The 70,889-nt window shown below is 42.6% G+C and overlaps 1 protein-coding gene across 1 annotated transcript; it reads left to right on the top strand.

Moving 5' to 3' along the window:
- The first annotated feature begins 27,229 nt into the window (after positions 1–27,229).
- Positions 27,230–56,176, top strand: PTP4A2 (protein tyrosine phosphatase 4A2). The gene is made up of 6 exons (XM_044237666.1): positions 27,230–27,348; positions 42,088–42,785; positions 45,493–45,585; positions 50,116–50,246; positions 52,771–52,845; positions 53,664–56,176. Exons 2-6 carry the CDS (start codon positions 42,690–42,692, stop codon positions 53,770–53,772), a joined length of 504 nt encoding a protein of 167 aa, XP_044093601.1. The 5' UTR covers positions 27,230–27,348; positions 42,088–42,689; the 3' UTR covers positions 53,773–56,176.
- The last annotated feature ends 14,713 nt before the right edge of the window (positions 56,177–70,889 follow it).

Genomic DNA, 70,889 nt, shown 5'->3' with positions numbered 1-70,889 from the left:
ATGCTTCTGATCATCATCATAATAGTAGAAGAGTTCAGAGTCAGGCAGATTAACGGGAAAAGTTTCCTTCCTTTTTTTTTTTTAAGATTTTATTTATTTATGTATTTTTAAAAAGATTTTATTTATTTATTTGACAGACAGAGATCACAGAGAGAGAGGAGGAAGCAGGCTCCCTGCCGAGCGGCTCCCGACGTGGGGCTCGATCCCAGGACCCTGAGATCATGACCCGAGCCGAATGCAGAGGACCCAACCCACTGAGCCACTCAGGCGCCCAAGATTTTATTTATTTATTTGACAGAGAGACACACAGCGAGAGAGGGAACACAAGTAGGGGGAGTGGGAGAGGGAAAAGCAGGCTTCCCGTTTAGCAAGGAACCCGACACAGGGCTCGATCCCAGGACCCTGGGATCATGACCTGGGCTGAAGGCAGACGCTCAATGGACTGAGCCACCCAGGTGCCCCAAATGAGAAAAGTTTTCTGAGGAGATTCAGACATTTTAATTGGATTTGAAAGGTACAGAGAAATCTATTTTGGTGAAGAAGATTAGGGTGAGTGTTTTGGGAAGGAAAACGCGGGGACAGGTGTCTGTGTGACCAAACTGAGATACTTGGATGCAGCTCAGCCCTGTCCTCAGGGCACTGTTGGGCCCTTGCCAGGAGCAGGGAATCCCAGAAGCTTCTCAGGCTTGGCTGCAGAAGAAAACAGACATCTCCTATGGAGAGAAAGGGAAGTCACAGAGCTGCTGTCTGGTGCTGCCTGAGACTGGGGCCAAACCGGCCAGCAGACAGCTTTCTGTGGGGGCAAGGGTGCTGGCAGGGTGCGGGCTCAAGGGTCAGCTCAGGACTCTCTGGCCATGTGGGCAGCTGGGCTGGAGGCTTTTTTCTCCCTCCCGAGTTAGAAGGTCTGGTTTAGTGGCTTCTTCCTAGATGCTCAGGGCGCCTATCTCCTGTATACCACCGTTTAGGGTCCTCTCTATGGAAGAGGGGAGAGCATTCTACAGGAAAGACCAAAGTAAACAATGAGAGTTTGAACGCTGGTCTGAGCTTCCAAAAGGTCATCATGGGACCCAGGGAGGCACAGCCTGGTCTGCCCCTCCAGATCCACACCTCACTCTGTTCAGAGTCTGGCTTATTTTGATGCATTGGCTGCCTGCGCTACCTTCAGCCTCTGGTGGGGCTCAGCCAATGGCGAGTCTGTGGAATGAGAGACAGGCAGAGAGAGAGGGCTGCGTATTTATTCCCTGGGCTCCCTCCGCAGGCTGGTCCTGTGATTGAGATTCCTTGCTCTTCTGGAGGTCCCCTTTCCAAAGCTCCCTCTCTCCTGGTTCAGGTGACTATCTCTCCTCAGTCCCTTCAGGCCTAGGGTTGCAATAGCTCCTCAGTTGTTACTAGCCCCTGGTCACCATGTTATCTCTTGGGGTTCTCCTCTACCATCCATACTAATAAATAAACCCTCTTCAGTTTACTCTAACTTGATGCCGTCTGTTTTCAGTTGGGACCCTGATGGATACATTTGCCAAATAAGGATTCTTTTGGTTGACTCTAGGGAGAGAGAGAGAATGTGAATTATTAACTCATGTGCCTGAAACTTGAGGTATAGACTTTAGACATACGTGTTCAAGTGTTTAGGTAAAAGCTCCAAGCGTTCAGGCTTCTCATTCCACACTTCAGTCCTATTTCCTTTGGATTTGCTTTGCACGCAGTCATGTTCTCTACCTAGCAACCCATAGCAGTTCCAAGCTTATCTCCTCCCCATGTCAAGTCCAAAGGCAGGCTCGTCTCTTTCCCAATGGATTCAACAAATTGCAGCATTCTTACCGACTCAGCATGGGTTACAAGTCCACTCTCTTTTTTATTTTATTTTATTTTATTTTATTTTATTTTATTTTATTTTATTTATTTGAGAGAGAGAGACAGTGAGAGAGAGAATGAGCGAGGAGAAGGTCAGAGAGCGAAGCAGACTCCCCATGGAGCTGGGAGCCTGATGTGGGACTCGATCCCGGGACTCCAGGATCACGCCCTGAGCCGGAGGCAGTCGTCCAACCAACTGCGCCACCCAAGCGTCCCACAAGTCCACTCTCAAACCAATCCCCTGGAATAAGGAACTGGCCAGACTCCGGTCACATACCCTCCCCTGGGGCTTGAAATAGAGGTGTCAACCCCACCCAGATCACATGGTTTGAGTGTGGGGGAGGGGTATTTCCAAAAGAAAGTGAAGGTAGGTACTCGAACCAAAAAAGTAGGCATGGAGGCCAAGTAGGGCAAAACTACCAGAGTTTCTTCTACTTGGTGGTGTGAATTTGGAGAAGCAACCCAACCTCTGGAACTTTGGTTTCTCCTCCTCCAAGAACACTAAGAATAACTAATGATTACTGAGCAGTCACTGGAGATGAGGCCCCAGATTAAGGGTTTTAGATGAATCTCTGGTGAGCAGGTACCATTTCCTTCTCCATGTAACAGATGAGCCAATCAAGACTCAGAAAAGTGAAATAGCTTCCCAGGCTCACAAAAGCCTAGATGGAGGGGCACCTGGGTGGCTCAGTGGGTTAAAGCCTCTGCCTTGGCTCAGGTCATGATCCCAGGGTCCTGGGATTGAGCCCCGCATCTGGCTTTCTGCTCAGCAGGGAGCCTGCTCCCTCCACCCCCGTCTCCCTCTCTGCCTACTTGTGATCTCTATCTATCAAATAAATTTTTAAAAAATCTTTTTTTTTAAAAAGATTTTATTTATTTGTCAGAGAGAGAGGGAGTGAGAGCGAGAACAGGCAGACAGAATGGCAGGCAGAGACAGAGGGAGAAGCAGGCTCCCTGCCGAGCAAGGAGCCCAATGTGGGACTCGATCCCAGGACGCTGGGATCATGACCTGAGCCAAAGGCAGCTGCTTAACCAGCTGAGCTACCCAGGCGTCCCTTTTAAAAGAAATCTTAAAAAAAAAAAAAAAGTCTTGGGCGCCTGGGTGGCTCAGTGGGTTAAGCCGCTGCCTTCTGCTCGGGTCATGATCTCGGGGTCCTGGGATAGAGTCCCGCATCGGGCTCTCTGCTCGGCGGGGAGCCTGCTTCCTCCTCTCTCTCTCTCTGCCTCTCTGCCTACTTGTGATTTCTCTCTGTCAAATAAATAAATAAAATCTTTAAAAAAAAAAAAAGTCTTGATGGAGCTGGGCTTTGGACCCGCATTTATCTGACACAAGAGCGTGCACCATTATAACAATCGGGCTCTCAATTTGGAGCACAGCTTCGCAGGTGGTTGTGAGGATTCAAAGAAGTGTAATAAAAATAACGTAGCCAACATTGATTGTACCCTTACCATGTGCCCGGCCCGGAGCCAAATGCTCTACATGGACTCCTGTTTAATTCTTGCCACAGCTCTCTCAGTCCTGAAGGCACCTCGCAAAGCCCCAAGCCTGGTGAGAACTCAGGGGTAGTTTCTCACTTCTTACGCTCCCAGCCTTTTCTTTTCGTGTTGGTTCAAGAAGCTCCTCTGGGGGCGCTTGCGTGGCTCAGTGAGACCTTGGCTCAGATCATGATCCCTGGGGGGGGTCCTGGGATAGAGCACCACATCAGGCTCTCTGCTCAGCAGGGAGCCTACTTCCCCCCACCCCCGCCCCTTCCGTCTGCCTCTCTGCCTGCTTGTGATCTCTGTCTGTCAAATAAACTTAGGGGTGTCTGGGTGGCTCAGTGGGTTAAAGCCTCTGCCTTCGGTTCAGGTCATGATCCCAGGGTCCTAGGATCGAGCCCCCCATCGGGCTCTCTGCTCAGCAGAGAGCCTACTTCCTCCTCTCTCTCTGCCTGCCTCTCTGCCTACTTCTGATCTCTGTCTGCCAAAAAATAAATAAAATCTTTAAAATAAATAAATAAATGAAATCTTAAAAAAAAAAAAAAAAAAAAAAGAAGCTCCTCTGTGTTTGACATGCTTGGTTCTTTAATGTTGTGAGGGGTCTCTGAGGTGTTTCCTCTGCTGTCCAGAAGCTGGGAAAAACCCAACGCAGAGCCCTCAAGTCACTGGAGAAGTCATGACAGGGGGCCAGGGCCCAATCAGAGGAGAGTAGGAGGGAGAACGGACATGGAGATGTGATGGGATGAGCATCACTGTGTCAGTGTTTTTCCCTTGAGCATCTTTAGACATTTCCCTGGGGGACTGGGGTTTACCCCATCGGGGCCTGAGAGGGAGAAGCCTGGTGAGTTCAGTGTTTCCGGGCTAGCTGGTGTGAGGACCAGACAGACATTCTGGGTTTGCTCTCCAATCCTCTGGACCGCTTCTTTCCTGAGGCTAGTTATCCACGATCTTTGGCTCTTCCTTTATTCTCTTTGTCCAACCAGGTGCTAGGACAGGGAGATCCTCCCACAGGACTGTGGTTTCTGGGGAGGTTGTTTGCTGAGCACATCGGCTGAGTTTTCTCCATTGGGATTGAGGCTAGAGGCTGTATGTTTCCTTTTTTGTTTCCAGCAATTTCTGCACTTTTTTTTTTTTTTTTTAGGGATTTTATTTATTCTCCTGACACAGAGAGAGTAAGCAGGGAGAGCTACAGAGGGAGAGGGAGAAGCAAGCTCTCCACGGAGCAGGGACATCAACGTGGGGCTCGATCCCAGGACCCTGGGATCATGACTCAAGCCAAAGGCAGACAGTTAACTGACTGAGCCACAACCCCCCCCACTTCTGCATGTTTAATTGAACTTAATAATAGTGACCATTGTTTCAGAGTTTCCCGTGAACCTGTTACTTTACTGACCGTCAAATTCAATCCTCACAACAACCTTGTGGTACAGCTGCCGTTTTTCTCCCTGTTACACTGAAGAGTAAAACCCATCTTCACCAATACTTGTTATTGTCTGTTTTTATTTATTTACTTTTTTTAGCCGTCTTTGTGGGTGTGAAGTGGTATCTCACTCTAGTTTTGATTTCAAGCCTCTTTTAATGTACTTATTAGACATTTGTATATCTCCTTTGGAGAAATGTCTTTTCAAATTCTTTGTCCATTTTTATTTATTTTATTTATTTATTTTAAAAGATTTTATTTATTTATTTGACAGAGAGAGGAAACATAAGCAGGGGGAGTGGGAGAGGGAGAAACAAGCTTCCATATTGAGCAGGGAGCCTGCTGCGGGGCTCCATCTCAGGACCTTGGGATCATGGCCTGAGCCCAAGGCAGACGCCTAACGACTGATCCACCCAGGCAACCCTCTTTGTCCATTTTTAAATTGAACTATTTTCTTTTTATTGAGTTTTAGGACTTCTTTATATAATCTAAATACAAATCCCTATTCGGTGTATGATTTGAAGTGTTTTCTCCCATTCTGTGGGCTATCTTTTCACCATCGAAAGATGGTGTTCTGGGGCACCTCTATGGCTCAGCCGTTCGGTGTCTGCCTTCTGCTCGTGTCATGGTCCCAGCATCCTGGGATCAAGCCCCATATCAGGCTCCTTGCTCAATGGGGAGACTGCTTCCTCCTCTACAGCTCCCCCATGCTTGTGTTCCCTCGCTTGCTGTCTCTCTCTGTCATTAAAAAAGAGAGAGAGAGAGAGAGAAATGGTGTCCTTTGAAACACAAAAATGTTTTTTACTGTTTAGAAAGTCTATTTTATCTATTTTTTCTTTTGTTGCTTGTTTTTTTGGTGTCATTTTTTTTTTAAGATTTTATTATTTATTTGACAGAGAGAGATCACAAGTAGGCAGAGAGGCAGGCAGAGAGAGAGAGAGAGGAGGAAGCAGGCTCCCTGCCGAGCAGAGAGCCCGATGCGGGACTCCGTCCCAGGACCCTGAGATCATGACCCGAGCCGAAGGCAGAGGCTTAACCCACTGAGCCACCCAGGCGCCCTTTTAGTGTCATATTTAAGAAATTATTGCCTGGGCGCCCAGATGGCTCAGTGGGTTAAGCCTCTGCCTTTGGCTCAGGTCATGGTCTCAGGGTCCTAGGATCGAGGCCCACATTGGGCTCTCTGCTCAGCAAGGAGCCTGCTTCCCCCTCTCTCTCTGCCTGCCTCTCTGCCTACTTGTGATCTCTCTCTGTCAAATAAATAAATAAAATCTTAAAAAATAAATGAATAAGTCTTTAAAAAAAATTTTTTGTTGGTTATTCTGTGTTCCTCGAATTTCCATACAAATTTGTCAATTTCTACCAAAAAAGCCTGCAGAGATTTTGACAGAAATTGCATTGAATATGTAGATCAGTTTGGGAGCCATTACCATCTTACTCCCCACAATGTCATCTGTTTATTCCAATCCATGAACATGAGATTTCCCCCCGCCCCCGTGTATTTAGTTTTTCTTTTTTTAAAATGGGGCAGGGGCAGGGGGCGAAAAGGAAAAGGGAGAGAATCTTAAGCAGGTTCCATGCTGAGCATGGAGCCTGACATAGGGCTGGGTCCCACAACCATGAGATCATGACCTGAGCTGAAATCAAGTGTCAGAAGCTTAAAGGACTGAGCTCCCCAGCAGCCCCTAGCTGTTTGTTCTTTTTTTTTTTTTTAATTTTTCAACAATGTTTTGTAGTTTTCAGTATATAAGTCGTGTATTTCTTTTGTTTAATTTATTCCTATGTATGTTCTTCTTGTTGTTATTATAGATGAAATTATTTTCTCAATTTCATTTTTAGATTGTTCATTGCTAATTGTCATGGACTGAATGCTTATGTCCCTACAAAATCCATGTTGAAATCTTAACGTCCAGTGTGATAATATTAGGAAGGGGGGCCCTTCGGGAGGGTGATTAGGCTCCACAATGGGATTAGAGAAAGTTGCCATCTGCAACCTGGAAGAGGGTTTTCACCAGAACCCGACAGTGGTGACCCAACCCTGACTTCAGACTTCCAGCATCCAGAACTGTAAGAGGTCAATTTTTGTTTTTTTGTGTCAGTCTGTAGCATTCTATCATAGCAGGCCAAATGGGCTAAGATACTAGTATATAAAAATTCAGCTGATTTTTGTATATTGATCTTATAACCTGAAAATTTGATGAACTTATTTACTAGTTCTAATAGTGTGTGTGTGTGTGTGTGTGTGTGTGCACGCGCTCGCGCGCCTGCGTGTGTGTTTTCCTTAGGCTGTTCTATATATAAGTTTATATTATCTGCAGAGAGAAATAGTTTTACTTCCTACCTTCTAATCTAGGTGCCTGATCTCCAACTCTTATCCTGTCTTCCTTCTCATGCATAACCTTTATGCTAATTTCCCTAGTGTTTTGCTTGTGATTTGGAGTAGGAATTTGGAGACCTATGTTTTAAGCTAAGTTTGGCTGCTGATCCATTCCTGTTTCTTTAGATACAAAATTCTTTGAAGAAATGACAACTTAAAATGAAAAATGAAATTATATATGAAAATTACAAATTTTTCCCCCTGTATCTACTATATACCAGGCCCCACATTCAACAGGGCCATCACAGACTGTCAGAGGGCAGCCATCACATAGAAGGTAATGTGAATAATGCCATTGGAGGTGTGCAACAAAATTGTCCTGATGCTAAATGCTTATCTTTAGTCCACACAATAAAGCCATGAGATTGACATTACTAATCCCATTGTAGATGTGAAAAACCTGGGGTTCAGAGTAGCTAAATGATTTACTCAACATCATACAACTGGTAGATCTCAGAGACTAGCTTTGAACCCAAGTCCTTCTGATGCCATTATATCAAATGTCTTTTGAAAAATATTATTTTAAAATTTAAAAATTACCTTGAAAAAGTAATACACGTACATGATAAAGAATTTAACATTATAAAAATATATAGTGGAAATACTTCTCCTTCCTGTAGCCATGATCCTCTGTCCCTCCTTCCCCAGAGGCAGTCATTAATATTAGTTTCTGCTGTTTCCTTCTGATTATATATAAAAACTTATCTCTACAGTTATACAAATCTTTATTTCAGATACCTACACTCACACTTACAGACTCATACATTTTGTTTTTTCTTTTTAAGATTTTATTTATTTATTTATCTTTTTTTTTTAAAGATTTTATTTATTTATTTGACAGAGAGAGATCACAAGTAGGCAGAGAGGCAGGCAGAGAGAGAGGGGGAAGCAGGTGCCCCGCTGAGCAGAGAGCCCGATGCAGGGCTCGATCCCAGGACCCTGAGATCATGACCTGAGCCGAAGGCAGCGGCTTAACCCACTGAGCCACCCAGGTGCCCCTATTTATCTATTTGAGAGAGAGCAAGAGAGCTTGAATGGAAGGAAGGAAAAGGAGAGGGAAGAAATCTCCAGCAGACTCCACACTAAGCAGGGACCCCAAGGTGCGGCCTGATCCCATTACCCCGAGATCATGACCTGAACTGAAATCAAGACTTGGACGTTCAACCAACTGAGCCATCCAGAAGCCCCAGATCTTGCTCTTTTTTTAATTTAATGAATCTTGGAAATCATTCTATAGCATCGCATACAGATCCACCTCGTTTTTTAAGAGTTTATCTATTTATTTTAGAGTCATCTCTATATCCAATGTGGGGCTTGAACTCATAGCCCCAAGATCAAGAGTCACATGCTCTATGGTTTCACTTACTTGTGGAGCATAAGGAATAACAAGGAGGACATGGGGAGATGGAGAGGAGAAGGGAGTTGGGGGAAATCGGAGAGGGAGATGAACCATGAGAGTCTGTGGACTCAAAAACAAACTGAGAGGGGTGCCTGGTGGGTTGAAGCCTCTGCCTTCAGCCCAGGTCATGATCCCAGAGTCCTGGGATCGAGACCCACATTGGGCTCTCTGCTGGGTGGAGAGCCTGCTTCCCTTCCTCTCTCTCTCTGCTTGCCTCTCTGCCTACTTGTGATCTCTTCTGTCAAATAAATAAATAAAATCTTTAAAAAAAACAAAACAAAACAGAGTTTTGGAAGGGAGGGAGAGTTTTGGATGGGGGTTTGGGAGAGCCTGGTGGTGGATATTAAGTAGGGCACGTATTGCGTGGGGCACTGGGTGCGGTGCATAAACAATGAATATTGGAACACTGAAAAAAAAAAAAAAGAGTCACATGCTCTTCCGACTAAGCCAGGCATGTGCCCCCAGATCTACCTCATTTTTAAAATAGCTGCATACTATTCCATTTTGTTCAAATGTTCCCACACAGAGGGATATTTAGATTGTCCCAGTCTTTCGTTGTTACTAACAATTCTACAGCAGACATTCTTGTATGAATTTATCTGTACATGCCATACGGCTTTGGGAAATGCATTAAAAAGAGAAAGGAACTATACAAGGATAAGGGCTTTTATGATCCGGATGATGGAAGTTGTCTTCCTGCAACCCTGTCTTCTATTTTCTCAAACCCCAAGTCCATCAGTGCTTTCTAGTGGACAGGAAAGCTCTCCATCACATGCTCTAGCAGTTGGAATAGTGCATGTCCCAGGATCCTCTGGCTTGGAGGGGACAGCACTGTCTAGATGAGTTTGCAGTCATTTGGCTAAGCCTGGTTAAGCCCAGGTCATGGTCTGTTTTGGGATAAGGTGCTGAGCTACTGCCACTAGTGTGCAGCACACTGATGACTGCAGGGGTAGCCAGAAGTCACACCTCTGGGGGTGACCTTGGAGGGTGCCCTGGGCACATGGCTAGCTGCATCAGGCTCTGATCCATTCTGACCAGGAGAGGGCAGTAGTGAGCTGCCTAGCACTTCTGACAGCCTTTGGAAGGCTCTTTCCCTATACAAGTTGCTTCTATCTGGAGCAGCTCCACGGAGGACTGAGCAGCCGGGTAAACCTCTCTATTCTTGAGAAGAAAGTTGAGTCAGAGAAAATTTTGTAGAACATGACTCGAGGACAATATTGGGGAAAATAAAATCAAGGTAACCTCCCCTGCATCATAAAAATAGCTTTACTTTTTCTCATAATACACACACGTTATAAAAAACTTCAAACAATATATAATAATATAAAGAAGGAAAAAAAAAACTGCCTGAAATCCTATGGTATGAGATAACCACTATTCACAATTTTTGCAATATTTTTGTGACCTGTCTTTTTCACTCGGAACATGTTGTGGACATCTATCCTTGTCAATACCTTTAATGTTAGAGGCCTCAGGACTTCTGCTTACATAAATGCTTCTTAAATTTTTCTACCTAAGTTACCCCAAGGGCTGAGAAGATGAATGAACAAATTGCTGGGTGACTGGTGAGTGAGACCATGCGTGGGCTGCTGGAATGTTGTAAGAGAGTGGGAGAAACTTCTTTGATATATGGGGCTTTTACCTGAAAATCAGACAAATTTTGCACTGAATTCCATAACATTTTTCATTCCACTCCATTTTTTTTTCATTCCACTCCATTTTTGCTTTTTATTTAAAAATACTGTTTTTTTCTCTTCCAAATCTTTGTAATATTCTGTTGTATGTATGTATGTACCCCCATCTATTAAGCAAAACACAGTGTTGGACATTTAAGTCACTTCCAGTTTTTCTCTAATATAAACACCAGTGTAGTGAGCAACCTAATGCATATACATTTTCTCGTTTGACTATATGATTAGAATAGAGTTCCAGAATGGGTACATTGAAAAACAAACATATTCCTTCCTCCTCAATGCTTTTTTTTTTTTTTTAAGATTCTTTTATTTATTTATTTGACAGAGAAATCACTAGTAGGCAAAGAGAAAGGGGGAAGCAGGCCCCCTACTGAGCAGAGAGCCCGATGCAGGGCTGGATCCCAGGACCCTGAGATCATGACCTGAGATGAAGGCAGAGGCTTAACCCACTGAGCCACCCAGGCGCCTCCTTCCTCAATACTTTTGAAAAATTAGTACAAATGAGATGAAAAGGGTACTGATGGGGAGAGAGTTTGCACCTTTAAGCTTCCTTTGTTAGTCCTGTGTGGGACCCACTAATGGCCTGGCTCTGGGCTCCCACCCAGTCTCTCTCCTACATTCAGCTCACAGCAATTACATGGCTTCTTGGTGCCCCCAAATGCGCTAAGCTCTTCTTTCCGCCTTCTCTCTCATTCAGGCTTCGCAACAACCCAGTAGGGTAGGCATTATTATTCCCATTTACAGAGGAGAAAGCTAGTTCAGTGAATCCAAGTGTTTTGGCCACAGTTACATGCAGTAATTGGATGTGAGAAGATCTTGATTCAGGGAGTCAGGGCCTTTGTCAGCCTAGTGACCAGGACAACTAGCAGCAGACTTGTTTCTGGGACAGTTGTTTAAAGGCCATTTAGTTGCAAGTGAAAACAAAGGAAAACAAGGGCTCCTGGGTGGCTCAGTGGATTAAGCATCTGCCTTTGGCTCAGGTCATGATCCTGGAGTCCTAGGTTCAAGCCCTGTGTCAGGCTCCCAGCTTAGTGGGGAGTCTGCTTCCCCTCTCCCTCTGCCCCTCCCCTCTGTCATGTTCTCTCTCTCTCTCAAATAAATAAAAGTTAAAAAAAAAACAAAACGCAAAACGAAACACCACCAGAGCTATTTTAAGTTTTTTTAAAAAGGGGGAGTAGGTGATGTCAGGGGAGAGAATTATGAACACTGAGAAATCTCATGGAACCCAAGAGGAGAAGTAATTAGTCTCAGGAGGGATGAGGAAGCAGCCTGCGAGGGCCCCGCGCCGTCTCTCTGGGAAAACATGGCCTCCAGCTTCGGCTTCCACGCGTGTGACAGCCTCATTCTCCTTCAGCAGATCAGTTTCTCAGCTGCTCTGTGAATGTGACCTTCTCCCAGCTCCCAGTTTAATATCCTTCAGTTTAAGCGTGCAGCTCTGAGTCCTAAGCCAAATCTCCAGGACAAGGAATTTTATCTGATTACTGATTACGCTGCCATAGTTGTCCACTTCTGGGTCCAGCCGGTTGCGGTCTGGAGTCAGAGATCCACAGTACAAACATGGGGGTCAGTCTGGTCTGCGGGTAGGGGGCAATTCTTAGAGAAAGGGGATCATTGTGGGGTTGGAAAATTCCTAAAAAGGTGTAAGTCTACGTCCACTATGCGGACAAGTGGACTATGTCCACTTCAACAACAACAGAGGAATTTACTGTCTCTAACAGGACAGACAAGCGCTTGGCTTCAGGCATGGCTAGATCCACGTCTCAAAAAGTACTGTTCGGAACCTATTTCTTTCCCTTTCTCAGACCTTTTTCTGTGTTATTCCTGGGTAGGCTTTCTCCTCAGGGTGCTAATACGACCACTAACAGCTCTAGCCTTATAATCTCATGACCTAGCTTCCTGTGTGGAGAGCAAATTTCCCCTTTCCAATAGTCTTGGTTCTGATTGGCTTTGATTGAATTATAAACTCAGACTGAGCCAATCACAATAGTAAGAGATAGCGGTCTCTGATTGGCTAGCCCAGGGTCATATGACTTTCCCTAGAGCTGAGGTGGGTCAGCCGCAAGGGGGGAAAAGGGAGATGGACAGTTCCCCAAAGCGGAAATGGGGTGTTATTAACGGAGATTCCGGAACCTACTCCTTTAAAACAGTGGATTGAGATTTGTACCAGTAACATCCAAGGACATGTTAAAGAATCCTGGTGGAGGGCGAAGAGAGCACTTTAATTCTTTTAGTCAATATACGCTAATTGAGAGTTCTTTCTTAAAGATTTTATTTATTCACTTTAGAGAGAGAGAGTGAGAGAGCACGAGGAGGGGGTGAGGAGCAGAGGGGGAGAATCTCAAGCAGAATCTGCGGGCTGAGCCCGACGTGGGGCCCCATCCCAGGATTGTGACCTGAGCCGATATCAAGAGTCAGAGGCTTGGGGCGCCTGGGTGACTTAGTGGGTTAGTGGCTGCCTTCCGCTCAGGTCATGATCCCAGGGTCCTGGGATGGAGCCCTGCATCTGGCTCCCCGCTGAGTGGGGAGCCTGCTTTTCCCTCTCTCTCTGCCTGTTGCTCTGCCTACTTGTGCTCTCTGTCAAATAAATTAAAAAAAAATCTTAAAAAAAAAAAAAAAAAAAAAAGGAGTCAGAGGCTTAATCCACTGAACCATCCAGGCGCCCCTAATTGAAGGTTTTACATGTGCTCAGACAAGGTCCTTGCTTTCACAGAGCCTAATTCTGGTAGAATACCAACAAATGAATGTTTCTTGAGCACCTACCAAGTACAAAACATACACTTCCTTTCTCTTCTCAATACAAAGAGAGATAAAATGTGTTTTCCCCCTCTAGGAATTTACAGTATACCAAGGCAGACAAATTAGTGATGTGTAGTAAGAGCCAAAGACAAAAGCCCAGGGAGTTACACAAACAAGAGAGCGTTCTGACGGCAAGGGCTGGGCTGAGGCAGGACACTCCCACCACTGATGGCAGTAATAATATTGGCTAATGTTCATTCAGTGCTTACCAGGTGCCAAGCACTGTGCTGAGGACTTTCTGAGTAATATCGCCTTCAATCCCAATAACAGCCTTATTCAAAATGTAGCCCATGTCACAGAGAAAGGAACCGAGGCTCAGAGAGGTGAAGTGACTTGCTCAAGGGCATGCAACTGAGGAGTTGCCGAGTTGGCACTTAAACCCAGATCTGTCTGACTTCAGAGTCCATAACTTTATTATATCATGCCTGGCCTAGAAAGAAGGGCAGGAGATGTTGCCCAGGATATGTGCGCATGTGGTGTACCCGGGGCAAGGAGCCAGTAGGAACAGGCTTTGTTCCCTCTATGCAGAGGGCTGTCTCTGCTTCTCCATGCACGTAGCAGAAAGTTGCTGTCCCCAGCTTGGGGTTCAGTGCCTAATCCTGACTCCCTGGTGCTGATTACAGACCAGCCGTGTAGGCCGAATATCATGCACGAGATATGGTTAGCCAGTGGCATTTAAAAGAGTGACTTAGTGCCCAAAATTCAAAAATTGGTAAATTTCACAGAAAAAAACAACAACCTGGAAAATCAGAGTATCTGACAAGTCCGGGCTTATATTCCCATGGCAACCATCTGCTAGCTCGGAGTAGCAGCTGCTACCTTTAGATGAGGCACATACTCTCCATTTGCCACAATTGCCCATTCCTCATTGTCTTGCCTTGGGTTGTTGCACTGGTTTTATTACTGATGTAACCCTTGGGGGTATCTGGATTAGAGTCGCTATATCCCAGACCATAGTCCCAGGAGATAGAATTCAGCTCAACTTGGGTCAGATACACACCTGTGGTTCAAAACACTGGTGATAGCAGGGTAGGCTTCAGTGAGGTCAATGTGCGGGTCCAGAGGACCTCTTCAGCACGGTCCGTGGGCAACAGTGGGTCCTCAGGAAAAACACTCTAGCTGGGCAGACACTCCATGATGAGTCTAGTACGAAGGGGGGAGCAATTAAGGTCTAGAGCCCACTTATAAGACCTATAGTAGTTTAGGCTTCAGGTCATGATGAAGGCCTGAACTGAAGCATTAACCCAGGGGATGGAAAGGAGTAGGGAAGAATGAGAAGATGTTAAGAGCGTGGTGATTTGTGGGCAGGGCAGGGAGGAGGCTGGGGTGACGTTTGAGCCTCTGGCCTGGGTAACAGGGTGAAGAGGTGGTTTCGTTCTTCAAGGGAGCTCATTCATCAGGAGAACACAGGAGGAGGAACAGGTTTGGGGCAGGAAGATAAAGAGTTCACTGTGGGGCCTGTGGGGTTTGTGGTGCCTGGGGTCATGCAAATAGATCTGCCCGGTAGGCAGGTGACATTTGGGGGAAGATCTGAGCTGGAGATACCGGGAAGTCACCAGCAAAGAGTGAAAGTTACAGACTTGGGCACAGGTTAACTCTGGTAGGGGAATGCAGACTAGGAGGGGAGAGGGCTAAGAGCAGAACCAGGGAGCAGCGTTTAAAGCATGGAGAGCAGCCAACAAAACAACCCAGAAAGTGCTGGTTGCAGTGCAGGGAGAAGAACCAGGCAGCTGTAGCCTCAGAGAAACCCAGGAAGGAGACTTTAGAGTAGAGTGGTCAACCGTGCAGGGTGTTTAGAGAGGGCAGGAAGGAAAGTCCTGGAGATAGTTTTTGTCAATTAAGAGATCACCGATGAGTGTGAAGGAAGTGGATTGGCTGGGTTAAGTCACAGGGGCTGAGAGATGAGTGGGTGGGGAGGACAGGAGGACAGGGCGTCGACTCTCCCTGGGACTGGCAGTATGAAGGGATAGAGGAGAGAGTTTGTCTAAGATCTTGTGTCAAACAAGATTCAGTGGGAAGGCCTGACTATGGGCAGGAGAACCCAGTCTGATCAATGTCTTGATCCAGCGCTACAGGGCCTGGGAAGTTTTCAGGTGTCAGGTACCTTGTTGTTTGTGGAACCTGCTGGGGGTGGTAGGGCACGAAAGCTCATCCTAGGGGCCAACAGAGGGAATTGCCCTAGGAGGAGGCCCAGACTTTGTGGCTGGGTTTTCCCCACTCTGCATCTTGTTTCCTTGATCCACCGATTACCTTGGGCTGGTTTTGCTGAATGACTCAGGAGCTCGAGCAAGTTTTGCTACTCAGTTTCAGAGCTCTGGGGGAGGGGAGGTCAGATACTTCTGATAACCAACCGGGAAACAGTCATTAGATATTGAAAGGACAATTAGGCCCCAGTTTCGGGTGTGGGGGAAAGGCTCTCTAAGCACTAGAGAATTCTAGGGCTTGGATCTGGGCACAAAAAGCTAATGCCGGGATGCTTTTTGTCTCTGCGTCCCTCCAAGGTCTGAATGGAAATAACAATATCTAACAGTCACTGAACACTTCTACCATTGCCCTCTACTGTTCTGTGGGCCTGCAGTCTTGATCTCTGAAGTCGACCACTCTTCTGATCCCATTTGACAAGAGAAAGTTGAGAGGTAGAGGGGAAGTGGCTTGCCTGGGGCATCTGGCCAGTAGCTGGAACAGCTGAGAATTGACTGCCAAAAGTCATGTTCTTTACCACTGTGCAACCCTGCGCTTCTTTGGATGTCTCTAGGTGACCCAGCAGGCTGAGGGATTGGTGAGGGGGGCCCCCAAAGGAACATCCTACACAAATGATTGGAAAGCAAGCTTCTTTCCTGCTAGGATTTCTATTGGGAAGGAAGAGACAGGATCCTCTGAACTTGCTCAGGGCTTCATGTCACCTGAGACCCCCTTTCGTGGCTCCCTCCCCCTCAGCTTCTAAATTCAAGGATAAAGGGCCTATTCATCAGGACTGGATCTGGAAGCTGGCCCTGGCATCAGCCATCCCATCCCGGGATTATTTCCTCCCTCCTGGAGCCTGCCTTCCCTGCCCCGCCCTTAGGACTCACACCCGGTATCTCTTTCCTGTGTCCCTGAGCCAGGGCTCTGAGGCCCAGGTGGGCACACAGTAGGGCTCTGTCACACAATTTCAATTTCCTCTGCTGCTCGCCTCTACTGTGCATACACACTTCCTGGGTTCCTGTGGAATCCAGGCTCCCGTAAACACCCAAAGAGAAGGAAGTGGGCCAAGCAATGAGCCCATGATTTCATCAGGGCTGACGCACTCACTGCCTCTCCCCACCTCACTCTCAGGGGAGCCCCTCAGGGGCAGGCTCAGGCCTTCTCCCCTTCATTCAGCCTGGGAGAGAGGCTAAGGCCAAGGTGATAAAGGGAATGCTGGGGAGAGAGAGATGCAGACCTCAAGCTGCCTCCTCTTTGGCCTGCGAGAGATATAGCCAACACTTTTGAAAGCTGGAGAAGGCACAAAGGTGGAGCGGCTGGAGGAAAGGCTCCAAAAAGGCTGGGAAAGTAATGTTTACAGAACGCAGAGCAGGTGCCTTGTAACAATAGCAATGATATCTGACTTAGGGCATATCAGCCCCGGATGGGAAGCTCTACTTCTGTAACGAGAAGTAAGCAGCATTTTGCTATACACGGATGTTATGTGGTTTACATGAGTTATCTCTTGCAATTCTAGCAATACTCTTATGAATTAGAATGCTTATGGTTACGTTTGTACAGGTGAGGAAACGCTCAGAAGGGCGGAAGTTCAGAATTATCCAAGTCACTCAGTTGAGCATTGGAGAGCTGAAGTTTGAATCTGGGTCTATCTGCTCTTTGCTTCATTGTTATACATATATATTGTTTTTTCTTTTTTTTTTTTTTGCTTTGTCATTATATATTAATGAATGTAGCTTTTCTTTTTCTTTTCTTTTCTTTCTTTCTTTCTTTTTTTTTTTTTTAAGATTTTGCTTATTTATTTTGCTACAGAGAGAGGGAACACAAGCAGGGGGAGTGGGAGAGGAAGAAGCAGGCTTCTCACTGAGCAGGGATCCTGAGGCAGGGCTCCATCCCAGGACCCTGGGATCATGACCTGAGCCAAAGGCAAAAACTGAGCCACTCAGGAGCCCCAAGGAATGTAACTTTCTCAACAGAGTCAGGTAGTCATCGTTAGCTTTGGTTTACAAGTGGGGAAAGTGAGGCTCAGGAGAGTGAATTAATTTGCCTGGGGTCATAGTGGAAGTCTCAGTTCTTGTCCCCTTTAATTTGATGGCTTCATGCTCAAGGGGAAGCAGTCCTTGCTGGAGCGTTCCTAAGAGGGCTTCTCAATGCCGTGTGGGTTTCATATCGTTTTTCCCCTCCCCGTAAGGTCATTTCTCTGGGCAGTGCTAGAGCGGGCACCTGCTTCTGTGAAGTCACTTATCCTGGCTCTGCTGACCCAGCTGTCCCTCTGGACTGTTGCCTTTCTGAAGGCCAACTCTGGCTGCCCAGGCAACTCTCTGTACCAGCTAGTGCTGGCACAGACAAGGGCTCGTTTGGATGAACGAGCAGATTGTCAAGGAGATGGGACTTGAACCTAGGTCTTTTGGGCTCTGCCAGAGCCATTTCTACTGCTTGCCCTTGCTGCAGACCTCTCTCACTTAGTGAGGCCTTAGTCACACCAGCTCAAGGGCAAAGAGCCAAGGCAGGCCAAGCTAACTCAGAATAACCTTCCCTTGCTTCCCCTTTCCTTTTCCAGAAGCCAAGGAGGAACATGAAAGCTCAAGTACGCCCTGAACCACTCTCAACCCCCAAGTCAAGGAATGCAAAAGGTGAGGAGTCGCCATGACAACAGCAGGGCCAGGTGTGGCGGTGAATACTTAGTTGGTGCCCGCAGCATCATCGGGGAGGGCCTGCCCAGCGCCTGTCTGAGGGTTTGCATTTTCTGGCTGCAGGGGAGCTGCATTTCCTTTGTGCCTCTTAATGGGGGCATTACAGGAGAGTTTTGCTTTTCATTACTTCCATTTTCTTATAAGTGGAAGGAGAGGAAAAAAACCCATTCTCCTCCTCTTCCAACCCACTCGGAGAAATGCCAGGAAAACACCCGCATTCCCATCAGAAGCTCTGTCGCCACTGGTCATGAAACCCCATCATCACCTAAATTGCTCTATTTTAAAGGTTTGTGAAAACGGCATCAAATTGATTTTTCCCATATCACTTCTCTTTGTTATTTCTGTGGCTTCTCTCCTTCAGCGTTGCATTTCATGGGAGCAGGAGAGCAAGTCTAGTTGAAAACTTGAGGCACTCTTATATGGTTTGGGAACCAAAAAATGAAAATGTTCAAGGGGGTACCAAATCATTTTCTTTCTTTTATTTATTCAGGTATTTACGTATTTGTTTTTACCTTGGGTCTGTTGAAAAAGATTTGGTTCACAGATTTCAAAATTAATTTAACTTCGGAACTTAATCACTGTTGAGCAGAGAATCTTATAACCACAGGGATGGAAAGAGCCTTAGAAGTCACTTGGCTCAGCTATAACACTGTATGTTAATTATACCTCAATAATAATGATAAAAGAAGTCCCTTGGCTCAGAGGGCCCCAGAATTTTAGATGTCATCAATGGGCAAAAGTTTGAAAAATGAGAAGGGTATTTGAGCTGTGACTGACAGCTTTTACTTTGGCTAGACAGGAACATTGAAGAAAAACAACTATCATGTACTACAACCTCTGCTTCAGAAAGGGAAGGACAGTTTAATACCAAAAAAAAGAAAGAAAGAAAGAAAGTTATACTCTCAGAATGAAAGGCTGTCTCTTTTCTTTCTTTCTTTCTTTTTTTAAGATTTTATTTATTTATTTGACAGACAGAGATCACAAGTAGGCAGAGAGGCAGGCAGAGAGAGGGGGAGAAGCAGGCTCCCTGCTGGGCAGAGAGCCCGATGTGGGGCTCAATTCCAGGACCCTGTGATCATGACCTGAGCAGAAAAACAGAGGCTTTAACCCGCTGAGTGACCCAGGTGCCCCAGAACCTGGGACTCTTGATCTCAGGGTTATAAGTTTGAGCCCCACGGTGAGTGTAGAGTTGACTTAAAAATAAAAGCTTAAAATAAATAAATAAATCCAACAAATTTAGCATATAAAAATTCACCACTTGATCTTTCTTTTCCTCCTTTCCCCCCACGCACTAGCACCAGTCTGAGGATGGATGTTTGAGAACTGATTTGGTTTATGGTTCCTACCAGTCTCTTTTGGGGATGGTGTGTTGGCCTTAGCCTGGTGGCCAGGGGCAAGGACTAACTACCTTGCTTCTTTGGATAAGTGAAGCTGTTACTTCTTTCTCATCAGCCCTTGCCTTTCTTCAGACTGGTTAATGTCCCTCCTATGTGCTTCCCTATCTCCCCTGTGGTTACCACCACTGGAGTGCGTATCTCAAGGGCTTGTAATTGTCAGTTGACACATCCATCCTCAATGAGTCCATCAACTTCTTTTTTTTAATTTAATTTAATTTATTTATTTGGCAGAGAGAGACACAGCAAGAGAGGCAACACAAGCAGGAGGAGTGGGAGAGAGAAGCAGATCCCCCACCAAGCAGGGAGCCTGACGTGGGCCAATTCCAGGACCCTGGGAATGACCCGAGCCCCGAGCTGAAGGCCGATGCCCAACGCCTGAGCCACCCAGGTGCTCTGAGACCATCAACCTCTTGAGATCTATGTCTGTTCACTGGGGCCTCCTTAGGCCCATCCCAGGGCAGTAGCTCATCAGGAATTGTTGACTGAATGAATGGATTTCTCCCCACCAGATCAGTGATTTTGTGAAACAAAGGCAAAAAGAATCATGAAAATAACTAACATTTATTTAATGTACACGATATCCTAAGCCCTTTATGTGATTTTGATCAGAAATGGGCTGTTAGGTCAAGGCACTTGGAATAAGATGAAAATGGTGATTTATGAAGCATGCTGTTTTCAAAGGAACAGTCTCTCTAGGAACTTATCACACAGAATTCCCCTAAAAGGACTCCGAGATACATGTGCAAAAATGTCCACGGCAGTACTGCTCGTAATAGCAAAATGTTGGAAAACACCCAAATATCTATCACTAGGAAACCTGTTAAGTAAATTATAGTTCGTCCATATGATGTAGGCGGCCTTTCAAAGAATACAGTCGATCTAAACGCACTGACATGGAAAACTGTCCAAGACATATTGTTAGGAGAAACTAACCCATTTTTGTTAAACATACATATGCGTGCGGTTGTTTGCATGTACGTGTAAATGAATACACGGAAAAAATATGAACGTGCAGAGAAAAATCTAGAGGAACAGTATAATACAAATTGTTGGAAGTGGTTCCCTCTCGGGGTATGATTGTGGGGGACTTTTACTTTATTAAGTATTCACCTCTATAATTAAGAAAATTTTATAAGAGGCATGTCTTATTTTTCAACAGCTTTATTAAGGTATAGCTTACATACTACAAAATGCATATATTATTATTATTTTTTAAAAATTTTATTTATTTATTTGACAGAGATCACAAGTAGGCAGAGAGGCAGGCTGAGAGAGGAGGAAGCAGGCTCCCTGCAGAGCAGAGAGCCCGATGCAGGGCTTGATCCCAGGACCCTGAGACCATGACCTGAGCCGAAGGCAGAGGCTCAACCCACTGAGCCACCCAGGCACCCCTGCATATATTATTTTTAAGGCTGCAGGGATTTTTAAAGATTGTATTTATTTATTTATTTGAGAGAGAGCTGGGGGGGGGGGTGGGAGGGGCAGAGAGAGAGGGAGAAGCAGATTCTCTACCGAACAGGGAGCCCAACGTGGGGTTTGATCCCAGAACCCTGAGATCATTATCTGAGTCAAGTCAGCTGTTTAACTGAGTGAGCCACCCAGGCACCCCAAGAACAGATTTTCCCCCCAAGATTTTGTTTATTTATTTGAGAGAGAGGGAGAACACAGAGGAAGAGCGAAAGGAAGAAGCAGATTCCCAGCTGAGCAGAGAGCTCAGCTTGATCCCAGCACCCTGAGATCTTGACCCAAGCTGAAGGCAGATGCTCAACCAACTGAGCCACCCAGGCATCCCGAGAACAGATTTTTTGGACATACCACCGGAGGGGTACCTGGCTGGCTCAGTTGATGGAGCATCTCACTCTTGATCTCTTGGTGGTGAGTTCAAGCCTCACATCGGGTGTAGAGTTTCCTTTGGGGGGAAAAACCCACTACTGGAAGAAAAGGCTTCTGACATTGAGGCTAATATCTAGTTTTTTTGCCCCTTTGCCTGTATTTCTGTTCCCTTTCTCACAGTAGTTCCCCCCACCCCTTCTCAGGATCTCAATATCTCTGAGTGGCTTCAGACATTCCTTTTCTTTACCTGGGCTTGCAAAAGGAGGTATTGCACTAGATGATTTCTGCTCTTCTTTCAGACATTAAGGAGGTTCTTATCATCTTGTTCTCATTACGTGAAAATGACTGGTGAAATCCAGTTTATTTTTCTCTCTTCCAATGTTTGCAGTTTAACAAAAGATGAACTTTCATTTTGGCTTGAAACCAATTAACAAACCTCCAGTTGTGGGGTTTATATGCACACAGCTGAGAATAGGGTAGGGGATATGTTTTGGGCGACAGGGCAACATCTTTGAAAAACAGAGCAGTAGTCAAATTAGGATCACTGGTGTGGACTTGGGTACTGCAGGTTACCACTAGGTAAAATGGGACGCACTGTGGAGGGAAAGTCAAGATTCTGGCTATAGCACTTGACAGAATTAAGACAACTGTGCACCATTGGGGAAGGAATCTTCTTGGTTTCACAATGTGACCTTGATTGCCCCATTGGACCTGGTGCTTTGATGTCTCGGTGTGTAGAAACATTATCACAGTCAGAGAGCACATATTAAACATTTATACATGCACAGATAATCTAAGTCACTCTGAAAGAGGTTGCCATAATGAAAAGCGCTTACACTGTTAAACCAATGTCCAGGTGGGTAGATCATGACCACATTCTCATTAGGAGAGGCAGATGGCATAGTGGTTGAGGGTGGGGGGCCCTGGAAAAATACTTCTTGTGTTCAGAGCCTGCCTCTATCATATACTGGCTGGGTTGACTGTGACCAAGTGGCTTTGCTGTTATCCCAGTTTCCATGCAGGGATAATAAAAATTTCCATGTCCTGGCATTATTGTGAAAATTAAATTAGTTAATACAGTAAAATGCTTAGAACATCAGTCCTTGGCACATAGTAAGTGCTCACTAAATGCTGGCTGTGAACATCATTACCTCCTAATCGCTTTGTTGGGAGTTACATTTCCAACAGCTCTTGTTTCAATTATTAACAAATTCTTTTATATTTTTCGACCGCCAAACGGGGAAACTAAGTCTCAAGGTTATGAGAAAATGCGGTGAACTGATCCCAGCGGGCGGGGTTAGATTAAAGTACTGGGGAGTCCACCGCCGGCTCTCTCTCAGTATCTATTGCCTCGATCCGATCCCCACCTTGTCCCGATGCACTTGCCCCATCTTTAGGAAGATAAAAAAGGTGGCTGAGCCGTGCTTCTAAACTTTTCTCTCTCTCTCTCTCTCTCTCTCTCTCTCTCTCGGCCAGTTCCAAGTTGTTTGCTCTCTGGATTTCTGGCTGCAATCCAGTTACACCTGACTGCGGTGGAGATGGGGATCCTGAGAGCTGATTGGCCACGGGAAGGTTCCTGAAGGAGGCCGCGGCCTTCCAGGGCACTCAGGCCCGAGCCGGGACTCAGCTCCAGCTCTCCAACTCCTACCCGTTAGGGGAGAGGGACCCACTCGCGAGCGAGACTGAACGCCTGTCAGAATTCACAGCTCCTGTGCTCGCTTCGGCAGCACATATACAGAATTCACAGCTCCTCACCCTCCGTGCAGGGATCCCCGGGTCCCGCCCCCAAGAGCACGCACAGCAGGGAGCAAACCACCCGGGTGTGTGCAACACTCCCCGGGGCTTCCCGTAGCAGCTGATCCGCAAGGGTCGGGTGCTGGGGTCCAGCAGCAGGCGGTAACCCGCGCCCTGCCCCCTCCGCCTCCGCCCCAGCACAAGAGCGCAGTAAAATTCCGGAAGACAGATTAGAGGCAGGGGATGGGTGGGGCGGTGAATCAGTACATTCCTTCCTCCCCCTGCCTCCTCCCCCCGGGTTATCACTTTGGGAGGGGGTGGGTCTCCTGGCTCTCGCGACTGGTCCACAGGATCCGGACGAGAGAGGCAGTGCTGGGCGGGATCCTCCCAAGCTCTGCGGACCTACGGAGAGTCGGCATCTCTTGTTTTGCAGCTTAAGACCCTATCTGGTATCGGGTGGGGGAATTTTGGTCCTCGCTTCCTACTGGGTCTTTTCCGTAAGAGTAGCTCACAGGCCTGTCGGCGCATTTGTCAGTAACTCCCGTTTACTGAGCAAGCCCTGGCTCTGAGTCAATGTCTGTGTCGGGTCCGTCAGTCTCCTCTTCCTGAAACTGCAAAGTAGCCATACCTTACCTCTTGTGAGACGCAAGGAATTTGAAAACTCAGAGAGGTTAGGTAACTTGCCCAAGGCTTCACAGCGGCAGAGGCAGGAATAATCCCAGCTCTATTGGTTTCATACATTTCCCACCAGATCCTGCGGCTTTCTTTACTGCAGCACACTGAAAAGCAGTACCTGTCAGGGGGTAGGGAAGTAACACGCAGGGGCCACCTACACCCTCCTAGGCACTACAAATACATCGTCATGAATCATTTAAAAAAATTTTTTTTTTCCACAACCACTCCCTGAGATAGATGTGATCCTCATGGCCATATTACACATGAAGAAACTTTAGAGGTCAGGAATTTAAGGGACAGAGCTAGGATTTCTGTACAGTCATAGTACAAAACAAAGATTAATGTTTACATAGTGCTTGACAGTTTACAAAGCACTTTCAAGACCTTCATTATCTTCATTTCAGGGCTATCCCATTTCACAGATGAAGACAGAAGGTTCATTCATGAAGTTAAGGCCACAATGCAAGTAGTCAGTAACAGAGCCTACAATTTTGAAAAAGACTCTGTAGAACCAGTAATAGCAAAGCTTATTCTGTTTATGCATTCCACAGTGCCAAGGACCATTCTAATAAGTGTTAAGTACCATCTAATAATTGCCAAGCACCATTGTAATAATAGGTAACATTTATTGAACACTTATTACGTGTCCAGTGTGGTTCGACCTGAGTTATACATACTACTTCCTGGGATGCTCAGAACGACCTTTGGAGGTAAATACTGTTACCTTTGCCTTTTTATAGATGGGGAAATTGAGACTAGAAGAAGTAACTTCCCAAGGCTAACCAGGAACTCAAAGGCAATGCAAGGATGCCAGATGAAACAGTCTAGAGTCCCAGGGTGGGAGCCAGGCACTGGTTTGTGTCCCCACCTCTGTCTAAAACCACTTCTTCAAGGGTCTCCATTTCTTTGCCACTTCTTCTAACTCCTGTGTGTGGCCCACATAGCTCCTGCTCTCAAGAAGCTAATGCTCTATAAAATTGGCCCAGAATACTTCCAGCTTTGCCTCACAGAGGCACTGGGAAGATTAATAAGCTAATGGCAATTGAAGGTTTCAGCAAGGGCACTGGATAAACTTGGGGCACTTATGTATGAAACTCAGTACCATGGGAGGTTTGCACTGTACGAAGGGGCCTGCAGCCCAGTTCCTGATGTGTTCTGAGTTATGGAGTCTTCCCTGGGAAACCATCTGGGTAAGGTCATTTATGACAGAGGTTAGAGCATTTCCCTGCTGACCTGGAGGTATGGTGGTGTCATGGTCTCAGGGCTTTAGCTCTTAGTTGGCGGCGTGGGGGGGGGTGCTGTTTCCAACATCTCAGAAGGGGTTCCAGCCCACTCTGAGAGAAACCTGTTATTGATTGGAGTCAGAGACTAACATTATGCTTATTCGGGCTTTAGAGGCAGACACCTGTGCTGAATCCTGGGTCTGCCACTTAATCTCTCTGAACTTCCAATCCCCTTTAAGAGGAAGGTGAGAATACCTTCCTTATTTTGAAGGTTATTTTGAAGGCTAATTTGAAGAGTAAACTTCATAATACGTTTCGAAACAGCTTGCAGGACTTAGAATAGAGTAGATGCTTGCTTAGTAATTGGTAGCCGCTTTCATGGCCATTATTGCTTTCCTTATGTTGTTATTGTATTATTTACTGACATTTTAGGGCCCGGCTGAGAGCTAGATGAGGGAAGATTGATTCATTTGTTCAGCCATGTACTAGGTTGCCCCAAGTAGGTCAGTCTAAGGAGGGAAGAATCATGAAAATAGGCATTTATAATACACTGTGATGAGTGCTAGGATAGCCGATTGCGTAAGGTGTTTTTAGACTTTAGTGGAAGAACCAGTGACCAGGAGACTCAAAAAAGTTTTGCGGAGGATGTAGTTTTCTGTTTCAAGTCTGTGCTTCCAGGAAGTGGAAAATGCTGCCTGCTGGAGGCAGGCAGAACGCAAGCAGCAGCTGAGCCCGGTGCTCCTCATCCAACGGCCTTGATTCTGATCTGCAGCCCCTCCTTTCAGGGCCTCTCAACTCCCACACAGTCCTGCCAGCCAGCCTTGCCCTGGAATACCCTTCTCCTGGGCCACCTGCTGGTGGTGAACATCTTGGGTTCTGTTCTGTGGCTCGATGTGGCTGAGTCATACATTAAGACCTTTCTTTTTACTGCTAAGCTCTAATAGAAGCCTTCTGGTCAGGAGCAATGCCCGGGGTCTACCTTGTGGGGACAGCCTAATGATGCCCACTGACCATTGCTTCTTCCCACAGGGCCAAATGAACATGTGCGTGGTCCTCGCGGAGGAGAAGCAGCCCAAGGGGCAGGAGCCCCTTCTCAAAAGGGGCTGGTTCTGGGCAGGTTGACTTCCTAGGGTGTCTAGGGAAGAGTTAGCCCCCCCCCAACTCTCATGGGTGAGCTTCCCCTCTTCCTCCCAAGCCAGCCTCCCGTGCCTCTTTCTGGCTGCCGTCAGACCAGTCAATGGCCCAGACCAGTCTCCCAAACTCACCGGTGACCACATTTTCCAAACCGAAACTAAAAACTCGTGGTCTGACAAAGAATTAAAGAATTTCTGGTCACCTTCCAAAGGCTAGAGAGAATACTGGAATCTCTAGGATAATCTCTGTCGTTAAAGGGGAGATTAGGTTGGAAAACTTTAAATTCAGGATTTTCTCTTTATCAGGCATTTCTCATACATTCTATCATTGATACGTGAAAAGAGCCTCATGAAGTAGCTGGTAACTATTACCATTTAATAATTTAGAGTACTAAGAGAGAGGAAATAACTTACTTGCCCAAGATGCTACGTACCGGAAGTTTGAAATCTGGACTGTCAGGAAGGGTTCATAGGGGTGTGTGTGTGTATGTGTGTGTGTGTGTGGCGCGGGGATGGGACCGGGAGAGGCGCAGAAACAATCTTCGTAATTGCAGAATTGCAGACGCATGCACGCATGCTATTTATTTGGGGCCTCGAGGAAGGGCAGCCAATAACTGAGCTGTCCTGGTTGTCACTTCTGAGTTGGAAATCCCCGAGCAAAGGGCTCGGTCGCCGCCCAGTCCCATCAGGATCTGGCCTCAGGCCTCACGGCTCGGGATGCGGGAAAAAGCCCTTCGACCTTGCAGGTTACGTCGCGGCCGCTGGCCCTCGCCTCTGCCCAGGTGCGGATGGGATGAGTGGGCCGCGGCGTGGGCGAACGAGTCCTAAGGCCACGTTCCGCCCCCCCTTCCCGGTCACATGGACGCGCCTTCCGCAGCCGGGAGTGAGGAGAGGAACGAACCACGAGGAGGAGCGGGGGAGGCGCCGAGGGCAGTAGGTCAGCACCCCGCGGGGCAGGTGGGCGGGACCAACCGCCCCGCGAGCCGGCAAGCCAGCCAGTCCGCGAGCGCGGGGGGCGGGCCAGTGGGCGCGCGCGCCGCGCCCCGCAGCGCCCCCTGAGGGGCGGCGGCGGGAGCTGGTTCCGGCTGCGCGCGCAGCGGTGGTGGCGGCGGCGCGATCGGCCGGGCTCTAACCGTCGTCCGTCCGGTAGCGGCTGGAGCGGCAGCGGCGGCCGGGCACTGTGCGAGGCGACGCCACAGGGCAGCGGCGGCAGCGGGGCCAGTGGCGGCAGCAGGAGACGCAGCGGCGGCCGCAGCAGCAGCAGCAAGACGGACTCGTGGACACGCGCCGTCGCCGCCGCCGCCGCCGGGCCGGGCCGGGTGTCGCGCGCCGAGGCTGGGGGGGAGTCATCGCCGCCGCCGCCACCGCTACCGCCGCCGCCGCCGCCGCCGAGGTGACTGAGGAGAGAGGCGCCTCCTCGCTCCCGCCGCCGCCGGACTTCAATGCCCAGTCCCCAGCTCGCCAGCGTGAGTGCGCTCCTCCCGGGCGGCCCCCGCGCCGGCTCCCGGGGCCTCGGGGAAGGGGAGGGCGGGAGGCGCCGCAGCCATTAGTGCAGGCCTGAGACACGTCCCCGGAAGGAGGCCCGGGCCGGGCCGGGGGCGGGGGGAGCGCGGCCGGGAAGCGTGGAGAACGGGGGTGGGTGAGGAAGGGGGGACGGTGCGTGTGGAAGAATGTGGAGTGTTGAGGGGGGAGAATGTGCGTGCCTGAGGGGGACAGTGTGAGTTGGGGAGAGGCTGGGTGTGCATGAGGGATGAAAGAAGGCGGAGTTGGGGGTGTGTGGATGAGAGAGTTGGGGGCCGTGTCCGGGGGCAGTGTGAGTGCCAGCAGAGTGTAGAGGACAGTGGGGGTGTGGGGGGGCAGTGCGCGTGGGCGAGAGGGGTAAATGGGGGAGAGTGAGGTGGTGGGAGAGGGAGAGCGTTGAGTGTATGGGGCAGAGTGGGGGAGTGTGTGTGGGGGGGAATATGAGTGCAGTGTGAGAGAGGGAGGCTGGGGAGGGGTGAATGGCAGATGAGGGAACGTGGAAAGGGTGTGCCTGCGATTGTCCAGTGTGTGAGCGGGCATCCTGGCAGCTCTCCGTGATCGTGATCGCTGTGTATGGCGATAGTGAACCTTGGGGTCCTCGGTTGGGGAGTTCTTTCCAAGAGCGTCGTGTCCCTGGTTTCTTGGGTTCCATTATGAGGAAACGGTATAGGAGTTTATCCCAGGGGCACTATAGTCCTCTGGCTCTGGGGTTTTTAAAAGAAAGCTCATGCTTTTCGGGGCGAGGGAGGATAAATGTTTTCCCTAGGTTTTATGACTTCGATACAAATTTCTAAATTTATCAGGGACGTGGTGGCCATCCCATCGTCCTCTGGCGCTCTGAGAGCTAACTAGAAGAACCTTGTCTATTGCCCAGGATCCTAGGTTCTTGCCCTTAGAGTGTTCAGAACCATAGACTGTTTTATCAAGTACTGCTAATTTTTCAGGTGAAAGGTATTTTATCGTTAGGTAGATAGAAAAAATTTTTATCAGATACTAACTCTTCTCTACCCTTCTGGAGAAGAACTCTTAAGAAAAAAATAATGTAACATTGATGATGAAGAAGAACCAGAGGCTAGTTTATTATTCTCTGGAGTTTGTCAAGAAGCATAAAAAGCGTGTAGCAGTTCTAAGCATCACTGTAGGCTTGCTTGAATGTTTGGAATCACCAGACTACAACTGCTGCTGAGTTAGAATATGGTAGTTATTTGCTGCTGTGCTCTGTATTACAGAGTAGTTTCAGACAGGAAGTGAATGAAGTTATGCCTTGTTCAGCATGCAAAAGGAAATTAAGGCTAAGAATGACACATTTTTAAGGCTTCAGAATCACTTGCCAGCATGCCGTTGTGTTGAAGATGGTGAGAAGTTGTTTGCCAGTATTCTAATCTTTGACATTTAAAAAATTGTTTCATATTGGGTAGTGAATCAATATTGTTATGGAGTTTTGCCAGATTCCTGTGTTGTGGAATTAGGGGCTCTTGATAAAAAGTACCTTGTTACAGATTTTACACTTTACTGATGAGAAGGTTCTTAGAAGTTGGGAGTCTTTCAGTAGGATAAGCAAAGACGGTGGTCATTTTGGTAGTAGACATAATAGAATTATAGGCCAAAACATCGGTGTGTAATTAGAAGTCCGAAATTATGTTTTTCTTAGTATGTCCTTTTCAATCATTAGCATGCTTTGTGCTTTTAGAAATAGTGAATATTGTTGTTAATATTTAGTGGGAGACTGGATTCATTATTATTCTTTTTTAAATTTTTAAAAAATTTTATTTATTTATTTGACAGAGATGACAAGCAAGCTGAGAAGCAGGCAGAGACTGAGAGGAAAGCAGGCTCCCCGCTGAGCAGAGAGCCTGTTTCGGGGGCTTGATCCCAGGACTCTGGGATTATGACCTGAGCTGAAGGCAGAGGCCCCTGGATTCATTATTATTAAGGGCCTCCTATGCACTGGGCATTTTTATACACTCTCTGTATAATTCTCGCAGTTACTCTAAAGGGGGTAGGGGGTCCTTGTTTGCATTTCTTTCCACATATTGAGTGGTTTCTATTTGCTAGGCACTTGGGATACAGTGATGAGGCCTCAGTGATTTACAGTGATGAGATGAAGAGATACAAGGGCTCAAAGAGTTTAAGTAACTTGTCCTAGGTCATAACATAGTGAGAATTGGAAATGGATTAAAAACCCAGGTCTGTATGACTCCAAAAGTCCTTGATTTTTCCACTCTGCCATTCATTACCACCCTCACAGGAGGTTGTCTCACTTTGAGGTTTCTCAACCACACAGTGACCTAGCAGCTCATACAGATGAGACATGTTGAATTTAATGCAGAAGACTAGATGGCTGGAGGCAAGGGGGTCATTTAGGAGATGCTGACTTGAGGCTCTTTGGGGCCTAAGCTAAGCTTTTATGTGGGTGGAGATTCTGCCTTGAAACTCTTGGGGCCCCAGGGTGTGTGCTTTGAGACATAGCTTTTATGAGGCACCTGGGATATGTCTGGGAGAAGAGAGTCTGATTAAAGAAACCCAGCAGCCTTTTATGTTTTTTATTTTGGGGGAGAGAGAAGAAGAGTGTTATTTATTGGGGTAAGAGTCAACTAGGACTTGTCACTCCTATGTGGAAGTCTTTCTGTTCAGCAGTATGAGATACTTAGGAGATTGTGAAGATCAAGTGAGAAAATATATGTAGAAGCACTTGTTAATTATAAATTGAACTACATATTCAAATTATTATTACCACTAAGACCTTTCTACTAAGGCAAGGGTTTGTTATATTTTGCAACTGGAGAAAGCTAACGTTTAGGACACCTATACAAATGAAAAATTGTTTAGAACTGCTGAACTGGGTTTATTCTGACTCAGAACAGCAAAAGTCAAACCACTCCCTCCATGAGTCAGTCAAGTAATATTTAATTTGAACTAACCAAATTTATAAGCAGAAACCATCTATAACATCATTGAACTTTGGTGGCACTAGGGAAGAGTAAATGTTTGAATGCTTTTGCATATAACTTTTTTAAAAAGTTTGAAAGCCCTATATTTATATCTTCTTGAAAAGACATTTGTGTGAAGCAAGGTAAAATATTTATTTTTCTTAAGATTTAACTCTTACGCTAACATTTTGTCTTTTAAAGGTGGCATTTCTGTATGTAGTAGTTGTAGAATTTTGACGTGTAAAGTTTAAATTTAGTAGAGGTTTACTTAACAGGGTTTGTACTGTTCCTTTTTTTTTTTTTTTGGAATGTGGGATTGGTGACCAGTAGAGTCTAGAAAAAGCATTTACAAATAACATGCAGAAGAGCAATACATAATTTTTAGTTGTTACTCTTGGAAGAGCAAAACCTAAGTTAGAGTGAAATCCAAGTTAGCTTGATTTCTTCAGACGCTGTATAATCGCTGTACTGCTTATAGAAGTTGGAGATCTTTAAAAATTTTGAGCAACTGGAAGTCAAGATCCAAAATTTTAACATGGTAGACTTAGTTATATTTATGAATAGGGCAGTGGTAGAGATCTTGAGATCTTAGGACACCTTGTGAAATCCATCATTATGCTTTAGGTTTCAACATTCCCTTCTTGAGAATCTTATAATCCTTCTTGAGAATCTTATAATGCTGAATCATAAAACATCTTCCTTAAAATTCATAATAATCCTTTGACTAAGTGGCACTTTCACTCGTACAGATAAGGAGATTGATTACAGAATCAATTTGTGAATTCCAGGTTTTGAAATCCAGATTAAAGATATCAGTAAATAGATGGCAGTGGATAAAAAAAAAGTTTTCCCTTGGGGGTTAAGGTACTTAAATCTCTTGCTAAACTTTATTTTTGAGTTAACTTGTTACTCTATAGGAATTATCTTAAGACACGAGTTGAGTATATAGAAACTGATAATTTGCTAAATTTATAAAGTGAGAGTCTCTGATGTTGCACTTCATATAATTTTGTACCTTGGGTTTGTTAGTGAACAGTGGATACCAGCAATTAAAATTTTTTTGGGAAGTGGTGATTTGAGTCTGTTAATCTGGAATGTTAGAAGAGACTTTCATCCATTTTCATCTTTAGGGATATTATATGTGTAGAGGTGTCTGGTAGCTTTTTCTTTTGTTTTATTTTATTTTTGTTTTATTGATTGAACCACATTTTCTAGTTCCTTTGGCCACTGTCTTGGGACTTGCAGCCCTATAGAATTGCTTGGTGTAGAGCTCAAGTAGATATTATATGGTATTTTTTTTTTTTTTTTTTCTTCTTGGAGTTGTAGAGGTCTAGGCTAAACCAGAAACTGTCACTATTCTAGCACCTCTAAGAAAGAAGCTTCACAGCACTGCAGGCTCTGTCCACTTTCACAGTTACCCTGTGGAGTTACCAGAACCCAGGTGAGAAAATGACCCTTTGGCACTGCCTGTGTTAACGTTTCCCCCGAACTAGCTCTTCAATCAGCATAGACTGACAGGGTACAAAATCTTTCCTGAAGAAATGACTATGAGGAATAGACATATTATACCAATAGTTTTTATATGATTTGAATACAATTTTTTTTTTAAAAAATTAGAGAGTGTGTGTGCACGAGTGGAGGAAGGAGCAAAAGGAGAGGGAGAAGCAGACTCCTGGCTGAGCAGAGAGCCTGATGCAGAGCTCAGTCCCAGGACCCCAGGATCATGACCTGAGCCTAAGGCAGACACCTAACTGACTGAGCCACCCAGGCACCCCAGTACAAATGTTTTTTGTATGCCTGCACTGATTTCTTAGCCATAGGTTCTGTGACACAGCATCCATTCCATTGTAAGTGGCCTAGAAACTAAATCTCATCATTTGAATATATATTTACATTGCACAACATTGCCTTTTTAAACTCTAGAGAATTTTAAGCTCTTCTGTGACCCTTTCTTTGCTAGTTGAGCCTGTTTTGAAAAAATATTTTGACGATTAGAATGGTCTTTACCTTTAGAGATATTTAATTCCTTTCATAGTATTTTTGGGTTGAAATTTCATTCTTCTCAGGAAATGTTAGTTCTTTTGGCATAAAATGCACACATGATATATTTGCTTTAGCAGATCAGATAAATTGCTTTGTGTTTTTATTTCTGCAGTGGTAAAAAATGTTGGCTCTTAACTAATGTATCGTTTGACAGGAATTCAAATTCACAATCAGTCTGCTTTCTTGTAGTTGTCTTAGTTTTAGTTGCGATTTGAGCATAACTTTTTTTTTTTTTTGGCAGTCTTTTATAGGAGACATTCACTAGATTGTATCACCACAGTATCTGTAAATTGGATCTATCTACATATGTTGATATTTATTGTTTTTAGTAGCAAAACAAATTAATGTGTTTTCTACTTTCCATTATTGGTGAAAGTCTATCATGAGGGAACAGAGTGACTGGTTAGTGCAGAAGGATATGAGTCATCAGCAGGATTTGTCAGCAAATTGAGAAGGATGTGATGGAGAAACAATAGATTCTAAGTGACATTACTCTTCATTCCACATGTGTGGTTACAAACAAGTTTCCTTTTGGTGAGGTTTAAATTATTCCAGTAACAGTCTTTCTAGATGAGAAGCACTTAAAATTTAAGTCATAGACTATGTCCTGAATTGTTTTTCTAGTGAAATGAGATCTTCATTTGGAGGTTAGCAGCAAGTAGAATTTAGTTAAATTCGCATGTGTTTGCTAGAAAACAAATTCACCTATGAGGTAGGAGTTAGTAAGTTGAGAGTCTATTTTTGTGCAGCTTGTTAATTATGGAGCTGCTCAGTTGATCAGAAGATGCCCACCAAGGTGGCGTATTTGTTTTCTATCGTTAAGCAAAGAATTGCTCCCTGATTACTGTTCATACTTTTAAATTCCTAAGAGTTTTTATTGCATTTGAATTGGTTTGAAATTCTCAGCATGGTCAAGGCCTCCTAGAGTTATCTAACCAAAGACTCCTTTCCTTTCTCTATAAAAGTTCTACCTCTCCTCGTAGGTCCTAATTAATCCTACTCCGTTCTACTCATATTTTTTGTCTTCAAAGTATATAGCATTATTATGAAATTTTAATGTCCTTCATTAAATATTTTTCACCCACATGGATTCTTTTAGTATCTTGATCCTGGATAGTGTTTGCATGGCATGTTCAAAGAGCTCCACAAATGCTAGCTGTAAGATTGGATGTGCTGCATTTTAGTATCATTCAGAGGTGACATATTGTCCTCCATCTCACTAAGCATTTGGAGGAAGAGTACAAGAAAGATTAAATTTTGCATTCTTTAAGTGGGAAGAGAATAAAGGCGAATTCATGTTGAACTAAGCTGGTGAGCAAAGAGTAATTATCTCTTGACTTGGCATTATAGAGGTATTTCACCATTTCTACCATTTTAACTTCACTTTTGTGGGTTTTTTTTTGTTTGTTTGTTTGTTTTAAATTAACATATAATGTATTATTTGCCCAAGGGGTACAGGTATGTGAATCATCAGGCTTACACTCTTCACAGCACTCACCATAGGACATACCTTTCCCAGTGTGTTTTAATGTAAAACAACTGCTTTCACTGTATGTGTTTTAAAGACTGTGAATGTTGTGTTTTATCAAAATAAATCGGACAGTTAGTGGGTAGACAGTATATATTTTAAAAGGCCACTAGCAGCTCCAAATAGAATGATTTGTGTTCTTGACTTGTATTATACTTAGTACATAGAGAGATGGCTGTGAAGTGCAATGTGATTTATAAAAAGTTTAGGAGAGGAAGTGAAGTGTAACTTAACCCGTTTTAGGGGAAACTTGGACCAAAATGCCCTAACAGCAAAAAAATTTCTGGGGCTCAAACAAAGAATTTATGCTGACAAGATGTAATTTAGAATGTTTTTATTCTGTATCCTGTACATAGAGAGCTTCCTTCCCTCCTTGGTGGTGGTGAATATTTGAACAGGACCTTTAAATAATGCTCAATACACTTGACAAATTGGGGAAATGAAAGAGTTAAGCTGACCTATAAACTGCTCAGCTCCAAAACATGTATTTTAAATAATGCTAACAATAGCCTGGAAGTTCTTACTTTGCATGCTGCTCCTGTGCTGTAGGTTATTTTGAAAGGTGATTCAAATAACCTTTTCCCAAGTATCTATTTTGCAACCTCAGGGAACTCACAGCTGTTATAGTCATTCTAACTGTCCTGATATAGCTCAGAAAATATTTCAAAGTGGTGTTGACAGGTTGAATCCAGGTGTCCTTTTGGATTTCTTTCCTTTTTTTTTTTTTTTTTTTTTTTTTAAAGATTTTATTTATTTATTTCACAGAGAGAGAGAGAGAGAGACAGTGAGAGAGGGAATACAAGCAGGGGAAGCGGGAGATGGAGAAGCTGACTTACTGGCCAGCAGGGAGCCCGAAGTGGGACTGGATCCCAAGATGCTGGGATCACAACCTGAGTGGGAGGCAGACGTTTAACGACTGAGCCACCGAGGCACCCTTTTCTTTCTTTTCTATTCTTTTCTTTCTTTTTTTCTGGATTTTCACTACTGAATTTGCTTTTTTACAATTGAATTTCAGAATCTCAAAAACATTTCTTTATTAATGCAATAATTGACTTAGTGGTTCTGGGTTAATGTATATATAGTGATGTTGGAAACTAAATTAAAATGATTAAGACTTAAATTGTTCTCTGGGAAAATTACTTAGCCTTTTGAGGTTAAAAGAAGGATGGAAGAAAGGAAGAAAACAAATATTAGAATTTAATTATATGGGAATGCTGCTGAATATGAGATAGTTTTTATCATGTAAAGGAGGTTACCACAGTTATTTAGGAAAATAATGTGCTTAAACTTTATAATAAAGAGGCTTGGGAATCTTAAAGTGCACATAAAGTAAAATCTTTAAGCATAAAGCCCATGAAGAGAGATAGCCATGATGTCTTTGCCTGGAAATGAAAAGAGTGAATGAATAGAATCAATTTAATACAGCTAAATGTTTAGCTTAATATTTTAAAAATTCACTTGAACTCAATAAGATTAATGCCCAATATTAGAATTGTGCTGGTAGGATTTTTAATGTTATTACTGGTATTCGAATAATTTTTTTAGAAAAAGTGATAATTGGCCATAGTCCTGTTACCTTCTTTTTAATTTTATTTATGGAAGGGAAATTTTATTTATAAGACTTTTGGTCAAGAAATTCAACTGGAGAAATGCTGATCTTTAGAGAAACGTACAGAATTGAAAATAAATATTTTCGAGTGTGGCATGAAAATATTTAATGCAATTTTTGTCTTACAGTTATTTGTAGAGGTAGGAATTACTAGAAAATGACAAGTACTTCTAATCACTAGGGTACACTCGAATTTGAAAACCACTCCCTTTTCATTTGAGTAGGAACTGGGCCCACAGGACTTATAACGGTCACTGTTCTCAGAAGCAGGTGCAATTGTTGGTTAATTGTTTTCCTTTCCTTTCTGAGTGGCAGGCCATGTATATTATGCTGGTTCTGAAATGTCACAGTATTTTCCCACAATCAAGGTCATAATTTCTTTTTATATAAGTGATTATTGGTTTCTGTACTGGAACTTGATTCTCAAGTTCCCTCCTTAAATGAGGAAGTAGAAAAGTGGGAATAACCAAGAGAGTAACTATGAAACTTTTTTTTTTTTAAGCAGTAAAGAAGCTATTTTTACCTTGTTCACAGATATTTTGGACTCGAATTTGTGTAGAATTTAATGATACCTCTATCCTTATCAGCTACCTGGAACTGTATAGTAGGGGAGGGGAATTAACATTAATTTAAATTGTCTAATAAATTCAAGGAGCCAGATGTATACAGTTTTAGTTTGATAAGTGGAACTACAGGGATGAACAAAAAGAGAGTAGAACTATTATTTCCACAGAACTCTGATAATTTGGGAGTAAGTTATGAAAGATGAGTAGCTTTCATTTTGAGACCAGTTAACTAGAAGATTAATTAGCAAAGTTAAGATCATTTTAATAAGTCTTTAAGATACATTTTTTCCTCAAATGGTCAGAATGCAGTAGATAAGTAGTACTTTACAGATAAAATTCCCTTATACAGATAAATTCCCTATTTTTCTTCCTTGATAGTTGTGAGGATTTTATTCATCTGTTGTTTGAATAATTTCTGAATATTAAGTTAGGGTTCTTAGAATTACTCAGGGCCTTTAGTCTTTTCATAGACCCCATATCCAGTTTGTGGACAAATTTACCTTAAAGTCTATCTTTTTTTTTTTTTTTTTTTTAATTTGACAGAGAGAGGGGGAAGAGAGGGTTGTTCATAGAACACTCCAAGCATGGCCCCACCTCATAACCTTTGCAACAGCTAATCCCTTTGCCTAGAATGCTCCTTCAAATATCTGTTTGGCTCACACCCCCAGGTCTTGGATAAAATGTCACTTTTTTTCAGTGAGGCCTTTCCTGATAGCCTTATTTAAAATTAGAAGCCCTCTCCTTTCTGGCACTGCAGTTTCCCCTCCTTTGCATTTTTCTCCATAACAGTGTTATATTTTATCTTTTTCTGCCTACCGAGAATTTTCATTTACTGCTCTTATTGCACTTTAAAGAGTACTAGGATGCATAGTACGTGTCTAATAAATAACTTGAATTATTAATAAATTCTTAATTAGCCAAATTGTAAGGAAGATGTTTTAACTCTTCATGAGAGTGAATTCTTTACTCTTGATAGGTTATTCATACTTATTTAAGAGAAGTGCAGGTTTCTTTGTTGAAGTGAGGTGAATTTGTTTTAGGAAAAACTTGGTGCAAGGTTTTAGCTGTATATGCAGTATAATGCTTTCATGTTGCCTGTTTCTACAAACCAAGCTGACTCAAATTTGCATGACTTCCTGTAGAATTTCTGGTAAGAAAAATAACAGTAAATGTATGCTTACTTGTTTTTCCAGACCTTTGCTTTGAAATTTTTTTCTTAGATCTAGACTTCTGTATTTATATTATAATGTACTGTTTTAATTTGGTGAATCCTGGCATAACCCATCAAATTAGAGGGTTTATTTTATCATTTACTTTAACTCGGAAATAGAGAATTTCTCAGTGGAAAACTTGATGTGAGTGGATTGACAGAATTTTTAAAAGGATGCTTAATAAGTTTGTGTTGCCCTCAAATTCTCTGTATTTATAGTTGAACTTAGAATTACAGTTGCCAAAGAAGAACTTGAATTTTACTCAGTAATTTAATATCTTTAACAAAGAAGAAAACTGTCTGGAATTGTGTAGGAACAGGCCTGCCTGGGACTAAGAGTGACTAGCTCTCTCAAGGCTCTTTATAATTCTGTGGTTATAGCACTTTTGAGAACATGGTTAAATTGTAAATCGTTGTAGGGTTCTTTATCACCCTGGAATAAAAAGAAAAAGGTAATACATGTCCATGGGAAAAGTAAAATATTTCAGAAGCGATGCATAATGATAAAGTAAATCATGCTTCTGGCCTCCACCTCTGGTCCCCTTGACCCTGACAACCAGTTACCTCTTTGTAACTTTCCAGATAGTTGATGGGTATGAAAGCTATACATTACTCACAAATATTTCTCTATATACTGTTCATACCATCATGTGCTCTTTGCAGTTATTAGAGTCTCTTAGCCATCTTTCCATATTTCTTACAGATCTGTTTGATTCTTTTTAACCTCAGCAGAATGTTCCATTTTAAGAATCATGATTAAATGATGGTATTATATTATTTCATGCATTTGATTCTCATTTCATTTAGATGTTAGCACTAGAGTATTGGCATAGGATATTTAAATTCTGACATACCTCTCTTCAAAGTTTAAAGTAGTCTCTGTTGTGTTATTGACTTAGTCTTACTGGTAGTACATTGTCTTAGCTTAGTTGGTCTCTTGCTCACTTGCTCTTCCAGCTTCCCCTTTCTTCATCTTTTTCCTCTTTCTCCTTCCTTCTTAATTTAAATGTATTTCTCTGTCATAAACCATTCCTTCTAATCCTGCAGTGAAGTTATCTTCTTTAGTTAAAAATGCAACTATTGTATAGGAAATGGTAATGTCCCAGATTCAACATTTTAAAAGTTAGGTTCTATAAAAGATAAAATTACTTAATGTCAGAGAGATGGGTTTAGAAGAAAATTTTCCTATAAGATGTGTAGATGCTGAGTTTATGCTAAACTATAGGGCTTTGTAATTTTTAGTACCTTCCAGCTGTGGTGGGTTATGTTTTTTTTTTTACAGACCTCTTTGTATTCTTATGTCTCTTACGCGATTAACTTTAGTTTATGTGAATAGACAGGTGCAAGAGCATTTAACTGTTGATGTGTAGTTGAACTCTTGGGGCTGGGAGATGGAACAGAAGCTTGTTTTTATCATACATCTTTTAACATTAATAGGACATACTGTTTGATTTGGTGCTTTGCTGGGGATTTTGTTATTTTTGTTAAGAATTGAAAAATTGTTAATTTTTTTAAGAATTGAATTTTGTTAAGAATTGAAAATCTAATAATGAATTATCCTTATCCTTGGAAGTGGTACTTCCAAAAGGAATAAGATGGGATAAAACTTGCTCTGTTTGCTAAGTGGACAAACACTGGAGACTAGGTAGAAAACTTAATGCTAGAGCTGTAACCTTTCAAAACTGGCCATCACTACAAAGCGGGTCTTTTAGTGCCTTTATTCAGCTGACACACATATTAGCTGCGATAACATCATTAAACCAAAGGGATTCAAACAGGTTAAAATTTCCTTGTGTTTTGCTTTTCACTGCATGCAAACCATTGTTCTTTGAGTGGTTACTTTAATAATCTTTTCTCCCCTTATTTAAGGTCACAGAGTTGCAGTTCAACATCCAAGCATATATTTGAAGAAAAGTTAGAGTTACATGAAAAAGATTATGACCTGAAAAATATGTGGATACCTCCATAGTCAAAATTGAAGGAAAAATTAATTGAGTTAGGAGACCTGGGTTCCTGTCTTTGATCTGCTACTAATTAGTGATGTGGTCTTAGTTAAGTCATTTTAACCTCTCTTGCTCCCAAACATCATTTTGTTTTTCTTTTTTTTCTTTCTTTCTTTCTTTCTTTTTTTTTTTTTTAAAGGTCAGAGTCATTGTTCTAAGTTTCTCCTAGCTTTAAAATTCCTTGACTGTACAAGGAGTACTCTATCAAATGTGTAATCTAAGGTTCCTGTTTTGGGGTTACAGTTTGGAAAGTGGTGGTATATATTTTTATTTTTGTTAGTTTGAGTATTAGAAGTTTCATGATTTTACTGTAGTGTATAATTTCTGCTGAGGTATTGAATTTCCTAGAATGCCGCTTTGAATTTCTAATTTCTTGCATATCTTTCGTATTTTAGGAACATTTGAGTTTTGTGCTTGTGTCCATGATAATATTGTTACAAGTATGTAACTTTAAAAATACAGTGTCATAAGAATATCATAAAAAGACTTGTGGATAGAATAGGCTTGAAAGTTTGTAGGCCTTGGTTTTTTCTTACAATTTCCTTTTTTTTTTTTTTTAAAGATTATTTATTTATTTGACAGAGATCACAAGTAGGCAGAGAGGCAGGCAGAGAGAGGCGGAGGTGTGGGGGGGAGCAGGCTCCCTGCTGAGCAGAGAGCCTGATGATGCAGGGCTTGATCCCAGAACCCTGAGATCATGACCTGAGCCGAAGGCAGAGGCTTTAACCTGCTGAGCCACCCAGGCACCCCTTTTCCTAAAATTCTTAATTGTATTTTCGTTTCTTCCTGAAATGGTTCTATGGTACTTACCTTTCATGTCTTTTTCTATCTGGTCACAGTCATCTTCTCAGAGACTACTAAATAAGCATTTATTGGTGGGTTAGAGAAGACACAAGGGAAAGAACTTGGACGTTGTCCCTATTTCCAGAGCTATCTGTTTATTTATGTATGAAGATTTATTTATTTATGTAATCTCTACACCCAACATGGGGCTCAAACTCATGACCAGAAGATCAAGAGTTGCTTGCTGTACCAACTGAGCCAGCCGGGTGCCCTCAGAGCAACTTATGATTTTGTTGATACTCTGACTGAGCTAACTATAAAGATTACTGTGTTTCAGTACAGCAGGCCCAAAATAATATAAAAATTCTGCCACTTTTCTTTCTCACCTTGTTTTTGGTATGGGGAGGAGAATGCTGTGTTGAATCGATGACCTTTAGGTGCTTTTGTACTCTTGAGATAGTGATGTGATGTGATAAATAGTAAAAAGGTAAACTGGACTAGAAGTGCCTGGGTGGCTCAGTCAGTTGAGTGTCCAATGCTAGATTTCTGCTCAGGTCGTGATCTCAGGGTAGGGTCGTGAGATAGATCCCTACATCAGGCTGTGTGTTGGGCTTCAAGCTTTCTTGAGATTGTTTGACTCTATCTTTCAGGAAAAAAAAAAAAAAAGGTAAACTGGACTAGAAATGAGAGGATGGGATTTATGCATTAGTTGAGGCAGTAGGCATTACTGTACATTGGAATAAAAAACCTTTGATTAACAGAAGATATTCACCTTAGAAAAGTCACTTCTCTTTCTTCATTCCTTGTAGGTAGTAACAACTACTTAGTTGTAAGGAAAATAAATTTTTTCAAAAGCACTTTATGGACTGGTGTTATAATTGGGGGGCCAGTGCATATCCTTTGGATAGAAAGAATTAAACCCTCAAAGTGGAATTTTGGTAAATACCTTTTATCCATTTACAGATGTATCTTTTCTTTTTCTTAAGATTTTATTTATTTACTTGACAGCACAAGCAGGGGGAGCAGCAGAGTGAGAGGGAGAAGCAGGCTCCCCGATGAGCAGGGAGCCCGACATGGGGCTCAATCCCAGGACCTGGGATCATGACCTGAGTCAGAGGCAGACAGTTAACCACAGAGCCACCCAGGTGCCCCTACAGATAGATGTATGTTATTTTAAGCAAAGTGTCTGTGTAAAGGACTGAACCATCAAAGCAGAACAATGCAATCATTGTGAGCTTTATGAAGAGTCTATGGAAGGAAGCTTTCTTTAAGGATCTTTTAATAACTTTTTTTTTTTAATTTAACTTTTTTTTTAGAAGATTTTATTTATGTATTTGACAGGGAGACAGAGAGGGAACACAAGTGGCCGGGGTGGGGGGGAGTGGGAGAGGGAGAAACAGGCTTCCTGCTGAGCATGCAGCCCAGTGCAAGGCTTGATCCCAGCACACTGTGATCATGACCCAAGCCTAAGGCAGATACTTAACAACTGAGCCACCCAGGCAACCCCAATAACTCTTTTAAATGAGCTTGAAAGAGGTGCCTGGGTGGCTTAGTGGGTTAAAGCCTCTGCCTTTGGCTCTGGTCGTGGTCTCAGGGTTCTGGGATTGAGCCTCACTTTGTGCTCTCTGCTCGGTGGGGAGCCTGCTTCCCCCTCTCTCTCTGCCTGCCTCTCTGCCTACTTGTGATCTCTGTCAAGTAAATAAATAAAAATCTTAAAAAAAAATAAATGAACTTGAAAATAAGGTCACTTAAAAATGACTTGAGTTACAAATATTCTTACTAATACAGAAATTTTGTTGAACCCTCTTTTGAAAAAGAAAGACATACTTTTGAATTTCTGACTTTTAAAATTCTTGGTATACATTTTTATCGTTGTCTTTGTAGATGACAGTAATTAAGAATTGGTGGCATTTCAGATGTCTTTGGATTCATAGAGAACGTATTCTTGACTTTGAATATGTTTACTCTGCTGTCAGTCTCCAGTTCATTTTACTTATGCTTTTCTCCTCTAGGTTTTTCGTTGGGATATACGTTGCACATTTATGGCGATTCTGAGCGTGAGGGCAGACTTCTGCCAGGCTCAGCACAGCGTTTTCGCTGACAAGTGAGCTTGGGGGTTCTATGTGCCATAATTAACCTTGCCTTGAAGACTCTGGACACCAAGACTGGCCTCAGAAATAGTTGGCTTTTTTTTTTTTTTTAATTACAAGCATATTTCTTTTAATGACTCCAGTAAAATTAAGCATCAAGTAAACAAAAGTGGAAAGCAACCTACACTTTTAACTTGTCTCACTAGTGCCTAAATGTAGTAAAGGCTACTTAAGTTTTGTATGTAGTTGGATGTTTTTGGAGTCCGAAGGTATCCATCTGCAGACATTGAGGCCCAAGTTGAATTTGGATTCAAGTGGATTCTAAATACTTCTGCTTACCTTGAAGAGAGAAGCTTCTTAAAGAATAAACAAGTTGAATAGAGCAAACACTGATCGATAGTAGGCATTTTAGTGGTCTTTTTTAATGTTTTCTGCTGTGAAACATTTCAAGATTTATTGATTTTTTTTTTGTCATTTTCCCCATCACACCCATACACGCACGCTCACACTTTTTATTTGCCATAATGAACCGTCCAGCCCCTGTGGAGATCTCCTATGAGAATATGCGTTTTCTGATAACTCACAACCCTACCAATGCTACCCTCAACAAATTCACAGAGGTAAGACTGCAGTTTGGTCTACTTTTTGGGTTGACTGATCGGTACAGTTATAAATGAACAGCATTTTGAAGGAATCTCTTAACCCAAGGCTGTTTATTTCTTTGTTTGGAATATGGATCATCCTCCTACCAATCTTTGTTCGAATTGGGTTGAATTAGCTATAACAGGTTTTTAAAAGAACATTTATGGAATTTGGGGAGACTTTAGAAATTATCTAGTTGTTTTTCAATATCCTTTCTACATAGCAGTTCATCATATTTTTAATAAAAATAATTAACATTTATTGAACACTTAGTATGTATCCAACGTTACAATAAGCAGTTTTGTGCATTATATCATTTACTACTCCAAATAGCCCTATGAGGTATAGGTACGTTACTGTCTTCATCCTCTAGATGAGGAAACAGTTTCAGAGCAATATGGTAATTTAGTAATTTACCTCAAGGTATACAGCCTACGGTAGAACTGTCTCTGACTCAGAAACCCATGTCTGCCTCAAATATTCTAGCCTCTTTTTATGAAAACGTACTCCAGAATTACTTAGCAATAGTAACCATCATATACAAGGATTAGAACCTTACAGGGAGGAAAGGTATTTTAGATAACATTTTTATGTCAGATCCTTCATTTTCTCTGCTATATTTATGGATTAGTCTTAGAGAGCTGAATGAACTCCTAGCGATCCTAAATCCACCCCTCTCATGTTACAGATGGCACAGTAGTTCAGAAGAGATTTTGACTTGCTTAAGGACACAAATATTTACTATAAAAATTTCTGTTACAACCTTTCAGTGAATGGCCACTGTGGAGTTCATTTTAGTAGGATTTTATCTGTATTTTGAAATGTTTTAAAATTACTGACTCCATGTAATACTAACAACTTTTCCTGTGTCTGTTTTAGAAGGCCTTTCTGTGAGAATTAAATTCCTTTAGCAATTAAAATAACTTTACTCTTTAGACAACAAAATGATAGATGGACACTTCTTATAGGATAGCATTGTTCCTGCTCATTTATACTTAATTCCCAGAGCTTCTTAACTTTGTGTACACAGTGTACAAGTTGATTCCAGGCCTGTGTGCCCTTAGGTTGTTCAGTCACCTTTAAGCCTAGTTGAATTATGTGATACTATTTTCAGCCTATGGATTCCTTGGCCATAGACTCCAGAAGTGGCAGAGGCCACTGTCCTTTAACTATAAAAAGATGTTAGTGGCCCACTGAAGATAGGTGGTCACTGGATGAGGCATGCAGTAGGAAAATTTTTAAAGGAACAATTTTTTTTTTTTTTAAGATTATTTATTTATTTATTTGACACAGAGAGAGAGATCACAAGTAGGCAGAGAGGCAGGCAGAGGGGGAGGGGAAAGCAGGCTCCCTGCTGAGCAGAGAGCCCAGTGTGATCCTGACCTGAGCTGAAGGTGGAGGCTTAACCCACTGAGCCCCCAAGCGTCCCAAGGAGCAAGGCTTCTGGCTGTGATGGTATATTTGTAGGCTTCGTAATATGATACCACTTTTAAATCTTAATTTCAAAATTACCTCTGTTTCTTCATTTTATTAATTTTTTAAAAGATTTTGTTTTTAAATTAAAAAAAATTTTTTTGGGAAGATTTTGTTTATTTATTTGACACAGGGAGAGAGGGAATACAAGCAGGGGTAATGGGAGAGGGAGAGGCAGGTTTCCCACTGAGCAGGGAGCCCAATGCAGGGTCAATCCCAGGCCCCTGAGATCATGACCTGAGCCAAAGGCAGACACTTAATAACTGAGCCTCCCAGGCGCCCCTAAAGATCTTATTTTTAAGTAACCTCTGTACCCACTGTGGGGCTTGAACTTACAACCTCAAGATCAAGAGTTGCATGTTCTACTGACTGAGACAGCCAGGTGCCCTACTTTTGTTTCTTTAAATAGCAGATTTTTACTGTGTAAAAATCAGAAGATACACATAAACAAAAGATAGTTTGAAAATTCTTAACTCGTAATACCTGGCTCTGGATGTTTCTCTCTGCATATATGTGTATATTTATTTATAGACACATAATAGGAACACACACACGCATGCACTTTATATATATATATATTTTTTATATATATATATATATATATATATAATTTATTTATTTGACATAGAGAGCGATCACAAGTAGGCAGAGAGGCAGGCAGAGAGAGAGGGGAAGCAGGCTCCCCATTGAGCAGAGAGCCTAATGAGGGTCTTCGTCTCAGGGCCCCGAGATCACAACCTGAGACAGGCGCCCCAGGATCACACTATGTTTTAAAAAATCTTCCCCCATCCTTTTTAGTATTATTTTTATAGCTGTCACAGTATTCTGTATGAATGTGCCATATTCTGTTACCCTGTTTTTGGACTATTCATCTTTCCATCTTTTTACCATTCCAAACAGCCCATGTTGAACACACTGGTACCAAAATCTTTGGGTGTATCTTTACTTTGTTAGTATAAATTCTCAGAAGTAGAATTTCTAGGTCAAAGTGTATTGTGCTTTTATAGTTTTTGTGACGTTACCAAATTGTCCCTTTATAAAGGTGATTGTGTTGATGCTTCCAGTAAGAGCCTGAGTGTTCATTCTATATGTTGCCACAATGAGAATGATTTTTATCTTTGTCTAAAAATGATGTCTCATTGCTTCAGTTTATTTTTAAAGCTTTGGTTGCGATTCTAAAAGTATGATCCCTTGTATTTGTCTTCTTTAAAGGAACTTAAGAAGTATGGAGTGACAACTTTGGTTCGAGTTTGTGATGCTACATACGATAAGGCTCCAGTTGAAAAAGAAGGAATCCACGTTCTAGTGAGTGTGTAGTGTTTTCATCTTTCACTACAAACAAGTAGTACCTTTTAAACTTAACTATTTTTAAAACTGGGCCCTCAGTAGTATGCTTTTTAAGCTTATAGGAGATACAGTGTTGAAAACAGTCTTTAAAAGGTTTTGAATTGGCAGTTTTGTTCATTTGTGCCCTTAAAGACTATGTATGTGGAGTATTTTCAACAAATCAAAAGCAAAATTGAGTGTACACTTATTTTAAGAAAATGGAAATTTGCATTTTGTTTTTTCTAGGATATTACTGCAATATTTAGCTTTTGTATCTAGGCTACTGATTTGAATCTAACTGAAAGTAATTTCCATCAGAAATTTTTAAGTCACATGGAAATACAGTTGGCTCTTGAATGTGAGGTTAGGGGCCCGACCAATAGCATTATATAGCAAAATACATTAACATGTATTTTGTATGTTACATGTATTATGTGCTATATTAGCATTATATAGCAAAATACATTAACATGTATTTTGTATGTTACATGTATTATGTGCTATATTCTTACGATAAAGTTAGCTAGAGAGAAGAAAATTTTATTAAGAGAAAATACATTTATAGTACTATACTGTGTTTATTAGAAAAAAATCTGCCTGTAAATGGACCCACACAGTTCAAACCTGTGTTGTTTGAGGACCAGCTGTATTCTTTCTGACTTTGCAAGCACTAATTCGTTACTTACTGTTTTGTGGATAAACCGAAAGGGGACAGAAAAGCCTGGAGAAGAGGTTAAGATGGGAGAGGGCATCTTGCTTCTGACACTTTGTGGTAGGTTTCTAAGAAGGTTTTCTGTGATTAGGTTTCTTTTATTTTCAGTTTGAACATGAAGCGATTGGAATTATTTTAAATTCCTCCTTAGTCTCTAAGTACACTATTTCTTTTATTGGAAACAGGAGCCTCAGATTAGGTAAAATTTTGTACCTTCTTGCCTATAAATAGTTGTCTGAAGCTCAAGAGCATGTAATGAAATGACCTTGTAATCTTAGGTGTTTTAGTAGGGTTCTTTGATTTAATTGTGGGAAGACAGTATTGTAGGAAGAGAATAAGAGAATTAGAGAGTTTTAAAGTAGTTGGTTAGGAAGAAAGTAATAAAGAAGATAGTGGTAGGAGGTTCTTTTCTTTTTTTTTTTTTGAAAGGTCTGTAGTCTTTATGCATTGGTCAGTAGTTGGGAAGGCAGTTCATGCAAAGAAAATAAATGTCCTGTTGGTAAGGCAGTTGTCTTATATCTGATCCATAAAGTTTCCTCACCTCCATTTGGTGAAACACAAAAACTAAATAGCTAAGCATTATGTTTTTAAAAAATGTATTTTAATAGAATGCCATTGTAATAATTTGCTTGTATTCCCAATTCTAAAGGACTTTAAGGTGCCCTGGCTGGAAGTCATTGGGGATATGTATAAACATGTATAAAATGTAATCCTGTGTTTAAAGATATAAAAACAAAATTTTAACTTCTGAAACTAGGTTGACTATGAGTTCTTTTTCCTATATTGTGAGTATGTTCTCCACTGGGCAGATGAGAAATCAGTTTGTTTTGACAGATGGCATGGATGAGAAAATGAACTGTGGGTTGACTATAGTTTGTTTGAATCAGTAATGTTGGTAAACACTTCTTTGAAGTAGAAGTGAACTAAACGTAACTAGAGAACTTGAACTAGGATGTTGAAGGTAATGGCGAGTCTGGGATTTATTCTATGCCTTTAAATTGACACTTTGGTTTAAATAGCTGTGATCAGATAAAATTAAAAATCTATGAGAGACTATGGACTCTGAAAAACAATCTGAGGGGTTTGAAGTGGCGGGGGGGTGGGAGGTTGGGATACCAGGTGGTGGGTATTATAGAGGGCACAGCTTGCATGGAGCACTGGGTGTGGTGAAAAAATAATGAATACTGTTTTTCTGAAAATAAATAAATTGGAAAAAAAAATTAAAAATCTAACATTTAGAATTAAGCTTGGAATTTCTTTCCTTTTTCCAGAGTTTTTTTTTTTTTTTTTTTAAGATTTTATTTATTTATTTGACAGACAGAGATCACAAGTAGGCAGAGAGGCAGGCAGAGAGAGTGGAAGCAGACTCCCTGCTGAGCAGAGAGCCCTAGGCAGGGCTCAATCCCAGGACCACAGGATCATGACTTGAGCAGAAGACAGAGGTTTTAACCCACTGAGCCACTCAGGTGCCCCCTTTTTCCAGAGATTTTAAGTGGATTGTTAATCTACTTTTGCTAGGTGAAGAAAGTTTGGAATATTTTGTGGTTTTATTTATTTATTTATTTTAGAGAAAGAGAGTGTGAGTTGGGGGAGGGACAGAGGGAGAGAAAGAATCTCAGGCAGACTCCATTCTGAAACCAAGTCAGATGCTCAACTGACTGAGCCACCAGGTGCCCCTGGAATACTTTATAAGAGGATATCCTCCAAATTAGACCTTTAAAATCTTTTAACTAATGTTCTTGCAAATCAGAGGCATATTGGGAAAGACTAATGGCGATTTCAGTTATGTCAGTTTGAAGTTCAGACAATTCTAAATAATTATTTTAATGATTTTTTGATAGAAACTGCTTAATATGAACAAGTGAAGCATATTTCACATTATTGTTACTTAACTGGGTGCATTTTAGGTAATATTAGAGGAAATAAGCTCATATTCTAAGGTACTTGCTTACTGGTTTTACTGCTATTTACAGTTAAACTTAGTGACATTTATAATGATAACACTGACAGCCCTTTAATTATGGGATGTAGTTGACAAATCAAACATAATGTGTTGTCACGGCTAATGGGCTACATGAAGTGTTCTAGCGGTGCCCGTAATGAGTGCAGAATCAATTTAGTGCTTTGTCACTTTTTTTTTTTCTTTTTCTTTCTCTAGCATCTTAAAGTATCCTTATCCAGCCTCATTAGAGTAATCTTATGTTTTAAAAAAAATTCCCAGTGTTTTTGCATATCTGTTCTTGAAGCTGGATGGGAGTAGGGGAATGCAAAATGTTAATTCCCTTCCCTTCTTTCCTTAAAGCTGATTTATGTTGGTTTCTTGGGCCTTTTTTCTAGGTAGAAAGGATGATAAACCCTGCCTAGATGCTCATGGGGTTGGTCTTAATTAAAAAACAACCCAAGGGGTGTCTGGCTGGCTCAGTCAGTGGAGCATGCAACTCTTAATCTTGGAGTCGTGAGTTTCAGCCCCACCTTGGGGGTAGAGGTGACTTAAAAACACACACATAAACAAATTGATGAATGTAAAAAGAAAAAGGGATACTTGGAAAAAAGGTCTCCATTTGCTCAGGAGCCTATCCTGTGGCACTGTGCTTGTTAAATGGGATATGTATAATTTAGGCAGAGCTTCAAAGATATTTAGTACTTGGCTATTTATTTATTTATTTATTTTTAAAGATTTTATTTGTTAGAGAGTGTGCATAAGTATGGGGAGGGGCAGAGGGAGAGGGAGAAGTAGACTCTTTGCCAAGCAGGAAGCCAGATACATAGGCCTCTAGGATCATGATCCAAGTCAAAAGCAGATGCTTAACTGACTGAGCCGCCCAGGTGCCTCCCCACCCCATTTTTAAAATATATAAGCACAAAGATGGCAGTATATTTCTGTTATGATATGCTAACTACTGGAGATTTCTTATGAAAGAGCCTTTCTCTAAAGAAAAGGCATCAGAGCTTAGAGCTCTTCGGGGATAATCCTCAAAATATTTGTAGAGATCAATGAGATACTACTTGGTATACTTCTTTGCCAGAGTGGACTTTTAAATTATATTGACAGGTGTTGTATTCTCTCATACTTTGCCTAGGCCTTAATAACAGTCTCCATTATGTCTAATTATTGCTTTATTCAAATAAAAATATTTGAAGAACACTAGTTTTTTTTAACCACTCTGATAAGAGATTTCTATAAGATAAAATTAGATGCTTACAGTGCTGACATGTCATCTAGAAGGTTAAGTTACTTGGCACACAACAATTTTGATCTTAGAAAAAACTTCAATAGTGATCAGAATTGTGTTATTAAGAATAGGTATGTATTGGGGCACCTGGGTGACTCAGTTGATTGTCTGCCTTCAGCTGAGGTCATGATCTCAGGGTCCTGGGATCAAGCCCTGTGTTGGGCTCCCTGTTCAGCAGGAGTCTGCTTCTCCCTCTGCCCTTCCCCCTTCTTGTATACTCTCTCTCTCTCTCTCAAATAAATAAATAAAATCTTTTAAAAAAATGGAATAAGTATGTGGGGGCAACTGGATGGCTCATTCGGTTGGGTCCAACTCTTGATTTCGGCTCAGGTCATGATCTCAGGGTTATGAGATTGAGCCCGGTGTTGGGCTCTATGCTGTGCAGGGAGCCTGCTTAAGATTCTCTCCCCCACCCCCTGCACCCACATCCCCTTAAAAAAACAAAACCAGGTGTATAAAGTATAGTTAGTTCAGTTTGATCCACCCGTTTCTGTGCAGCTGTTCTGCATTAGATACTATGCTGCAGAAAATAACAGTGTAATATTAAAGATCTTTTCTTTCCAGGATTGGCCGTTTGATGATGGAGCGCCACCCCCTAATCAGATAGTAGATGATTGGCTAAACCTGTTAAAAACCAAATTTCGTGAAGAGCCAGGTTGCTGTGTTGCAGTGCATTGTGTTGCAGGATTGGGAAGGTAAGCTCTTACCTTTGTCTCAGAGTTCATTATCAAAAATTTCACTTTGGTAGAAGTTTTGTATTTATTACACCAAATACTAAATTACCTGAAGGAAAAGGAAATGAGAGCAGAAGCTGGTTTAATGGTTTCTTTTTTTTTTTTTAAGATTTTATTTATTTGACAGAGATCACAAGTAGAGAGAGGTAGGCAGAGAGTGGGGTGGGGAGAGGCAGGCTCCCTGCTGAGCAGAGAGCCCAATGCGGGGCTCGATCCCAGGGCCCTGGGATCATGACCTGAGCTGAAGGCAGAGGCTTTAACCCACTGAGCCACCCAGGCGCCCCTGGTTTAATGGTTTCTTAAGGCAGCTTTTTGTGTTTCGTGGGTTGTCTGCTTCTGACTTAGTGGATGATGGCTCAGAGATTGTTTTGAAACTGATTTAATGTAATTATCTTAAATTTGAACTAAAAATTGGTCTTAATTCAGTATGAGTTTTTTTCCTCATTATTTCACATTCTAAAAGGCTTTGAAAATGGGTCTTTGAAATGGGCAACAAAATGGAAATAATTTTAGATTCCGAAGAATCTATATGTGGTTAATTTTGGATTGAGATGAATGGGAAGTTAATAGGTGCAGAGCAGATGGCTGAACTTTAAACTTCTGAAAGGAGATGTACGAAGAACGAAAATTAACTTTGATTTTAAAACCTTTTTCCTTGAGCATTGCATGGAATGGTGTTGCAACATTCTCATCAACAGCAGATTAAATGCCAATTTATCATGTGCACTTTGACTCAGAACATTAGTGCAGGCTGCTCTTGCCTCAAGGTGGTGGTGACTCAGATTATTAGTCCTGCTCAGCCCTTTGTTTGCCCTTTTCCTTTTTTTGCAGTTTAGTGTGGTACAGTTTCTTCTTCAGGGTCAGAAGTTCCAGTCCTTATTCTGAAGGGTGAAGGTAGTGTTCTAACTTGACTTGGGCAGTTTTATAACTGGTAGCTATCCTACAGGTAGCCCAGAGTTGGTACCATGTAGTGGACATTTTGAAACATCATTTCCCTTGCTAGATTTTTGTCTGTGTGTGTATTACTATTATTTTATTGTTAAGGAATCTGCTTCTGTGACTGTCCTGAAACCCAGACTGGGTGTTAACAGTGATGAGTCCTGGAGGTAACTACACTTTACCTGGACTTTATGGTTATAAACCACTGTCTTCTCTCTCTACCTCACCTGTAAACCCAGACTCATGAGGCTTCAATCCCTGCCTTCCTGTTCCTGAAAGATGCCAGATCCAACTATGTTGGAGACTTTTTCAGAGAAGACAGCTTTGTCTTCCCAGAAGACAAACCCTCTACTTTGCTTTATGAAGCAGATAGCATCCCCAAAACACAGATAGGTTGAGACCTGCTCAGGCCTCAGTGTCCCTTGTTAGATGTTAAAAAAACTATAAGCCCACGTACTTACAAAGAGATCTGTTCTTTTTTTTTTTTTTTTTTAATTTTTATTTAGTTATTTATTTGACAGACAGAGATCACAAGTAGACAGAGAGGCAGGCAGAGAGAGAGGAAGGGAAGCAGGCTCCCGGCTGAGCAGAGAGCCCGACGCGGGGCTCCATCCCAGGACCCTGGGATCACGACCCGAGCCGAAGGCAGAGGCTCTAATCCACTGAGCCACCCAGGCGCCCCAAAGAGATCTGTTCTTAATGACCAATTCTCTAACACCTTACTAGCTCCAGAAAGGATTTTGTTGAAGAACTCTAGCACCTTTTTATCATTTGATGAGGAAAAGATACTAAAATGGGTTTGTAATGAATTTCTGAGACACTCAATATAGATGACACATTTGGTCTTTTTTTTTTTTTTTTTTACTGTGATGTTGGTTAAAGACTAATGAAGAATTTTTGATGACATAAAATGTGAAAATTTGAGATAATAACGTGATGTTTTAAAGAATAAAGATTTTGTTTAGAAAGAGTGCATGCCTGCGGGGGAGCAGGGAGGAGCAGAGGGTTAGGGAGAGAGAATCTGAAGCAGGCTTCACACCAGTATGGAGCCCCCTACAGGGCTTGATCTCACGATGCTGAGATCGTGACATGAGCCAAAATCGAGTCCAGCACTTAACCTTCTGAGCCATTCAGGCTCAAGAGTAAAGATCTCTTAATGAAGATACAGAATTTAGTGCTTTACTAGAAGTGGATGACACCATAGACACTCTCCTTTACTGTATAGGGAAACCAGATATTTAGTATAAGGGAAAAAAGGAAAGCTCAAGCTTTGCATTATTTTGGTAGTATGTAATCCTGGATTTTAAAAAAAGTCTTTCAGTTTGCCTGGGTGGCTCATTCGGGTAGGCATCTGCCTTCAGCTCAGGTCATGGTTCACAAGTCCCGGGATTGAGCCCCGCATTGGGCTCCCTGCTCATTGAAGAGTCTGTTTCTCCCTCTTCTCCCTCAACCCCTCTCAAGACTCTCTCAAATAAATACATCTTTAAAAAAAAAATTCCTTTAATTCCAAAGACTTGGATATTTACAGATGGGTTTCTCTCTGTAGGGCACCTGTGCTGGTTGCACTTGCTTTGATTGAATGTGGAATGAAGTATGAAGATGCAGTTCAGTTTATAAGACAGTGAGTATAAAGTTTTATGTTCAGAAACACATAAAGCAAGACCATACAAGAAGAAGGAATTATGGAAAGTACCCTTTGTAGTATGGAATAATTTGTTGGCTTAAAAGATTGTTTGATTGAAGAAATCAAAAGGAACAAGTGGTAGAGAGACTTGTAATAGTACTGTTGGTTCCCAGATTTAAAGATTTTCTAATTTAGGTGGCAAATTTGGACACTGTAGGATATGTCCAGTATATGACTTGAATATCTAGGAATCTTTAAAATGAATAGCTAGGTAGTAGTCTTAAGTGATCTAGTGACTTTGAATGGATGTCTAAAATGCCTTCCAAATGTACTAGGACCAAGAGGCAAGGAAGAGAATCTATAAAGAAGCAGTTAATCACTTAGGACTCTTAGTGACCTGTTCAGGCACAAAATCAGGATGCTATTGCCCAAACAGAATCTTAGCATCGGTCTGGACTCATGGGCCATGTTATTTTGTTGTCCATAATTCTTTAGCAGTCACTATCTTGTCCTTTCTCTTTCAACCTTTTCTTTTAAAAAAAAAAAAAAGGAAAGAAAGACTGTCATAAGAGGGCATAAAATGTATGGTAGCAGCTCTAGGAAGGTGACATATTTCAAGGAATGCCATCTGGATCTGCTGTTTCATACACTGCTTGCTCACTCATCAGCCCTTCCTCTGAAGAAGTGATAAGGTATAGGAAATATGCCCTTTTTTAGCTGTGTGGAGTTAGAAAGGCCTTAGGCCATAAATAATGCATTTCAGGGAGTCAGCTCTTTTTTTTACATGATCAAGTTTGTCATTCTTGTATTTTCAGAAAAAGAAGGGGAGCATTCAATTCCAAACAGCTGCTTTACCTGGAGAAATACCGACCTAAGATGCGATTGCGCGTCCGAGACACCAATGGGCACTGCTGTGTTCAGTAGAAAGAAGTGTAAACAAAGGCTGACTTGATTGTACATTTAGAGGGAACTCTTGGTACCTGGAAATGTGAATCTGGAATCTTAACTGTGTCACCAAAGTAGTGATGGAATCAATACTCATCAACCACTTTCCTAATGATTGGAAAAAAGCAAACAAAAAAGAAATCCCTCTATAACATGAATAAAATGTTTAAGAAAAGAAAAAGAGAAAGAAAAAAGGGATTAATTCAGTGAAGGATGATTTTGCTCCTAATTGTTGGAGTTTGAATTTCTGCCAGGATTGAATTATATCAAAATCTCCTGTCTTTTTTAACTTTTCAAAATAGGTCTCTAAGGAAAACCAGCAGAACATTAGCCTGTGCAGAACCATCTGTTTGGGGAGCACACTTTTCCATTATGCTTGGCACATAGATCTCCCTAATGTGGGATTTCTCTTCTTTCTTCTTTCTTTTGTTTGGTGGTGGTGGGTGTATATTTTCCCACTCTTCTCTTCTTTCCCCATCCCTCTTTTTCCCCCTAATACATGTTATAGATGGAATAGGAGAAGCCCTTGTTGCTGTAGATGTGTGTGCAGTCTGGCAGCCTTAAGCCCACCTGGGCACTTTTAGAAAAAACAAAAACAAAAACAAAAAAAACAAAAAAAAAGAAAGAAAAAAAAAAACACCACAAAAAAAAAAAAAAAAAAAGCAGTGGCATATATATTATATGATCCAGGTGGTTTGTAGTCTTTCCTGATGATGGGGTGTTCATGTTAGTTTCTTTTCTTGAAAACCCTATTCAACATTGGGCAAAGTAGCCAAGAACCTTTTGTTTTGGTTTTTATTTCGGTAAATTAGTGGGGAAATAGCGTTTTAAGAATAGTCTTTCTTCTCAAAGAACTTGGCTGAGAGTCGAATTTTTCTCTTTTCCAACCAATGAAGCTAAGTGGGTATCCCAGAAACTTCTGTTTTCTGAAGGGGAGCACTCCAGGCCATCACTAAAGATGTGTCCAGGCAGAGAGTTAGCACACCTTCTACATTTTCTAGAATTGTGGGTTTGTAGCATTACTCTGATTTTCTGTTAATGATCTCAGAGAGTGCTGGTAGTTTAAAATTTTTATTTAGGACTTACTTGTACTATGAATTTTCAGGAACAGTAAAAGGAATAACAGCAAAGATAGGATATTTTGGACTTGAGAAATGCCTGGGATGTGTACTTTCCAAACCACCCCCTATATGTACAGTTCAGTTTAACCACTGATTGCCTTGTTATTTTCTTACTAGGTTCTTTTTGGGATTAAAAAACAAAATGCTGGTTTAAAACCAGCAATGCCTAGTGAGTGTGTGTCCACAGGCCATACAGGGTAGAAGAGAGACAGAAAGCAACCCAATGAGTAGTGAAGAGATTGTTGCTAATGAAATGGTGTACTGTCATTTTCACGGATTCTTTGCCAGGTTCAATGTGCTGATCTAGAGAAGCTGTCTTCTCCTTTGCAGAAGGCAGTAGTAACTGGGCTGCATGGACCAAGCAAGTTGAAGTTCACCATCCAGGGCTCTTGCACTCGTCATCTAAATATTACTTAGTAGTGCTCTGCTTCTAAGGATTTGAATAAAGGCTTAGGGTCATCTTATCTTGCTGGAATTTGCTATGCAGAGCTACAAACTTCCCGTTTTTTTTTTTTTTTTTTTTAGGATCAGCTAGGCCAGTAGGAATGGACTGGGACCTTGTCTCACACTGATGATACCTCAGATGTTGGCTGGCTCTGTGAACTGCCTATTTCCTATGCCGGAGTTGTTTTGATTTTTAACTAAATGAATATCTGTAGATTCTCTCCTCTCCCATCCCAGAAAACAAAACAAAATAATGCTTTTTGAAACTTTTTAGAATTTTAAAGTGAAAAATGATGGTACTCTCCAAAATTCTTTGTTTTAGAACCTGACAATAGATTCCTTTACATAGGTTCAAGATCAAAATAGCATCCCTCTAAACTCAGACTGTCTATTGACTTCAAGGGTTTTGATTAATACAGTAACAAACTTTTTCCCTTTAACATGCTCTGATTTTTGTTTGTGGGGAGTGTGTGTGTGTATGTGTGTGTATATGTGTGTGCAGTGTCCAGCAGTATCAGTGCCTGCCTGAGATAGGAAAATTACATTCCTGGTTCTGTATGAGAAGGGTGTATAAAGCGACAAGAAACATTATCCCTCATTTTGTTTTAAATTACATACTAATGTTAATTGTTCTCAGAACTGGATTTTCTTCCTCAAAATTAAAAGTTTTTTTTTTCTTTTGGATTTAATGAAGTATTGCTAGCTGAAGCCAGTTTGACATGGTGAGAGAGATGTCAGACTGATGAAAGGTATGCAGCCTGATTTAAAACCAAACCCTGAACCCTTTTAAAGAACAATAAAACTTATTTTACATGCTGTTTGTCTGTGTATCGTTCTCCACCTCATGTTGAATTTCATTTATGTCTCCTTAGAAAATTTGGTATTCTCAAGGCCTGTTCTGTTAATTACTGCAAGGAGGTGAAATAATTAGAGGTTGGGAAGTTCAAAGATTTCATGCCACCCAGGTATTCAATAAGGGTAAACTTAAATGGAGTTGGGATACTTCTGGTACATTTCGTGGTTTAGTTCTAGGACACAGCACTGTAGGAATTACTCATCTTATCTCATTCCAAGGGATTTGTTTATACTATAGATTGTGATGAAGCAGCTTTTTACTCAGACTCTTAAGAGAACAATGAGAAAAGAGGAACCTTGTATATCATAGGACTGAGGGGTTGAAATTTTCCCTTAGACCATGGGCAAGTGTCCATCCATTCAGAAAACAAGCTTATCTGCTAAGGTACTAAGTAAGAATGAGAAGATACTTCCCACTTTGGCGACTAGTCTAGAAGAGGAGTTAGAGCTGTAGATGTTAAGAACAGGGTAAGCGGATACATGGGTGACTTAGAGTTCATTGATCTCCTACCTATTTTAAATTTCCCACCTCCTGTTTATTACCTACCTTAGATTCAGTGGTCCACTGTTAAATTCACTCATGGTTGCACAGCAGATTGCCCTGCCCCATCTCTTGCTTCATTATACTTGCCTGGCTAAACTCCATTCTTGGTTAAGCTCAGTCCGCCACCTTATATGCACTTGTGCAACTGAACATGCTGACTCTGTCTCTGTGTTTAAAGTCATGACCTCAAATAGGCCTTAGAACCATCTGACAGTCCTGCTAATTTATTTACTCTTCAACTTGAAAACACTTAGATGTTAATAGTTTTCCCATTCTCTCAGTTTCCAGTTTTTTTTTTTTTTCCCCTAAACTTAGAAAAAAGAAATAAGGAAATTTCCACAGGCTCCTGCCATCACATCTGCTTACCTACCTGCATTTCTGCTTGTACTTTCTGTCTTTCCTCCAGTCACAGGTGGTCCATGCTCTCCACAAGGCAAGATCTTCCAGTTGTGTAGTAGATTCCGTCCCCATTCGAGGGCACAGATTGAGACATTCTGTTCATTAACTTCCCTCTGCTAGGTCTTTCCCATCAGCCCACCACGTACTGTTACTTTTTCCATGTTAAAAATGAAAAAAAAAATCCAGTTTGGCTCACAGTCCTCCCCTTTGCTCTTTATAGCAAAACAAAACAATTCTCTAACTGCTTGCTGTACTTTTGTCTTTTTGAACCCACTCCAATGAGGAGTTTAATTCAGTTGAAATGGCCCATGTAAAGATCACTAGAACCTCTATGGTTCTTAATCCAATGATTAATTCTTTATCCGTAACTTTTTTTTTTTTTTACATACTAGCATGTAACATGGCTGAGCACTCCTTTTTGAAATGCTTTCCTCATTGACTGTAGGAGGAATGGTACCCCACCCCCCACCCTATGTTCATACTTGAAGTCCCTGGAACCTGTAAATAATGCTACATGGTAAAAGGGACTTCATGGCTGTAATTAAGGAGTTTGAGTTGGGGAGATTATCTCATTATCTGGATGGGTCTAGTTTAATGATGTGAGTCCTTAAAAGCAGAGGATCTTGGCTAAGATCAGAAGGAGATGGGACTAAGGAAGAATGGTCTGAGAGACGCAATGTTGCTGGCTTGGAAGGTCAGGAAGGGGGCCTCTAGAACCTGGAAAAATCAAGGGAACATTCAATCCTAGTGTCTCTCAAAAAGGAGCTCGGCCTCCCAACAGGAGGTTGGGCTTGATTTTAGGCCTGTGTGGGACTTCTGTAGAACTCTAGGATAATAAATTTGTGTTTTAAGCCACTAAGTTTGTGCTAATTTGTTACAGCAGCCATAGAGAATGAACACAGATTTTTGCTTTCTAGGACAGACCTCATACCCAAGTTTTCACCTAGTTTAGCAGCAAACACCTCCGTTTAAAGTTCTGGTTCTTCATTATCTCCACTACTGCTCTATCTGCCTGGACTCTCTTCTCTGGACTCCAGACCCATTATCCAAAGCCTACTTGACATCTCTTGTGGATGTCCTATTGTTGAAACGATTTCAATTTCTGCTCAACTGCAATTTCAGTGAGACCTTCCATGACCTTCACTTGAGAATTGCCACCCCTGTGCTATCGGCCTGTCGTCCTGCTGTGCTTTCCTTTTCCCCATACTGCTTACCACAATTTCACAAACTATTATTTGCCTTTCTCCACCAGGCAGAAGCCCCACAGGGCACAGAGATTTTAGTGTGTCTGTTTTGTTCACTATTATCTTTACCTGGAATGGTGGTTGGCATATAGTAGGTGCTCAGTAATTACTGAATGAATTGGCGCTGATCGGTAAATGATGGTACTGTGGAGAAGCAAGTTAGTAAAACCGTCCTGGAACACGTTAGGAGGTTCTGCAGTGGTCATATTTGAGCTGGGCTGTTCAGATGTAGAAAAAGCCGATGGTGCGAGGTACCACTTCACATACTAGGAGGGCTAAGATAAGACAGACGGACGATGACAAGTCCTGGTAAGAGTAGAGAAATTGGAACCGTCATACTTTGCTGATGGGGATGTAGAATGGTACAACTTCTTTTGAAAATAGTTTGGCAGTTTCTCAAAGAGTCAAACATAGAATTGCCATATAACCCAACAATTCCAATATATCCAAAAACCAATTCTAGATATATACCCAAGGGAATTGAACGCATGAGTGGTTGCCTGGGGTTGGCTTGGGGGTGAGGATGTGGAGTGACTGCTCATGGGTATGGGGGTTCTTTTTGTAGTGATGAAATGTTCTGGAATTTGTGGTGATGGTTGCACAACAGTGTGAATGTACTAGATGCTACTGGATTGTACACTTAGAAAAAAAGGTTGATATGAGGAAAGCACATTTCAGGCAGAAAAACCAATAAAAGGGAGTGGAGGCGTGAAGCCAGGTATGTTTGGGAGAAGTGGCACGATTTGAGATCTCTGGAAGGTCTGGATTTGTGCCAGGCTGCTTTGGTCATCTTCAAACTCTAGGAGGTGTGCTGACATTCCTCCCTTGTGCCTCCCTCTCCATCCCCAAGGCTACAACGAGGGTCAGAGCCAGTTGGCCCAAAGCTAATCAGGGACCAGCAGGTTCTGACTTTTTACTGAGGGAGACTCTTTGATGTAGAGAAGGCAGTTAGCGCTATACATATGTTGGGTCCTGTGTGAGCATAGGCCAAGGGGGAGGGTGGAGTAGCAGCCTAGAGAGCAGAACACAAAGTCCACAGCCTGGGAGCCGGCGAGAAATGCCTTGGCCCAGCCAAGGTCCACTTGTCCATGAGGCCTTCTCAGTAGTTTCTGCCCCTTCCCCTGTGCCTTCTGTGAAAGAGTTGGAATCAATTTCTTAATATCGAATAGAACCTAGACTTCGATTATACAGATTGCTTGTTGAGTGCAATCTAGTGCAATCATCACTAGGAAGAGTGATGATTTTGTGGCTAAGCCCTTACCACATACTACACAAACCCTCTGCCTTACAGGGCTTACGTTCTGATTGAGATGAAAGAATAAACAAGGACACCAAAAAGTGATGTATGTTCAGATAACGATGGGCGCTACGAAGATTGGAAGAAAGGAAAGCAGGTGAGGAACTAGTGACTGGAGTTACGTGTGGAGTTAGACGGGATGGTCAGGGAAGGTCTCTGAGGAAAGCGAAGGAGCCTCCTAGGTGCAAATACTGTGTGAAGGTGCTGGAAACACTTCCCAAGTAGTACCTGCAGTGGTGTGTATAAACCTGAAAAAGTGAGCTTGGTGTGCTCACAGAACAGCACAGCTAGTATGGTCGGACTATAGTAAGCAGGAAAAGCAAAATTTAGGTAGAGGCCAGATGGTGTTCAGTGAGCTCGGGGTCATATTGCACAGGGTATTATGTAGCCAGAGCAAGAACTCTGAAAATTTTTTTCTACTATTTCTCAATCAGGAGGAGCCATCAGACTCAACCGTGGGGTTTATTCAAAATGTCCATATCCAGGCACCACCGAGGTCTTTCCAAATCAGGGTCTCAAGTTGGGAATCTCTGCTTTGGGCAATGGGGAGCCTTTGAATGTTGGTAAACAACAGCAGTTACACTGTCAGATGCGTGCTCAAAGAGGTTATCCAGAAAGCTCTTTAGAGACCGCCCTATAAACCTGCGCCTGATTCGTATTATGCAAGCAGTAAATGCCAGCTGAACGAATGAAAATGAATTGCAGAGAATGGCAGCTGGAAGACCAGTTATGGCTGGTGGGCTGATGATGGGCTGTGTGTGGTAGGCCAGGACAGAGGTAAGAGCCTCATCTAAGGGAGCAGCAGAGGAGTAGGGTCGAAAACTATCCTTTTTTTTCCTGCCACCAGAGCCTGGATTCCGTGAAGAGATGATCAGTATATCTGCATTCACATTTCAAGGGATTGGTTTACACCAATTGGGCTATCTGGCCTTGGGAAAGGTTTGTAAAATGGCCTCCACCTCTTGATTTTCTCTGCAGATCACACTTGCAAATGGAAACAGACAGAATACCTCACTGCTCACAACCTTGGTAACCACGCTGGGTAGCAGAGTTCAGCGCCTTCCACGCCTTTGCTGTTTTGGAGTCAGGGCAGTGAGGAAGACAAACAAGGGGCTAGCCAGCATCTGCCAAGTACAGCAATGCTCAGAATCTCACATACATTGTCTCAGGTGATCTCCATAGGCTTCCATCATGGCTAACCGCATTTTATAGATGAGGAAACTGAGAAGGGAAATAATAGCGAGGAGTGGGCCCGGCCAGTGTGTGAGGTCGGGCCTGATTTCTAAGATGCCTGGTTCTACGGCCATAGCAGAAGGGGCTGATATTTACAGTTAGGATGTTGCTGTGGGGTTTTGCCCTCAAAAAAGTCCCTGTTAATTGAGCTGCATCTTTATGAGAGTGTGTGTGCGTGTGTGTGTGTGTGTGTAGCATGGGCATGCGTGTGTTTAGCAAGCAGTTATGTCTAGTCCGTGGGTTTAACTTGTGCAAACTGTGTGTAATGGGCTCTACCAGGAACAAATCAGGACATTTTAGCAGAGAGCTTCGTAGCTTATAATTGGCTTCCTATTGCTGTTGGCTGGTTCTCCTGCACATAGAGTTTACTCCAGGATTGGTATTTGATTTAAGAAATTTTCAAATTGATTTTATCTTCAGTGCATTAATGCGTGGCCTAAATTCCTGCAGAGGCATTAGCTAACCAGCCTGGACATGCTTTAGCAATCGTAACTGGATCAGAGCTGCCAGGCCACAGCTTTTATCCAGCATAGATAAAGCACTTTGCCGAAAACACTTTTCCACCTAAGCCCTGTGACTCATTTTTTTTGGGTACCTCAAACATAGGCCCTTTGAAATTGGAATATATTCCCTTGAAATTGGACTAAATTCCCCAAATCATGCTAAAACACACAAATGGGAATTTGTTAACACGGGTAGATTTAATCTTTAGCTTCCTGTTGGAATGGAACACATAAGTATTCAAGGAATGGTATGGAAATCAGCCTAATTTTCATGGGTACACAACTGTAATGTCTTTTTAAAATCAGGAAATAGGAAATGTGACTCCAGTAATGAACATGCCGTACGTGTAGCTGAGTACATGAAACACTGGAGGTATTCTACGGCTTCATGAGGAGTGGCATAGGTAAACGTTTTTAGGGGAAACATCATTTTACAGCTCTAGAAGTGCAGAATGGATCACAGCTGTATGAAAATACCAATTAATCATCTTCTAATGCTTTTATGCAAATGACTGTATTTGACTTTCATTTAGAATTGCCATTAACACCTGGAACCTTAAGATTGATAACAGGTAAAATTTTAATGAATACATAAATTAAAGATTTGAATCATGTTTAGATTAATTTATAACACTTTTATTTGTTTTAAGTCCTCCTGAAATGTAAAATTCACAGGATGAATCAGAAAATAGAGAAGAGGAGACAGCATTTGAACTTAGTCCATTTTTTTTATTGGGGAAGAAGAATGACTTGGAAATGCTAAACTCTACAAATGACTTTTCCGCCCTTTGCAATCATTTGCTCGGGTGATAGGCCTGTGTACTTACTATAGAAGACTACAAATTTTTCTCACGCCCTGAGACAACGTTGCCCTTTTCTTTCTTCCTTTCTTTCTTTCTTTCTTTCTTTCTTTCTTTCTTTCTTTCTTTTTTAAGTGAAGAATTTTCCAAGGTGCTTGGGTGGCTCAGTTGGTTAAGCATCTGCTTTGGGCTCAGGTCATGATCCCAGAGTCCTGGGATTGAGCCCCACTTCCAGCTCCCTGCTCAGTGGGGAGCTTGCTTCCTCCCTCTTCCTCTGCCTTGTGCTCTCTGTCAGATAAATAAATAAAATCTATTTTAAAAAAATAAAGGAAGATTTTCCTTCCTGTATACCTTCCTTGCTTTAAAAAAAATATCTTTTCAGAATAAACATAAAAATAGGGTTGTTGGGACGCCTGGGTGGCTCAGTTGGTTGGTCGACTGCCTTCGGCTTAGGTCATGATCCCGGAGTCCCGGGATCGAGTCCCGCATCGGGCTCCCAGCTCCACGGGGAGTCTTCTTCTCTCTAACCTTCTCCTCGATCATGTTCTCTCTCACTGTGTCTCTCTCAAATAAATAAATAAAATCTTAAAAAAAAAATAGGGTTGTTGGGCAAGTTTGGGGAAGTATGGGAAGTAAAGAAAAGCCCCATGGTCCTGCCATCCAGGGAAAAGTATTGTTAACATTATGATATATTCCTTTCATCTCCCCCTCTTTCCCGCATGAGTAATTATAATTTTATAATTGTGTGTTTTGCTTTCTTTGCTTACATAGCCATGGTAATACTTACAATTTATTGAAACTTTACCACGTGCCAGGCCCTGTGCTTAGTGTTTTAGGTGTATTATCTTTTGAGTGTTAGGTCATATTATCTCCGTTTTATGGATCGGGTAGTGAGAGCTCAGAGTGTACCTAACTTGCCCAGTATTACATGTCTAGGAAGTGGCCAGAATTCTAACCCGAAATATCTAACGCAGAAACCCTGATCATATCGAGGCACTAAGCTCCCCTTGCACTCAATAATAGGAAGCTGTTATTATTACCTGAAACCAAGCAAGCTATCCCCTGAGGCCACTGCTTTCTCTGGACCTCAAAAATGGAAGCTACTCGCTCTTTCCATGTACTGCAAAGGCTGCTAGGAGAGGAGGGATCAGCAATCCATGGCCATGTCCAGACCATTGCTCTTCCACCCATGGGTAACATCGGCTTGTGACAGTGGCCATCAAGCTGTTCCGTCACTACCCCTCATTGCTGCTGTCTTCTGTTAACCCTTGCCATCTCTCAGTGCATGGGATTCTTGGGGCCTTGAAGGCCACCCCTACTCCTCATCCTGGGCAAATTCAGTGCATCTTCTAGCCCCTCAGCCCCTTTGCAACCCTAACTCCAGTGACCCATTCCCAGGAGTGAGACTGTTCTGCCTCTGCTGGAGTCAGGAGGTTCACGTGTGTGTGTGTGTGTGTGTGTGTGTGTGTGTGTGTGTACCCACACATAGTTATTTATAAATTTTACTGATACAAAGAATGTGTAACATACAATTTAAAAAAATATGTATTACTCTTTATTGTAAATTCCACGTAGCCAACTGATTCTCTCTTTTTAAAGATTTTGTTTCTTTATTTGAGAAAGAGCATGAGGTGGGGGAGTGGGTGTTGATGAAGGACGGAGAAGCAGACTCTCAGTCCAACACGGGACTTGATCCCAGGACACCAGGATCATGACCTGAGAGGAAGGCAGATGCTTAACTGACTGAGCCACCCAGGTTCCCCTTTCTCTCTCTCTCTCTCTCTTTAAAGATTTGTTTGAGAGAGAGAGAGACAGGACTCAGGGAGGAGCAGAGGGAGAGAGAGAGAAGCAGACTCCCCTAAGTGCAGAGCCCGACACGGGGCTGGATCTCACCACCCTGAGATCATGACCTGAGCTGAAACCAAGAAGTGGACGCTTAACCAGTTGAGCCTCCCAGGTGCCCTCAATTGATTCTCTTTTGCTGATTTTTGCCAAACTCTTATATCCTAGCTGGTCTGGTTGCATTTGACAAACCCAACATGAATGTTGGTTGAAATTTTCCTCTATGTTAAAGATTCAAAAGTAAAAAAAAAAAAAAAAAATGAAAATTTATGTTAAAACTTCACTTGTCCATCAATGATGCGACTTCTTTGCAGGATTAGATAATAGCTTTTGAGTACTGCATGACTATTTCCTCAATTTTTGGTGCCATTTACAAGGTAATGGCTATAGGCACTATGCTCTTTTTTTTTTTTTACGATTTTATTTATTTGACAGAGATCACGAGTAGGCAGAGAGAGGGGGGGGGGATGCAGGCTCCCTGCTGAGCAGAGAGCCCAATGCCAGGCTCAATCCCAGGACTCTGGGACCATGACCCAAGCCGAAGGCAGAGGCTTTAACCCACTGAGCCACCCAGATGCCCCGGCACTATGCTCTTTTAAGTTTAATATGAATTACTAATATTTTCTCTGTTACTTTTTAAATAGATAATCAACAAAAAAATCAAATTATCATCTGCAGCACTCACCAGTTTCCATGGTGTAAATACCTCACCCCATGACCAATGTCAAGCTATCAGTAGATTCACTGAACAGAGAACTGGGAAGATAGGAGCAGTGGTGCCCCTTTGAAGTACTTTTACTGTACAGAAACAACAAAAAATAGCTCATATAATAGTGAAATGTAGTAAATAATTAGGAAGAGATGAGTTGGAAAAGTTTATGACTTTATCTTTTTTTTTTTTTTAAGATTTTATTTCTTTATTTGAGAGAGAACGGAAGAGGGGAGAAGCAGACTCCCCGTGGAGCTGGGAGCCCGATGTGGGACTTGATCCTGGGACTCTGGGACCACAACCTGAGCCGAAGACAGGTGCCCAATCAACTGAGCCACCCAGGCGCCCCTATGACTTTATCTTTAAAAGTAATTTATTTGAAAAAAAAATTGATTTGATTGTAACTTTTTACAACTTAATTTTAAACAATGGCTCTATTTAACAACCAGCTCACCAAATTCCTAAAATGTACCAGTCAGTTGGCATGAGCTACCCCAGCACAGCACTGTGGAGGGTCATCTCCGACCAGCCCACAAAGCCATGCGTCTCACTCTTTCGCCAGCAGCTCATTGCATTACCCTCTGGTTCACTTTTCTATTCAACTCTCAACCCCCCACAAGCTGACTTCTATGACACACCCTATACTCATAGGTTAAACTCTCCTTTTCCTGTGCTGGCCTCCTGAATCCCAGTTTTCCGCAGGGCTCTACGGTGGGTGGTCTGCTTGTCTCTTCCCATACTGCTTGTTTCGGCAATCTCATTCAACTCCCTGACATTAGGCACCCAGAGGGCTCCCAGGTCTGTAATTCCCAGCCACATCTCTCTGTGGAGCTCCGGATCCATTTGTCCGGCCGTCTACCAGACATCTTGCTTGCTTGTCACAGCAATTCAAACTCAGCATTCAAGACTATATTAATTCCTTCCGCAGCCTTCGACCTCCACCCCTCAAATCTGACTTTGACCCTCTTTTTCCTGCATCTATGGATGCAGATGCTTTTATTTACTAAGTCAACTGAACCAAACACCAGGGCTTATCCTCCCTCCCTCTCTTTTCTTCATCGCCCCCATTTTTCATGCTGGCACCATATTCAGATTTACTCATTCATTCATTCAGTCATTCACTCATTCATCCATCCATCCACTGAAACTTAGAGCAAATATTTATCCAGAATGGATGCGTAGCATATTGGGCGAGAGCAAAAGAGCTTGCTTGCAATCAGCCTGCCAGGCATCAAATCCTGGCTCTGCCATGTACCTAGCTTTGTTACCTTGGGAAAATGTGCTTGGCCATTCTGTGTTTCTGTTTCCTTAAATATAAAGTGAGAATCATAATAGAATCTTCCCCGCAGAGAGCTGAGAGGATGGAATGGGTTGCTCTGAGTAAGACACTTAAAACTCAGCCTGACAGAGGGGGCGCCCGTGTAGGGTAAGCATCTGACTCTTGGTTTCGGCTCAGGTCATGATCTCAGAGTTGTGAGACTGAGCCCTGCATTGGGCTTACACTCCGTGGGGAGTCTGCTTGCGATTCTCTCTCCCTCCCTCTGCACCTCACCCCTATGTCAGCAGCACCATGTTCCCTCTGAAACCTACAGGAGAACCTCTCTTTGCTTTTTCCTAGCTTCTGGTGGTTTGCTGCCAATCTTTGGCATTCCTTGGCTTACAGTTACAGGTCCCTAGTCTGGGCCTTCACCATCATATGGCCTTCTCCCTGTGAGCCTCTGTCTTCACGTGGTGTCTTCTTATCAGGACAGGAGTCCTATCAGCTTAGGAGACCACCCTATGACAGGATGACCTCATCTTAATGATTACATCGGCAATGACCTTGTTTCCAAATAAGGTCATATTCTAGGGTCCTGGGAGTTAGAATTTCAACATACCTGTTTTGACGGGAGACAGTCCAGTGCATATCAGGCAGGAACTATGATCTAGGGATTATATCTGATCCCCAACCTTCTTACCTCCTCTCTCCCTATAGCCACTGTCTTAGTTTGTTCTGTCTTGGCACACCTCCTGCCTGGCACCTAGTCCAGCTCCACCATCACCCATCCTATATGTGGCTGTCAGATTGATCTTTCCAAAATATAGCTGATGTCTGGAATTCACCTCCTTTGGAAGCTCTTTGACTTCTCAGGTAAAAGTTCTAGCTCCTTCCAGCTCTAGCTGCTTCCTGCCCCACTGCGCTGAAACTTACACCACAACTCCCAAAACTGTGGGTCTCCAGTTGTACCATTCTCTTTCATAGGTCTGGATGGGCGCCCGCTGTCTGCATCGCACACATCTACCCTCGCATTTCCCTCACATTCCCTTGTCTGGAAAACCTTCCCTGACACCAGCCCCACCCCTCTTCCGAGTTCCTTTGTCACTCTGTGCACACCCTGAATATAAGAATCACTGAATTTAGGGTTTCTCTTGTGTCTTGCTGACAGGACACAATGCCCCTTGAGAACAGGGACTGTCTTTGTATCCCCTATTATGAGACATTAATGTCACTTTCAATCTTTTCCCTTTTGCAAATAATACTGGGCTGAATATTTTCATGTTTAGATATCTTTTTCAAATTTAAAATGATTTCCTCAGGCCCAACTCAAAAACAAAAAGACAAACAACCCCAATTTTAAAAAATGGACAAAAGACTTGAATAGACATTTCCCCGATGAAAATAAACAAATGGCCCATCAGCCCATGAAAGGATGCTCAATGTCACTAGTCTTTAGGAAAACGCAGATAAAAACCATCATGAGACACCACCTTGGACCCACCAGGATAGCCATAGTAGTTTTTTTAAAAAAAAGTGTTGGAGGGATGCAGAGTCGAAGAAATTGGAACATTGCTGCTGGAAATGTAAAATGGTGGACCGCGGTAGAGCTTCGTCAGCGACTTATACCTAAGAGTGACCGCATGACACAGAAATCCCACTCTTAGGTAGATGCCCCAAGGAGTGGAAAGCAGGTGTTCAAGCAAAAACGTGTACACAAATGTCTGTAGCTGCGCGATTCACAAGAACTGAAAGGTGAACATGACCCGGATGTCCATCAACGGATGAACAAACAAACAGAATGTGGTCTGTGCATGCGGTGAATATTGCTCAAGCACAGAAAGATACAAAGTACTGATATATACCGCAGTGTGGAGGCATCTCGAAAACATCATGTAAAGTGAAAGAAACCAGACACAAAAGGTCACATAATACATGATTCCACTCATGTGAACTAGCCAGACTAGATAGCTCCTTAGATGCAGAAAGCAGACTGGTGATTGCCAGGGACAAGGGGGAGGGGACAATGGGAATTAACTGCTTAAGGGGTACAGGTTTTATTTGGGGGTGATGAAATGTTCTGGAACTAGGTAAAGTAGTAGTTTGCACAAGATGGGGGATGTACTCAAAGACACAGAATTGTACACGTTAAATGTTTCATTTTATGTTACATGAATTTTACCTCAATAAAGAAGTTGTTTTTTTTTTTTTAAAGATTTTATTTATTTATTTAACAGACAGAGATCACAAGTAGGCAGAGAGGCGGGTGGGGGGGGTGGGGAGCTGGCTCCCCGCTGAGCAGAGAGCCCTTTGTGGGGCTCTGAGGACCCTGGGATCATGACCCGAGCCAAAAGCAGAGGCTTTAACCAAATGAGCCACCCAGGCACCCAAGAAGTTTTTTTTTTTTTTTTAAAGATTTTATTTATTTATTTGACAGACAGAGATCACAAGTAGGCAGAGAGGCAGGCAGAGAGAGAGGAGGAAGCAGGCTCCCTGCTGAGCAGAGAGCCCGATGCGGGATCGATCCCAGGACCCTGAGATCATGACCTGAGCCGAAGGCAGCGGCCTAACCCACTGAGCCACCCAGGTGCCCCCCAAGAAGTTTTTTTAAAAAAGAATGCAATACCGATACCTGCTTCAGTGCAGATGAACCCTGAAAACGTTATCCTGCATGAAAAATCCAGACGTCTTGTATGATTCCATTTATAGGAAATACCCAGAATAGACAAGTTCATAGAGACAGAAAGCAGATTCAGGGCTGCCAGAGGCTAGGGCAGAGGGAACTGGGGGATGTGGCTATGTAATGGATATGAGGTTTCCCTTTGGGGTGATGGAATGTTCTGGAACAAGAGAGCGGGGCTGGTTGCACAACGTTGCGAATGTTCTCAATGCTACTGCGTCACACATTTTAAAATGGTTAAAATGGCAAGTTTTATGGAATGTGTATTTCAGCACGATAAAAAATATTTCCTCAGGAAGATTCTCTGAAGTGAAGCCAGAGTCAAAGGATGTGGTGTGTCACCGAACTTCTCTTGACGAGGGTCGCTCGCTGCCCTGCCACCAGCCAGTTTCGCGAATTCGATGTAACGTTGTTCCTCTCAAGAAAGTTCCTCATGCTTCCAAGCCTGAGCTTAAATCGAATGAGAACTTCTGAAGCACACAGCCAGAGTTAAAAGATTTTAGAGCTGGGAGGGGGCCCAGCGGGCATCTAGGCCCCTGGGCTGCATTCTTAACAGACAAATACTTAGTAATGACCATGCCATCCCGAAGTAAACTTTGCAGAAAACCTGCCTAAAGTCTATACGATGTAGGGTTTGTGCTGTAGATGATATAAAATTTGGAACAAACCTCCTAGGCTCCTAGGTTCCCAGCTCTGCTGCTTATTAGTTGTGTGAGCTGGGATCTGACTCTGTGCCTCAGTTTCTTCATCTATAAAATGGGAGCAATGCAGTGGCTATCTCACAGGATTGTGTTGCAGATTAAGTGAGTTTATATGTGTAATATGTTCAGGATTGCAATCTTAACTAAAAAAAAAGAAGTAAAAAGAAATTAATTTATAAAATGCATTTTAAACCAGTAAATACCTAGGCATGATTATCCTAGGAGAGGCTGAGATAGTTAGGTGTTTGTACCCATACACAGAAGTACCCTGGATGCTACAGCTCTAAACACGGACGGATAGGGGCGGGTTGTGCTTCAAAAACTCCGAGCCTTAGGTGCCTGGGTGGCTCGGTTGGTTAAGCAACGGCCTTTGGCTCAGGTCATGATCCTGGAGTCCCGGGATCGAGTTCTACATTCGGAACCCCGGTTTCACGGGAAGTCTGCTTCTCCCTTTGACCTTCTCCCCTCTCGTGCTCTCTCTCACTGTTTCTCTCTCAAATAAATAAATGAAATCTTAAAACAAAAAAGCTCTGAGCCTTGCCACTGGTGACATGCACTTCCAAAACCAATTATCAGACAGATCTTTTTTTTTTTTTTAAGATTTATTTATTTATTTATCTGATATATATATATAGAGAGAGAGAGAATGAGCTGGAGGGGCCGAGGGAGAGGGAAAGAGAATCTCGATCACACCCCATGCTAAGCATGGAGCCCGATGTGGGGGTCAATGTGGGGCTCAATCTCAGGACTCCGAGATCATGACCTAGGCGGAAACCAAGAGGCTCTTAGCCAACTGCACCACTCAGGCACCCAACTTTTTTTTTAAAAGTCATCTCTACACCCAACGTGGGTCTTAGATTCATGACCCCTGAAATCAGGAGTCTCGAGCCCTACCGACTGAGCCAGCCAGGCGCTCCTTAGGCAAATCATGAAACAGATTAAATCATTTGGTTTTCACTTGAGTTGCATTCCTGGGAAGTATTTTTTAAAACCATACTTGTATGTAAAACGGAGTTAGATCTGGGCTCAGATAGCTTGACAGGTTTTTCATCTTCATAAATGTGCAGTGGGGCATTTGAAAGTGGGACACGGGACCATTCGTTACTGTGTGGGATGTCCTACATATTTCTGGATGTGTAGAAGCCCCAGCCCCCTCCTCTAAATGTCAGTATTCGGTAGTGGGTGTTTCCACCCCCACTGAGAACCACTGAAGTTATTCCAACCATCTCCTCTTCCAGACCTCATTACTGGGACTCAGAGAAGGGATTTAAAATAGGCCCTTATTCTTTGACGCCTGGATCACCCGTCTCCATATTCAGCCACGTGATCACTGTGGGAAGGGCCTTGTCAGTACCCAGGACTCCGCCCTGGCCACATTTAGGCACTTTATTCCTGTCTTTGCCTACACACCATCTTTCTCCCCCCTCTCTCTCTCTATCTCCCTCCCTCGGCCCTAGCACCCAAGCTGT

The sequence above is a fragment of the Neovison vison genome, chromosome 2 (assembly GCF_020171115.1).
Source record: "Neovison vison isolate M4711 chromosome 2, ASM_NN_V1, whole genome shotgun sequence".
NCBI classification, from domain to species: Eukaryota; Metazoa; Chordata; class Mammalia; order Carnivora; family Mustelidae; genus Neogale; species Neogale vison.
The sequence above is the reverse complement of the archived record's forward strand: the minus strand, read 5'-3'. Positions and strand labels throughout refer to the sequence as shown.

What these genes read in the sequence shown, in the direction of transcription:
- PTP4A2 (XM_044237666.1), top strand. Translation starts at nt 42,690, where the DNA reads ATGAACCGTCCAGCCCCTGTGGAGATCTCCTATGAGAATATGCGTTTT. An exon ending in TGTGTTGCAGGATTGGGAAG is followed by an intron (nt 50,247 to 52,770) that starts GTAAGCTCTTAC and finishes TTCTCTCTGTAG; the next exon opens with GGCACCTGTGCTGGTTGCAC. An exon ending in GCAGTTCAGTTTATAAGACA is followed by an intron (nt 52,846 to 53,663) that starts GTGAGTATAAAG and finishes TTGTATTTTCAG; the next exon opens with AAAAAGAAGGGGAGCATTCA.